The sequence below is a fragment of the Triplophysa rosa genome, linkage group LG6 (genome assembly GCF_024868665.1).
Source record: "Triplophysa rosa linkage group LG6, Trosa_1v2, whole genome shotgun sequence".
Lineage (NCBI taxonomy): Eukaryota > Metazoa > Chordata > Actinopteri > Cypriniformes > Nemacheilidae > Triplophysa > Triplophysa rosa.
This window is the reverse complement of record NC_079895.1, coordinates 12,749,654-12,821,742: the sequence shown is the minus strand read 5'-3', so window position 1 is coordinate 12,821,742 and position 72,089 is coordinate 12,749,654. Positions and strand designations below refer to the sequence as shown.

Below are 72,089 nucleotides of genomic sequence, written 5' to 3'. Positions count from 1 at the left end.
TTCCGGTAGATTATGAAATCAGTGAACTTTTTCCCCCTAGAACAATAGCCAGCAATGTGGTGGAGTGGACACCAGCTCACCGGCAAAATGTCGCTGACCTGAAGAAAGCAAAAGAGCAGAGTGGGAACCAGACGTGCTTTCACCTCACAGCCGGGCATATAAACAAAGAGAAACAAGAAAGAAAAGAGCAGGAATGAATGAATGTAGTGAACGTAAAGTGTTTGTTTGTGCCTCTCAAACATTGTTTGTGTGGGTGTGTAGATCTGGACACCAGGTGTGAAACTTACCAATGGTCTTTAACCGTTTTAGGCCAAGAAATGCTTTGGTTAATACAGAAAGATGAAGGATTTTAAGCTTTTTAGGCCTGGTTAATGTAACTATTTTACATATTTTTTTACATCAAAAATGATCATTTAATGGCTTTACAACAAAAACAAAATCATACTTGTTGGTTGTTACATTTACTTTGACAATGAAACATTTTAATGTGGGAACTATGAAACTTTAAGCTTCATTCTGTTTTAAATCACGAAACATGTCTTAACGCATCTATAAAGCAACGCTGAAAAGTCCAAGTAAAATATACCAGACTGCAGACATCTAGGACAGTCCCGTGACGTTTAGGACAAACCTGTAACATCGAAAATTGCACCGTGCAGTCTGCGTTTAGCAATTTTTACAAACCTGGTTTGTAAAATCGGGCACTAAAAAAACACAGATCACCCATACAAATAACAGCGATAATTCATGCTACGTGAATTCCCCCAATGTCTTCTTTTGTGTGTATAGTGCCAAAAGCGTGTCCAGTTGTCTGCACAGTCATCTGTGTCTTTACAAACGTTATTTCAGGTCATTGAGTAAGATTAATGTCACTTCAACATCACTACCGCATTGGCATTCATTCCGTCGCAGTTTTGCAAATCGAGAAGCCCACTGGGTTCGTTCCTGCTAATCACACAATCCATTAACTATGAGCTGTTATAACATATTACACATCCAATTTTTCTAAACTGAAGATTAGAGGGTAAACGAAATCTATAGAGAACTATGCCAGGAAAGGTCAAGAAGCTCAGGACGTGTTTTGTGCGAGAAAGGACGGAGAAAGTGTGTGATCAAGCATGAATGTGTATGGCAAATGTCACAATTAGAGGATCAAGCTCTACTCAATCTGATGAACTCAGAGGTTAAAGGTTAACGTGGATGTTCAGTAAGCGTGTGTGATGGTTAGATCTACACTATGGGGTCAAAAATGGCCTCCACATTATTTGGATAACGATGTTTGTGTGACGTGAGGAGTTGCTGCTCATGAAGAGAATTCGCAATTGATCACTTACAAGTGCCTACAAAAGTTCTATCTGGAAATTATTATTTTCTTATTTTTGCATGTTGGATTATTAATTTACTATCCTTTCATCTTCAATGAGAGTTTAGTACTCTTAGTGTGGTTTAACAGGTTTAAATCCGATCTGCAGCACTCCACAGATTTCAGGCCAAAATCCAGATAAAACAGTCCAGAGATGGTTGTGTTAGGATGTTCCCTTAGACGTAGTCAGCAGACATCTTACTAGAACATAGAATGAATCTAGAGAGAGAGACAGAGAGAGAGAGGGAGAGAGAGATGGAATTGGTGATATGACTTTTGGAACAGCTCTCCACATTAGCATGAAACCAGATTTTCTGCTGTGAAACTCATTACAACAGAATGACTCCAAGCCCTTATTTTTCCTTAATCTAACGAATCAGTCTTAATCAAGAAGAGGAACTAGAGGCTGTCTTTTGTTACTGGTGTCCCCAAGTGCTGATTCGAATCTGTAACGGTGCCGTCGTACCTTCAAAAACAGATGCTCTCGTGTGATCGGGCTCAATCTTTTGTGTTGGAGGTGTCCTCGAAAGGCCAGAGCTTAACCTGTGGATACAACTGTTACCACTCAGAAATCAAGCCCTCGCATCTCTCTGTTTTTCTCACTTTTTCTCCCGGGCCAATGTCTGGGCAGAATGAAACCACAGTTTTGAATTTGGGATGGTGTGAGCTGTTTAGGATGCCCAGTGGCAGTCGCCACGCCAGCGGAGAGCTCTGTTCTTCCTGTGCTGTCTATAATCGTAAACATCCATATCACTTAGAGTCAATGTGACCGGAGGAGAAATAAGAGAGAGGAACAGATCAACACAGATGTGAGGATGCAGATCTCAACTTTCAATCTTGAGTTATTCTATGAACTGACAAACAAAAACAAGTCTCAAATTTAAAACATAAAGAAAGCTAAAGAGTAATGGGAGGCTGGATCAGATATTCAGAGTTATAATAATACACTAAATTTCTTTAATCACAAATAAGCAGATTTTTTTCTGGAGTTTAGAGTTTTGATGCCTTTCGATGACACTTTGTACCCTTTTGATGAGATAATGAGTAAGACCGAAACCACATGGAACTGGGGTTGACCAAATGCAATCTATTTACATTTAATTTGTAATAATTTTTTAATGAAAGTTCTGTAATCATTTATTCACCTTCATGTGGCTCAAGACTCTTTCTTCTGTGGAAACAAAAGATGATATTTTAAGAATTGTCTCAGTAGTTGTGTGTCTGTATAATAGAAGTCAATGGGGGCCAGTGTTGTTAACATTCTTCAGATAATTTTCTTGTGTGTTTTGCAAAAGAAAGAAAGTCATACAGGTTTGACATGAATGACATAACAGTAAGTAAATGATTAAATACAAATGAACCAAAAGGTAACGACACCATGTTGCCACTTATAGTGAACCGATGAAATACTTCTATCAGTCATAATCAAAACAAAGAGGGGCGATGTGTCTTTCTCAATGTCTGTGATAGTCATGGCCATGGTAATGAAAGGAACATTCAACAGTCTTTAGCAGGAATCCACAACAACATTAATGTCATCTTCACGCAGGACTTCCACTGTAACTAATGCAGGCATGTGGGCTTATAGGGTGTGTGTGTGTGCACAATGTACAGGACAGAGAACTAATAAGAGGGCCATTGTAACCTGCAGATGTTCCCCAAACCACCCAGAGAGAGAGAACTATGGAGAGGGCAATAAGACCCGTTAGGGGCCTTTCTTGGGTTATGAGGTGATGAACATAAACAAAAACACACAACTTTACGTCCCTGTTAAAGCTGTTTGCAGTACTGTGTTACAGTCTCTGCGGCTTTTAGATGGTTATGTTTTTCAGTGTGTATCCAGAATTGGTGTCTAAAAAGAATTACACATCGAAAAAATAAACGTTTTGACATCATTTACACAAACTCATTTGTTTCTTTCTTCTATTGAGCTTAATATAAAATAGGTTGGTGTGAAGAAAAATCTATTTTTGGCTAATCTTACTGTAAAAATACTGTAATTTCTTTTGGGTTACTTTGAAGCACAAGTACTGACAAATATATATAGTTCTTTATAGTCGTATTTGTATCATTATTATTGGCAGTTGTATATTTATATAATTATTTTATTAGATAATTCTTTTATTTGTTAACTATATTTTCTGTGTTTTGATCAACCCTGTATATTACGATCTCAAATATTTTGTCTTTATCAGGTATTTTTTTATTTTATAATGTATACTATAATTCTGTCTGTGAAAAATAAAATGGAGATACAGTACACTGCATATAGGTTGCTTGTCTGTTTTTTGACAGCTACTGTTTTTTCTCTCAAATGCCGCCTGTTCATATGCATATTTCACCTCTATTGTTTAGATTCCTGAATGTAATGGTGCGGTGAGAGATAATTAGGGATGTATGTGGTTCTGCTTGGCTGTGTCGGCTTGTCCAAAACACGTCCTTTATCATGTTAGTGAAGGCGCTCTTCCGTTGAGTGGCTGAACATTCCACTCTAATGAAATACTCTTCATCCTTTTAGAAGATATTAAAGTTTATGGTCATAATAATCCCTGAGAAAGAATGTGGGTAAACTCTGAGATCCTTTTGGTACCAATTTCTGTGACGCCTGTGCATAGTCCATTATAATGCTATCCTGAAAGCACTGTAATGCTTTTTGTCAGTTAATACACTCTATAATAAATTGCTGCTGGACGGACTTCTACTCACAGTTATAATATATTATGATACTATAATGATTCATAATTACATTTTTGGAGCATAATGCATTTTACCACGTTATTAACAAGAAATTAATCCATTTTACAATTCATTATGGTCTTTATAATGTGACCATGCATGACTTGGTGATAACTGTGCTATGCTATTTGTATTTTAACCCACTATGAATTTTTTTGTAATGCATACAGATTTTATCAACAATGTAACTATTTTGTTTGCTTCTGTGAAATAATGGGTCTTTTTGCATGGTGTGTATATCTCCATTTATGTATACAGGTTTTCTATGGCATAACAGGACCCGAGACTTCATCTAATCCATCATTATTTCCAAGTCCAAAATCAGGCTGGCCCGTTGGAAGGCCTCACACAAGTGATTTGTAGCAATATTATTTCAAACATAAATCATTTGTGGCTAGAGTCGAGCCGAAGACAAGGGTTTATAATTTGTAACGTTCAGCATTTTTCCCGTGGTTTTTAAAAGCATTGGGCTTTTACTTGTATATCTTTGCCTGGCCAGCAATATCCCCTACGTAATTTAAAAACAACAGTGTCTGAGAGCCTCCGGGCAGATGGGATCAGCAAGTCAAACAAAGCCTTGAGCCCCCAGTGCCCCCTCGAACCTGGTCTTATTCAAACAGCCATTAGCATTTCCGCCGTGGTAATGACTGGAGCTGAGAAAACATTACGGAAAAGCTCATGCCTCACTTCCCACTCCTCCACAGCATATACACACAAACTACAAAACGAACAACATATATAATTGATGTACTATGTAATTTAAATATGTGTGCGTTTATATATATACGGACATATCAATACATTCTATAATGAATTTGTGGATAGTAAGAAGTGATTAGTCTTCTAAATTAATTTTATTGATTTTTTTATCAAAAGTTCCTCTAGGAAATGTTTTAACAATTTCATCCTCAAAGTATGCCAAAATAAATCCTTATGGATGAACATATATATTTACTTGTAAATTATAAAATAAAGCAATAAGCCCCAAGAAGCAGTGGGTTACTGAGGTATTTTATAACGGCTTAGAACTCTGCTCAGCCAATCAGAATCAAGGACCAGAACTGACCGTTTTATAATAACAAAATATACTCTGGGGGCAATAATATCTAATATCTTTTCCCACTCTAAAAATACTGGGTTATTTTCAACCCCTGGTTGGGTCAAATATGATCATTTTCTGGTTAAATTTAACCCAACAGTCGGGTTTGTCCCAACCACGGATCGAAAAGAACCCAGTATTTTATAAGAGTGTCTGCTGTTCTCATGGTTGTAGCCCAGCGTGTAAAAGGGCGTCAGGCCCTCGTATAAGGAAGAGGATATTACAGTTTGATTGAGAAACAGAGATGCCAAATCTATTCAATAGAACTTTCATGAGAAACCTCGATGCCGAACGTCTGAGGCGTAACCACCCATAATTACCCTTTGACAAGCTTTAACAATTATATTTTATCTTTGATTTTATATTTGAAATCTGTTGTCTCACACATCCAGCATATCTCTGGAAACCACTATGAACTGTTGCAGTTTATAAAACAGACAACAGGTGTCAGTGCTAATGTAGATCTCTGAAACCACAGCCGGGTTGTTGCTCACCTTCACTTTTGGGACCAGGGACAGCATTTTTATGGGTAGGTCCCCACAGATCCAGTGAGTAGGACCCATTTAAATATATAGGACATTTTAGTCCGGAACCCTTACGACTATATCTGACCCTGTTTTTTTAACCTCACACATTAACTTTACAGACACTATGTTGATCGGCCTGTGAGGATCTTGACAGAAGGTCACACCCCACTGCTTAAAATACACATTTTCTTAATCAAGTGGCAGCTCCTCCGGCAGCCATTTGTTCTCGAGCCGTCTTCAGATGTCACTTTTCAATTATTACAGTGTGTGTTTTCACACGTGGACCTACAGAGATGATTGAAGTAAATTAGACTGTGGGAAAACTAATTAGGATGTCACAACTAGGCTATGTGTCTGTGTGTAGTGAAATGTGAACTTTTGTGTTTCACAGAACAAAGTCATACAGGTTTGAAAAGCATACACTGTAAAAAACATTCTGTAAGCTAGAGACACAGAAATATACCGTAAAATAATTAATTAATAATTAAATAATAATTGAATAATTACAGGATATAAGGATATATGTTCAATTGTTTTCTCCGTTTTTCTTGTAAATTTGTTGTCTTATTCTGTAATTTTAGAGTTTTTGACCGTATTTTAAAAATAAACAAAATCTTCATTTTACCCTGTAAAATTTTTCTCCGTTTGTCTTGTAAATTTGCGGTCTTTATCTGTAATTTCAAAAATACATAAACATTTGATTAAAAAACAGTAACATTGCTGGGGTTTACATTTTAAATGGAAAATCAGTAAAAAAAAAAACAGAAAAATTCCGTAAAATTAAGTTTTTTGGGGGGTGAACTAGCACCTATCATGTTTGCAGTCTGCTTGAATGAGTCAAACTGGTGGAAAGGAGCTAATAAAAAAAACTCAAATGAAATCTTAAGACTGAATGCTCTTTTTCAGCAGCAACTCCATGATGCTCCTCATATGCACATTATTGGTGTGTTTGTTTTGAAAGTCTTCACATTTTGAGCATGCTCATTATACCTTAAAATTCTTTCTACCTCACTAGGAAATCACGGTGATGGTTATGCACACAGCCACGTCAAACTGACGTTTTGTAAAGACCGAATAAAACGTTACGTGGACATATGTTCAAAGGAATCAATTGGAACTCGAGTACCCAACTAATGGGTCATATGTACGTTTCATGAAACGTAATACCGCCCCAAGGGTTTTATGCCTTGAGTATATGAATGAAATGGAGAGTGTTAATGGTGTGAGATGCATGTGTGTGTGAAAGAAAGAGAGAAAGGGAGAGATATGTTAGCGATATATACTCGCAAGAAGTGTACATAAATGCATCAAGGGAAGGACCACAGCGGACAGATGGTGCATTCACACACACACACACACACATGCACGCGCACACACAAAATCCAGTGACAGACAGGTCTAGGGCTACAGATGGTGACATCACAGTGGGGGTGTGAATGGCAGAAGCCTGGCAAAGTAGGAAAGAGGAAGTGGAGTGTGGTTTGGGAATCATGGGGAACATCCAAATCATTTCAACTGTTTATATGGTGGCCCTAAAACTATTTGAAAACTTAAGTTTTATTTATTAACTGCATTATATGGTATACAAACAATAATAAAGTAAGTGGCTATTTTAATGAAAGACCACATGTGCACGTGCACAGTGCACACTGACCTTGCTTAGAAGTATTTCCAAAAATGTCTCACAAATGTGAAGCCGCTCCTAACAGTCTAGCATTATTTGTTTGCAAACAACATTAAAGGCAATGCCATGAAAGTCTAAATACATTTATGTATATGCATGCTGTTTAAAGGTGTAGGTAAAAGCAGATTGGATGTTCTTATGAATCTGTGACATTTACATGAATATTTGCATGTTCTTCTCAATATCGCGTGTCATTGTCCGTGTTCTGACTTCACTGTCTGTTCTCAGGTCCCTCCTGTTGTATGACTTCCTTTAAACCACAAAGGCCGAGTTATTTTAGCACACGCTGACCTTCCTGAATCACACACACATTTCTCGACCCTTCTAACACAAGCTGACGTAAGCGCTTTTGGGGATTCTCTCTATAAACACTTTATAAACACAAATGCATCTTTGTATCCAAATGGGGATTCATATTCAAATTCAATAATCTGCATGGTATACTAATTTAAAGAGCATCACAGACGATGATGCAAACAAATGACCCTTAAAATGATGTTAAATGTGTGATCTGAGACCCACAGGCTGTGTCTTTGTGATTATGCAAACTAGTTTTGGAGACTGCATTTGGTGGATACTAGTAGCTCATGGCTTTTGCGGAGGACAGTGCTGTGTGATGGGTGGGGAGGATGTGCACATTGTGTGTGTGATTTGTGCTGGATGGACAGTCTGGATTCTTTTTCCCACAGCCTTCTAAATCGGTGGCTATTGTTCTGCACGCGCGTGTGTAAGACCGTTCGAGTGAGCTGTCGTCTCAGGTGAAATTTGCGTTCCTGCATGCATGTACTAGTTGTTCTAGCGCTGTGCGTTTTCATTAATATCCACCACATCACACCTCTGTCTTTCTCTTGATCTGTCTCTTTCTTTTCTCTTGATCTTTCTATCTCCCTGGCGTGTGTCCAGTAATTAAATAGGCACATGGGCCGTCTGATGGTCATAGAAAATGACATAAGTCTCTCTCACTTCCTGTCATTTTTTTCTTTACAGCTTACTGGGTCTTACAAGAGATTCCCACCATGAGACACAAAGAAGCTGCAAACAAAGACCATAGAAAAACAATAGTTGAGAGCATTAGCGTGTATGTGTGGCCACACGATGAAAAAGCATCAGTCTAGCACTCACAGGTTCATGAAATTCATTAAAGTGGTGACTTAAATTGTGGGTCAGCATTACATGATCATTCTGACAAAGTATGTCAGGAGAGTGTTCTGTAATATTTAATTAAGAATCAACTGAACATTAATCAATATTTTAGTTCTTTACCTTGTTTTAGACAAATATTGAAATATATATTCTATGTAATAATATACTACTATAAATCTAAATGTGAAATTTCCACATTGTGGAAACAGTTGGAAGAAGTAACTTGGAGTAGGAACTTTCATTTGTTCATCAGCATTTTAACATTTCTAAAACGTTCCTGTTAGATATTTAGCAGACGATTTAGTGATTACAATTTAGAATGTATATGAATCTTTAGAGATTATTTGTGCTATTAAAAGGATATATAAGTGCAAAACTGTTGTTAAAAATGTTTTGCTAATATAAACATTGCTTTTGGAAATTAATTCAAAACTTTTGCAGCCATGGCATGGTGGTAAACTCCCTGAACTTCCTCAATGTCATAGTTGTGATAAATATAAGTGATGTGCTTAATAAACACAATGTCACCTTTACGTAGGGATGTTCCTTCTGATGTCTAAGCGGAAAGACCGGAATTGCTTCTGCGCAGTAAACAACTGCTTAAACGGTTACAGTTACAGTACAGTCACTATTATGTCCTGTGACAGTTTCCACAAGTCAGTAAAGATCAGAAATATACTTTCCAAGTTTCAAACAGGACCATAAACACACAGAAAACAAATAAAAGGTTAAGTATGAGTATAAGCATGGTTTGATTTATGATTAGCATTATAATCTCAATGCAGTTATGTGTTGATATTTTTTAAACATTTTTTAAGCTCTATACATTTTTGTTAGGCCTATGCCATCTTAATTCATTTGATTCAACATACAACTAGATTCTAAATAATTCGTAAAGAACTTGAATTTTAAGTCTGCCATGTCGCCACTTTGGAATTCTGATGAGATATCGAGCTTCAATTATTTTAACTGTGTAGATAAAACTTTTCGTTTTCTAAAAATGTTTCAAGAAGAATATGGGAATAACTCAATTTTGACAAAAAATGTCAGATAGAGCCTTATAAGTCCAAGGAGAAGATTTATTTTTAGTTTATAATGTTGAAATAAATTGTATATGTTAAATTTAAAATAAATGTTGCATCTCTTTTGACTTGCAACTTGCATGTGATTGGGTATAGCTGGAAAATAATCACATTTATACTGACGCAATAGAATCAGATTATATATTATTAGAATATACATTGATTCTCATGCATGTGTGTCATGACAATATTATAAAATGGCTCTGATGCAAAACACAAGACTAAAATCTTTTTTTTTGCAGCCTTGCAAGCATCCAAACTTAAAGTAAATGTAATATCTTACTTTTTTTTACATCAAATATCAGTGTAGAAATAGCTGATATTTTATTGGTGTACCAATTTTTTATTCATTCTCAAGCCGCTGTGTGTGTGTTACCATTTATGTATTCTGCATATCTTAGCTACTTTGACTGGTGGGACCAGATGGCAGAGATCACCTGTGTGTGTGTGTGTGTGTGTGCGTGTGTGTGTGTGTGTGTGCGTGCGTGCGTGCGTGCGTGTGTGATAACCAGATGGGGAATGTGAGCAACTGACTAGCTACAAACAAGACGTGTGTCTTCTTTTAATGATAACCATAATTATCATATTTACAAACATGCAGCTTGATGATGTAACATTGCATAGGCATTCAGGAGACCTAGATCAACCCAAACCAACACACACACAAAACACAGAGTTTACTTCTGTCTGTCCCTCTTTTTCCTCTATTTTGTGTGACTTGTTTAAACTATGTCATTTACAAGTGGAGTCCAAAATTTAGCCTGATCCATCAGATTGAACAGGTGTGTGTGCTGCAATTGAGAAGATAAAACTGTTATCTGCTGCAGATACGTGGGAACGCTGGGTGCGTGAGCATTCCACGCAAATGAGCCCAGTTAGGGAGGAGAGAGTGTCTCTGGGTCACATTTAGGTCAATATCAAGTCACAATACCACCCACTCACCCCTAGTTTAGACGAATGTGTTTGTCAATTTATTTGTGTGTTTCTGTGGTGGGGCTGGAATGCTAGGGTTGTGTGTATAGGTTTTGTAAAAAAGAAATAAACACACTAACACACACACCACCAGCAGCAGCAGCTGTCTCACCCCATGCTTTGCCACCTACATGCTAGAAGCCTGGAAGGTCAGAGGTCCTCGGATACTGAAACTATCCAAAAATATCAGCCAAGAATCTCACAGTGTCCATAAATGCCAACCTCTGAACACCAGCTGTCTTCACCAAATGCAACGGGCACTTTCCATTCTGACCTGTTACATATTTCATTAATAATCATTAGAAGAAACCATGTGTTATAGCATGCATTTGTACGCTTATGTATCCACAATAGACAAATGTGGTGTTGACTCAATATAAATGCACTTTTATATTTAACCATTAGCTATCTTTACTCTTTTATGTTTAACACTACTCTGTACTTTGTTGTTTACATTTTCCAGACACTTTTATCCAAAGTGACTTACAGTGCATTCAAGTCATAGCATTTTTATTAACTTGTGCTGTTTCTGGGAACCAAACCACTATCTTAACATTGTAAACACCATGCGCTAACAGCTGAGCTCAATATGAACACTCAATATGGAGTTGATGGTAGCTGTGGGTTAAAGGGCGTTCTTTAAAGTGACGTGTGTGTTTGTGATCAAAAGACCATCGTCTCGGTGCTAAGCAGCTCTATGTCACTATAAGGTGACTGAAGGTGAAACTTCTCATTCCTTCCATTTAGAATCTAAGTGTCACATGGACTTATGGCCTTTATAGAGCTGCCAATCACACCTGACCTCAGTGGTCAATAATCAGACCACAGCATGAGCAGCCCATATAGAGACTAGTTAAGCCTGTATGCGTCAAGTCATACACACATGAGAATTTAGTTCTTAAACTGGAAAATGTATATTTGTTTAGTCTTAATTATGTTAATGTAAGAGAGGAATATAATTCAAGTGTAGCCTTTAAAGGGACAGTTCACCCCAAAATAAAAATTCTGTCATCATTTAGCCACCCTCACGTTGTTCCAAATCAGTATAAATATTTAAGAAAAATATTTAGAAGAATGCTTGTAACCAAACAGTTCTTGGCCACCATTGACTACCATAGTTCGAAAAATTACAATGGAAGTCCCCCGAACTGTTTGCTTTCCTACTTTTTTCAAATTATCTTTTTTTGTGTTCAACAAAAAAGTATAAAGCAAATTTTCCTACTATGGTAGTCTATGGTGGTAAAGAACTATGTGATTACTAACATTCTTCCAAATATCTTTCTCAGTGTTCATCAGAACAATGAAATTTATACAGATTTGGAACAACTTAAGGGTGAGTATATGAAGACCGAATTTTCATTTTGGGTGAACTGTTCCTTTAAGTCAGTTATAAAAAAATAGTTCATGCTTAATTCTGACGTGTTTTTGATGCCTGATTTGCCTGTGGGAACACGTTGATACCTGTCGAATTTAAATAAAGAAACAAATCTACTGTGGTTTTCATGCTTTGTCTAACCCCAGTTAATTTAATCCTGTATCATGTTCTCTTTTTCCCACTGTTCATACTTTACCCTGTGTTATATTCTAACAAATCCTGGGTAGTCAAGGTTTTGGGATTTTATACTGTACATTTCAACTATTTGATGTGCATAATAATGCCAACCCCTCATGAAACGCTGCTTTACCCAGGATTAAAAGTTGACAACTTTCACTGAAATAAACACACACATTTTTTGTATCTTGATCAACCATGAATACTAAAAGTAGTATCACAATGGTGAGATGTATCATATAAACTGACAAGGTCTAAATCTACACATGGAACAACTTGTTATGTACAAAAAGATACAATTAGTCCCACTAGTTTCATTATGTTCTCATCAGAAGCAGACTATGCTCTCATCTGAGCAAACACAGCAAGCCTTACATTGCATTTTTACAGTTTTCCTGCCAAGTTCTGTCTAAAGCCCAAAATAAAAGCTTGTGATGACACCAACATTAGGAAGACAGCCCCAGAGCAACACAACAACCTTGCACATTATGTACCAATAAACTTCTTTAAACCGCTTCCTTTTAGATCTAACAATATTTATATGTGTGTCTATGGCGTCACCATGAATAAACATTAATCCAAGCCCCAGCCCACTTCAAAACCCTGATTCATAGAGCGTCGGTGAGACGGACGAGGTGGGTAACAAAAGGGCAGAAAGTGACAGTGAGACACACACACGCCCGCATTAGAAAGAGACCGGAGGCTGAGAGGGTAACAGCAAACTGTGCACCAGACAGCCGGGGTGATGGATATAATCACCCTAAATGATCAATCACATCTCACTGTGCCGCAGGACATCAGTCAAACCTGAAGGGCTTTGACTGTGTGTGCGTGTGTGTGTTGTATGAAGAGTGTGGCGAGGGCCCAAGGGAGTCTTTAAAAGAAGTCATCGGTCCCGCAGGGTGCAGAGAGTGAGGTTAAAAGGAATTTAAAAAGAGTTTGATATTGTGTAATGGTATCCGTGGTACACACCCATTTTTCTGATGTTCACTTGAGACCTCAACAGCCAGTTCTTTCATAGCTATCTACAACCTTCGGGGGGGGGGGGGATGGAGTATTTAATTTAAATAAAACAGCTAAGGAACTTACTTGTGAAATGTTATGGATTTTTCATTATCTTTCTAGTTCTCTTGTCTGATTCATAGAAAAAATCACACTACAAATTGAGCATCAATAAGAGAAAGTTCTATTGCAAACAACCTCTACAAAAGACCAACTATCTAGCCAACAAAAGAACATATCTTGCTTCATCATGTCCACTTGATCCTTGTACTGTATGTAGGATCTATAACTAAAACTCTACAAATAAGCACTGATCTTTATTGTACTGGCTGTGATAAGGATGTTTTTTACAGTACTGCTTATAAATTATGTTCTTCCACCAGAAGACATCGACACGCGTGTACATGCACACATACACTCATGGTGACGTAAGCTTTAGGGCCCCTCTGCTCTTTCCTTACAGAACACTCTCTCATGCTTTCTCTCACTGTGTTTCTTCCATGATTATTCATTTTGTCATTTCAGCTTCCAGGCTTGAGGCTCAGCAGCAGGAAATAGCCATTGTTTTTAGATCAGGTAGAGAGAGAATGGCACAGAGAGAGAAAGACAGAGAGTGAGAGGAGGAGAGGAGGTCTGGAGCCATGATGGATGTGGCTCTTTTCCTGCAGGGACTTTCTCAGGCTCGTTTTCCTGTCCTGCCAAAGTCTCACTGCCTCCCGCTTTTCTCAAGAATCCTCTCTGAGAAATGGTTAAGACGGAAATAAACTATAGGATAAATCAATTGTGTTGTATTTTTTTGTGTTATTTATTGTTTAGTTTAAAAAACAGGAAAGGAGAAAAGTGTTTCTCTTAACTTTGATTGCTTCTCTTCCCTGTTCTTCACACTGAAGAGAATATACCAAGATCTCAGTTATACATGAAAGAGGGAAACGATTTAAGGAAATGTGTCACTGCTGTGAAAATTACACGTTCCCATTGTGTTTGAGATGAGAAGAGAAAGATATTGAAGTTTTGAATTGAGGTCTGGTCACTTTTCAGATCAATCCAATACTTCTGAAATGACCTTTACATAACCATTTATGGTCTAGTGCTGGGGTCTTCAATGTTTTGTCACAGAAATATTATGTTAAGACATTACATTAGCACTATTATGCATGTTATTGTTGCACAATGTTTCTGTATATAATTTTTTATTGTTTATATAGATTGTTTGATTATTGTAAGGGATGCAGCATCATACATTTTCATTTTACTGTGAGATGGACAGCGCTGGGTATACTTGACTTTCTGCGTCCGTGTCCGTCTTGCGCACAAACGCGTCCGCGTCATTGAGCGAAATATTGAGCGGAGCGACACAACGATTCGCTCACATGCTCTGGCGCAGTACGATACCGAGTGGACTCAGCCAATTCAACATTTTTTTGCTCATGCGCTGTTGTACGAGTTTTTGGCCTGCACGTGGATGGGGTGTGTGGACGACCCTCCTGATGACGAAAATGACATCATGCGGGCGGCTGGATTATACTCGCCCCTTAAGGCTTCAATGAGATGACTGACCTTGGTTAATGGCACAAAGACTATTCTAGTGGAGGTAGAGGTTGTCTCTGGATGCGAATGAAATCAGTGCAGATGTTATGCATTCTGTTGTAAAAGCAGGCTGTTTTATTAAGTGTAATAATGAGTGTGTTGCAGAACACACCGCTATTTTATAATTCTAAGCTCCGTTGTCTTTCTCGTGGATCAGCATTGTAGCGGCTGTTACACGAAAATTCACAAGTTTTTTCTGCAGAGCATCATATCAGACTAATGCGGCTTTCACATAGGACGCGGAATGCGCTGCGCTATGAAAACCATTCATTTCAATGGCTTGCGCCGCGCAAGGGCGGTTTGTTGCTGTGTCGACTGATGAGCGCGTTGCTTATGTGAGCCACAATGCTACAGACTTCAAGTATGTTGCTATGTAGTTCTGTTATTGTTAGCATGATGCTACAGAGTGCTGCAGGGATGGCAGATTTTTTTAGGTGAACTCAGCAATGAACATTGCTCTGGTTCCCTCAACAAAAAGTCAAAATAGGATTTTTTCATAGGCTTTTGGATTATTGCAAAAAAACTTTGATAGACCTACACATTCAAGGTATAAACAGACTACACCACAGTTGCTAAACATCAATGTCACCAATACAAAGTTCCAACAACACTTTCAAACTTTATTGAAAACATGTTCACTGGTAAGTGACTGCTCCACGAATGAATCTTTATCCACATATCTTTTTATTTGTGCCCATCTTGTGCCCATTTTTAAGCATGATGGCATTTAATGTCCCTGGCATCATCAGTCGCATTTAGCAGCTTGTTAGCATCCGCCATTTTAAAAAGTCACAATTACTGGTGTGGTGTGGTCATGGCACAGAATAAAATGTGAAAATATTCAGAACTTTTGTCAACAACAGACCATAGTTTAGGCATTTAACCGAAAAACCCATTGCTTTGGGATGATGCTGGAACTAAAGTGCTAAAATGAGAACTTGCTTCCAGGTTTTGCATACGAAAATACGTCATTCCTTCAGCACTCGATGTGGCAACGTACTGTGTACTGTGCAGAAGAGCACACCCCCAAGCCTCTTAAAGGGATAGTTCACCCAAAAATGAAAATTCTGTCATCATTTACTCACCCTCAAGTTGTTCCAAACCTGTATACATTTCTTGGTTCTGATGAGCACAGAGAAAGATATTTGGAGAATGTTAGCAATTTTCAGTTCCCGGGACATCATTGACTATTGGAAACATTAAAAGGGTAGTCAAATGTCCCCCAGAACTGTTTGCATTCCTAAATTCTTCAAAATATCTAATTTTGTGTTCAACAGAACAAAAGTATGCCATTTTTTCTATAGTAAATGATGTCCCAGAACTGAAAATAGCTAACATTCTTCCAAATATATTTCTCCGTGTTCAACAGATTAAAGAAATTGATATAGGTTTGAAACAACCTGAGGGTGAGTAAATCATGACAGAATTTTCATTTTTATTTTTGGGTGAACTATCCCTTTAAATCAAGATTGTCTGGTCAATAGATATGGCTTTGGACCCTAGGTATACAGTTTTAATGGCACCCAAGGAGGATTGGACAGAGTTAACCCACAACCCAAGCATGTCGGACTAAAAAGCTTCTCAAATTTCCATGAAGCCACTCACAAAGACATACACATACAGAGTAAGGTGACTCTTTGCAGAACCAACCCCAGGAGACTTTAAAAAGTCAGTGACCAAGATCAGTCCACTGACCAACACCACAAGAGTTATAGCTGGTACCCAACCCTCCCCCCTCAACACACATGCACACACACACACACTTCTTGAGAGGGTTAAAGAAACTCCTCCTGAAAGCCTTGTTCTGTCTCTCTCTCTGTCTCAGGTCTTTCTCTCCTTTCCTCCCCTGAATGGGCCTTTGTGTAGGGGCCTCTGGGATATCAACATGACAATGTGCCCCAGTGGTGGGATCCTGTGTTTGTTAAGTGCCCTCACCCTCAAGAGACAGAGGCTACAGCCAACTGAGACGAGAGGTTAGCCAGAGAGGAGAGGCCATCTTTGATCAAACGAGTAAAAAGAGTAAAGAAAGAGCGCAGCGACTTTTCATTAACTCGAGTACCATGAAAGCCATTCATGTCGGAAGAGCGGGAAAAACAGCGGTATTATAATGCCCAACTAATCATTTAAAGATGAGGTTAATATGTTTGAGAATTGTAACGTGGGTCGATGGAGGGCGACTGATACAGCCTAAGGTTGCGGTGACGTCTGTCTTTTGTTTTACGTTACCCCAATGGAGGAAATGCAGTTGTTCTTGGTGCCGCAGCTGGGAAGTCATTTTGTCTGATGTTTATTGATCACGTCAAAGACATATAAAGCTTTTGATATTTGGGTTTCCTCTGGCAAAAAAAGAGATCAGAGTGTGTTTATGGGCCATTCTACAGAATTTGTGCAAACTGCTGTCCCACATCAAAAAAACACATTTAAAAAGCATTCAAATCTAAATTGTTGACTAAAATTCCTTCTTTTCTCTACAGAAACCCACAATCATTTTTATAGTATCAGTAAGCTTAATATACTGTATATAAAATCATAATTTATTGGGTACTTTCAATTGGGAGATGGCTATCCCGAACCAAAACTCCTAAATTTCAATTTATGTAAATGATATTAAAATATTTTTTGTATTTTTTCCATTGTTGTTTTTAAAAATATATTTTTGATGTTTTTAAAAAAGTGAAGTTCAAAAAAATATTTATTTTATATTTTATTTTTAATTTATTAAAATTTATGTAAAAAATGTGTCCTGTATTTTCATGTTTTAGTCCATTAGCTGAGACTGCCACACCCCTACATTTTTGATCAAGAATCATTTCTGTCTCCCTCTCTCTAATAGCTACATGGTGAGTAGATCGGTCTTATTAATTTTAAGAAAATTGTGTTCAGAAGTCTAAAAATGACAATATGAAAGTTAACTGCACAATTACTAGTGTGTACCTACTTTGATATTACACAATTTGCATATAAAAAAATTCTGGGGGGAAAAAGATTTTTTTCAAGATTCATTTTTCAGTTCTGTAGAATATGTTCTGGGAATTAAATGTGAGAATGCGTTAATGTATTATTCTCAAGTATGAAGAAAAACATCTCTAAGAATATAACATTCTGTTAAATGATTACAGTTTGAGGCTAACATTACACAGAAAGAGACAAAATGAAAATAAAGGGGGGGAATGCCCATGTGATAATTTTATGCTTTCTTATTTGTTATATAGTTTGTTATTGTTATTAATTCCAGGCCTTGCATTATCGGATATTCTGAATGAGCATTTTTTTTAACGCCTTCAACCTATAGTCTACAAAAATAGCTTTTCTTGCTTCTCAGATGCTTTATTCCATCTAGAATTCATCCCAGACCGACAGTGTTCTCCTATGATTCTTGGATTATTCAGATGAGAAAGTGCATTGTTCACACTACCAAACACTAAAACATCCCAGTAAAATCTCCTTACCATTAAATTAATTTTACTTAACTGCAACCACTTGAAAGACGAACAGATCTCATGAAACAATAAAATAAAGTGTATGCCGAGTCATTAAAAAACAGAGCATCATTTTCCACTGTAATGATAACCTAAAAAGTCAGGTATGCACGACCCATGAACTAGATACCGAAATCCATTCAAACCATTTGGTTTAATGTTAACGTGACATTATATCAGTGATCTTTTCCAAAACCAAGTAAGCTACCTACTGCCCAGGCATTTAGAAGCGTCCTACCTAAAAAGAACCTCATAACAATCACTTTGGAGGAAATAATGAGGATGTGACGCAAAGCTGATGTGATGGTCTGCTTTCCTTATAATTAACACTTTTGGAAGTAGCCGAATAATACATATAACTCAAATGACAGATTTGATCTATTTGTGTAACAGATCATTTTAATTTTAGCTAGCAGTATAGAAAAATCAGTCTTTTGCAAACAAAAAGAAAATCCCAATACCAATTTTCTTTTCTTGGCATTACAAAATACGTCAAACAAGTCTGTGTCCCTCTTATCTGAACACACCCCTTCCCATTTCTTAAAACAGAGGTGCTGAGTTTTTTTTTTTTTAAATAGTCCTGACTTGATATTTTAGACTAAAAATAAGCAAGTGCCTGTCACAATGCTCCCCTAGAGTTCGAATGGGACTGGGGTCTAATCTGTTTTGCCAGCAAATAAACCTGACATAGACTAATGTAAGAATTTGTTTTCAGAGCTAAGATAAGCTTATCTTAAAAGGAAAACAACCAAATATGCTAAAAACAGGTCCAGCAGAAGAAATTAGGTTAATAATGAGAGCCGTAGTAAATCACTGTCATTTACATATCGTTTTAAGACAGTGACTATATTCAAAACACTACTAATACTCATCCTGTTTTATGTGCACTGGATTGCCAATATTTTTGTGCGTTATACAGAGATACTTGCTGTGTGCAGTGTGCTAGGCTAGTGTCTGAAACAGTATTTGGATCGAGGTAGCTCTCAGAGAAACTGGTTTCAGATTAGCTTTAAAAGGGGCACTGATGCCTTCCTACAGTCCTTCCAAACCTTCCACGCGAATGTTTCCCTCACAAGTTGTCCTGCAGGACGCCATCGTTTGATATTTTCGACTTGACGTGTCACTGCGCATACCGATCGAAACATTGCATTGAAGTAGCGCGAGAACAATTCGCAAGCTCTGCTTTCACTGTCGATCTCGCGGTACTTTGATGTCATAAACCAATCGTTCTTCTAATCGTGGAACCCGGAAATAGCCGAAGAATCCCGAACGCGTTGCATTATGGGAAAAGGCAGACTCGGGACAGTCGCCATATTGTTTGCTTCCGCCGTCTAGGGTAGCAGAAATCAACAAACATACAGGCGGATATATGATTTTACTTCAACAAATTTATGTTAGAAACGCTTAACGCTTAGATAAAACTGCATTTGGTCGTCGCATTGAGCAGTATATTAATAAACCTCTCGCAAATAGTTTAAGTCCGGTTATATCAGAGGGCATAACATGGGTCGCTCCCGGAGCCGCAGCTCGTCTCGGTCCAAACACTCGAAACACAGCCGCAAGAGGAGCCGCTCCAGAACCAGCAGATCCAGGGAGCTGAAAAGGAGCAAACAGTCCCGCTCCAGATCTAGCAGCAGGAGGGAGAGAGGCGCTTTACCACCCGACCGGACCGACATATTTGGCCGGACGTTAAGCAAAAGACCTAACGACGAGAAACAGAAGAGAGAAGACGAGGAGAGAAAAGAAGAGATGGAGAGACAAAGGAAGATGTGAGTTTATTTTTGATTATACGTGTCTATTAAAAGTTGTAAAACCTAATGTCATTGGTTCTCACTTGTTTGGCCTAGACAGGTTACAACTCTATGGTCATTAATATTCATAAGAGAACATAATAGGCCGAGTGCCCAAAAGTGACAGGTTTTGCATTACACGCCTGCATTCTGTAAACTTTCATCACCCCTGAAGTCTTGTAATGTCTCATAGACAGATCAGGTCGTCTCATCTTTGAGATTGCTGCCCATGTTAACTGATACGCCTTTGTGACTGTCACAGTTTGTTGTCATCTCTCTTTTGTGATCGGAGACCACTGGTATAATGGTAAGAGGTTTGAGGAAGAGAAGGAAGGGGGACCCAATGAAAGCACAGGAAGAGAAGTAATGCCTCGGGCCTGATTATATTGTTGTTTTCACCCTGAATACATTGTGACTGCATTGAGGGTGGTTTTTAACTCAAGGGAGGCCCGGGACAAGATGAGCCCGATCGAATTTCGTGATGCTGAAATCAAATCAAGAGACGGTTGCCCTCCTACGATTTTTGTTTTGGCTCAGGGCAGTGTTATGGTCACTTGACTTGGCATTGTGTCTGTGTGTTTGTGTTCCTTCTTATGGCCAGGTGTGATCGCTTGCTCTGCTCTAATGGTTTAGTCATGCTTAAAGTGTAAATAAAGTTGGAAACATGCTTTTGAAATCATGGCCTCCCCCTAGGGTGGCTTACCTTCCTTTGTGTCGGGGTTATAATATTGTTGCACAACCTCTCGATAAGGAGAAAAACTAAAGATTAATGATCAGATTACTAGCCTGCTTTGCTATGGATCTATCATTGTGTATCAAGTAAAAAACTTTTTATAGTGTTTTCCTTGTCCCCCACAGCCGCCAACAGGAGATTGAAGAGCGTCTGATCGAGGAGGAGACGGCACGGCGTGTGGAAGAGCTGGTGGCACGACGCGTGGAGGAGGAGCTCGAGAAGCGGCGTGAAGAGATCGAGCGTGAGGTCCTGCGCCGGGTGGAGGAGGCCAAGCGCATCATGGAGGCGCAGCTTTTACAGGAGCTAGAGAGACAGAGGCAGGCCGAACTGAACGCCCAGAAAGCCAGAGAGGTAACGCTCGGTCGTTCGGAACGCAGCGGGGCTCAGCCGCAAACCATACGCCCACGGCCATGGCACAACCTGACACTGGTTACCCTCCGAGAGAGAGCAGGAGATGCAGGGTAGTTGAACTAAACATCCTTGAATAATTGGGTGGGTAATGCAATTAGTCAACCGAGATTTTGATCGGTAATGACGTGGGAATGTACAGTTGACCGGTTATCTAGGGAATGCTGATGAGAACGCCTCTGAAAGTGAGTGATGGAGTCCTCATTTGTTTTTTTGCAGTCAGAACTGTATTCTGTCAGACAGACAAGCACTGTAGTGTTTTATTAGTGTGATTTATTGCATTATTGTCAATGGGACATTTCCCAGCAGACACACACCTCTAATGCTCTCTCGGGTTTCGAGTGAATGTTTTGCCATGGCTGTGAGGAACCAATGTTTTTGTTCCCCATCTTCTTCCTGGCCTCCTTTTTCGCACCTACCCTTTGTACTCTTTACACTCTTTTTAATTCTTTCATGTCATTTTACTTTCAGATGTGTATTTATCTTCAATAAAAAAGATTTTCAATTTGATATGTAAAAACGTAATGCTTTGCTTACTGTTTTAGATGTTCCATTAGAGCCTTTGTGGCTACCAGACAGCACGTTAAGTTGCTAAAGCTATACTGTGTAATTCCACCATGTCTGTCACCATTTTAAAGGAGGGTTATCGTTGTACAGACTCTAGTTCTAAATGACGAACTCATTCCATTTTATAGGCGCACACAAAATCCAGTGGTTCAGCACTAATAGGGTTAGATATGTGCCCTCCATCTGTACGTTTCAGATCTCGTCTATATCCCCTAACATGCCCTGTTACTGAAGTGTAAAATGCTTCTGTATTTTCTGAAAATGTAGTATCTGCATATAGTCTTTGCATAAAAATCATGAAACGCTCCACGACCCCCCTTCTCTTATTCTTCATCCATTTCTGTTCGTTGTGAATCTTGTGATTTATATTTTTTAATTTCTGATTGTGATACAGATTTTCTAACATCACTTTTTCCTTTGACCCTTACGTTCTGCAGTCATTAAAAGAGCAGTGTTGTCAATGTACTTCTGTGTGCTCACGATTTGCTTTCCCTCAGGAGTGCTGCCGTACGGGTACACTCATAGACACACACTTCCACATTCACACTCACACGCTCACTCACCGGCCCTGCCATTGAGCTTAGACCTCAACACATCACTGTTTTTGTATTCAAGCACCATCATCTAACGACTGATCCCACCTTTGTGTTTTTGCAGTCTTTACCGTCGTTTAACATTAATAGCCTGACGCCCAACATGGTAATGTTGTATCATTAACATAATTCATTTTCCTGGACTGTGCTATACTGCATGTGGTGTTGCTGTTTAAGAGCGCTAGCTCATGCTAGAAGCTCAGAGATTTTAAAGGGGAGGTGCTGCGCTGTCCAGGACGGGACACACGGGACCAGGCAGTAAATACTCACTCCTTAAATCAGCAGTTGTGTAGGTACTGTACACAGTCAAAGGAGAAAAGCGTAGGTATACAAGCATTGGTGAGCCACTACTATTCCCTCTCTCCTTAATCTGTTTATATTGTCTCTCTCTCTCATTTTCCTTTGAGATGTCTTGCTTATGGATGTTAATAGATGTAGAAAAAAATTATAATAAGAGAGAGAGAGAGAGAGAGAAATCGAGCTGATTTGTTTTTCCTTTATCATTTGCAAACGAATGAGATTCTTCGTTAGTTGTTGATGTGTTGTCTGTACCTACATGTATGAATGTTTGGATATAACGTGGCGGGGATTAAAGGTGTGACTGAATGCATCCGTGGGTGGGTTTTTGGTCATTGTAGCATACGTACAGGTTAGCGTCAGACTTTGATGCTGCAATTCGAAAATGTGGAGAGTGTGTGAAACCAAGTGACAGATTGAGTGATTGAATGTTGCTGGCTGTTGGCTCTGTTCAAGTGTATACGTGTTTGAGTGTGAAACTGGATGTATGGGGAATCGTTTCTCAGAATTTGTTTGCCCGCCCTAACATGTCACCGTGTCACCCCTATAGGAGGAAGAAAAATCCAAACGAGGGGAACTGGAAAGAATTTTGGAGGAGAACAACCGAAAGATTGCTGAGGCACAGGCTAAGCTGGTATGTGTTTTATTCGCCTCATTTCGTCTAAAATATTTACCAATTAAGTGTGTGTGTTAAGTGACAAAAAGCAATATTAGAACAAAAAATAAAATTAATGAATGCATTATTTTGCGGTGTAATCAAATATGTGTCATTTAGCTTATTAGGAAAATATGTACACTAAAGAAAAAACACAATTTTGACAGCCTGGGGAAATATATTTAGTGTAGCAACACTAAAAAAAATCTTCTTTTTGAATATATTTGACAGTAATGCAAGACCAGGAAATAAAAGCGGAAATGTAAAAAAAATATATGAATGCTTTGCAATGGCAGCTGTGTCCCAAATAGCTAATAGTCTGTGGCCAGAATAGAATACCTCAGTCTTTTTCACTAATACACGCTATTGTCTTAAAAATATATTTACATGTATCCGATGTTCAAAAATGTATAGTGATTATGGCGAATAAAGAAGTCAGTTTCAGTGATGCATCTGTGTTTGTTTCAGTCTGAGGATCAGCTACGTATAGTGGAAGAACAAAGGAAGATCCACGAGGAAAGAATGAAGCTTGAGCAGGAGAGGCAGAAACAACAGAAAGAGGAGCAGAAAATCATATTGGGGAAGGGCAAGTCCCGACCTCGCCTCTCCTTCACTCTCAAAGCTGCAGAATGATTCCTCATCTTTTCTCCTCTCCTCTCCTCTCCTCGTTGGTTGTGTGCTTCATGTTGAAGTGAATCAGTGGGAGTCTCAAAGAGAGGTCTGCTTTGTCCACACAACTGCTCTCTCTTAAACCTGAGGAAGAAAAACCGCTTGAGTCCTCACGCTTCAAAACCGGACTTGCTGGCACCACCATAGACTTGCAGATCATATTTCGTTTTATCAGTATATCAGCTGTATATCGATATTTGAAACTGAATACATCTCCTTCAGAAACAGGGCTTTCTATTTTAATGGAAAACAAATAACAATAAGTGTCAATAACTGCTTCTATGAGCGGGTGTGGTTAGTTGTCATTGTTTGGGAGCTCTCTTGAAAAAAAGTTAGTTTAACCAGTGTTTCAAGCTGTTGAATGTTTGGGGAACTGCACAAAAATGTTTTTAAAAAGTACAATTTGGCAGGCATTTTGTTAAAATTTTGTACTTGTAAATGTTTATTTTGAGATTTGCTTTTTAGATTGCGGACTTAACGTAAACCTAAAAATCTTGAAGAGCTCCCAAACTGCATTGTAACACATTGGTTTTTGATAAACCCCCCTCAGTACTCAATATGAAACATAAAAAGAAGTATATGACAGTCCTTTTTCAGCATTCTCAATATAACCAAATAGGTAAAAAAAAGGTTAGTTACAGTGTGGAAGTCTTGTAATGTTTAGTGCTCTGTTTGTACCGTAAGGAAATCGGAAAACACAGGTAAGGCTAGTTAGGGTGTGTGTGCAGGTGAGTTTGTGGTTGTAGAGTATGCTTGGTCTTGTGGTGAATTACTCCTTTCCTTGTCAACTAGGACATTGATATGTTCCCCAATAAAAAGATATTGAATTTGAATGCATTATTATCCGAGTTTTTACTGAGGTTTCCCCTACAGATGCGGTTGGTAGACTTAAAGCTTTTCTAAATAATTTATCATTCGTAATCATTCAAGTGAGCACTTGCTTAATTTGATCCCTCATTTTAAGGTTGTGTATAAACACTCCTGCCCTTCAAATGATTTGTTTTCGACAATGAGTAATATTTAACGGCTACACCGCCCTTTTATCCTCTTTTTATTAACACTTTTTTTTCCGTTTTCATTTTTGTTAGCCGTTGTTGCATGATTTTAATGGTTCTCATTTTCACCAAATTTGCAACATAATCCAGTAAATCTCTCGCAGCATCAAAATAATCAAACTTGAATTCATTTATTGTAATTCTCTCAAAATATTATAATTGTAAATTGAGAGTTGTAATAAAACAAATCTCTAGCGACCTTAAGAATGCTACGTTTTGTGATAACCTGTGATAAATTGTTATGATCACACTTGCATTTTGTGATCGTGTAATAAAGTATCTTAACAGTTTTCCCTCTGAGAATCCTTGCTTTTTTATTTTTTTGTTTATTTTTGGTTAAAGGCCTGCCATGTTCAGAACACTACAGCATCCATAAATGGTAAATTTATCCATCTTTTCTGTTTTATTTCAAAATATCCAATAAATCAAAAAGGATGCTTTACTTTAATCTTTAAACAAGTATCGCAATATGCGCCTTAGATGACCCTAGTGATTGAATGAACCCGTAAATGTTTTCACCTCTGTTGTGCTGTAAGTTCTGTGGATTTAAGACTTGACAAAAGGCTTGCCAGTGCATTTCAATGTATTTCTGATTAATTTACCCGCTCCTCATAGATTCACCTCGAGGTTACTTCATGCCTGCTGTCTCCGGTTCTCAGGTAGCCTGTAAGACACTAATGGAAATGTTGGCAAATTCACAGACGTGTGATTTTTTTTCTGGCCCGCATGGTGCAGTCTTGCGTGTATTTGTCACTGTCTACTTTCACAATACTGCGCTGATGAACGATTGATGCAAAACGCTAAAACTCTGAATGCTCTTAGGCCTATGTGAGGACGTGTATTATCCTGACGTGACAGGTCTCCCTACTCGATGAAGTCCACCATTTTCAATAACGAGAACACAAAGAGTCGATCACTCTGCTGATGTGTTAACAGTATGAGAAATGTGCGCAATGTTGATCAAGAATGCGCAGACAGATTGCATACGTGTGGAGAAGCCAGCAGGTGTGTTTTTTCTTAAGTGTGATGTGTTTGATCGCCGCAGGCTCTGCAGGACCCACGGACAGTGAGATTATTCGTGCGCAACTGAATAAACATTATCTACCCTGACCCTGCGATTTCAACAGCTGAGATCTGCTACGTTTATCTTAAAGGTGTGAATGGTTGTTTGTTTTTTATTTAAGCATTGTGGTGTACTCTTAGGATGGGGTGTATAAATTGATATTTAAAAGGTTTAATTTAACTCATTTCAATAAAATCTACTACAGCATATAAAACAAATAAACAGAAATCAGAAATATCCAGTTAAGAAAATCCATCAGATATAAACCATAATACAAGCATGTTTATTTCTTAAGCAAGACATCGAGGCCCATCTGACTTAATTTTGGAACAACTCAGGAACTCGTCGTTTCCGTGTTTTCCCGTTGGGAAGACGTTTTCTAGAGTTGTGTTAGTTCGTCCTATTGTTTGCTTTTGTCTTGGTAATGTGGGAGCATGTTCAGAGTCACATCACCTTTACACATGCATATCATTTATTACGTTTGCAGTTGGCCACGTTTGTAGGCTATATCGCAACTTTTTGCAGCTGATAATACATTTAGCCTATAATCCTATAGATGTAACGTAACCTTTAAAGCTTGCATGTACAGTATATACAAAAGGACTATTTGTAAAACAACAACAAAAATGTTATAGGTCATTAGGCCATTGGCGTTTCTTTGATGTTTGATGATTAAGTTAATAAACATAATTAAGGCACGGAACAAGAGCAATTCTTCAGTTTGTGTATTCAACACATGTAGTGTCATAACTATCGCTTCGATGTGGAATCAGCTCGTTTGAGGATCTCTAAACCAACGGAGCAATACACACTGACAACAATAAATATGCGCTGATTCAATTAATGCTTTCTTAAAGTGTGAATACTTTTTCACACTTGCGTTCTAATTTACTTTCTGATGTGCTGTTTCCTTAATGCTGCCTGGGAATGCAAAAATAACCTATATAGCTAAGTTTGCTCAAACTTTAAACACTCCTAATGACATTACAACTCTAACATTAATAATACACAAGTACTATTTTGTATGAATATCTGTAGTCCTATAGATATTATTTTTAAAAATGAATTGTTATTTATTTGATAAATTAAATGAATATATCTACAATATTTTATAGCTATAAATACTGCTTGAACTTAGTTTCCAGTACGGTTTAATTTAACTTAATATAAGTGTTCTTTTTTAAATAACACATTTAGTCCAAAATGAGATAACTCAAAAACATTTTTGTAACTTTTTCAAAAATCATGTTTTTTTATTGTGTTATCATGTTTTTATTGTGTTTTATTGTGTTAGTTAACTGTATTTTATGAGTTATTATGGCTCATCAAACCAACTGAAGTTTGACTGATATTAATTGGAATGCACAATAAAAAACGGAGTTATCTCATTTTAGAAATAAACTCTTCAAAAACTGCAGCGTTATTGTGTTATTGTGCGTTGTGCAATATGTATACACATTTGCATATTAAACAAACTGTATAATTCTGAATTATTCTAAATTAAGTGAGTTTGATTTAAACGCAAATCACAAGAAACTTCCTGTTTAATTTATACGTGAAAACAAATGAAAAGAAATACTCATAAAGTACTTACTTTTAAATACAGTAGATTCTAAAATACCGCTAGTGGGCGCTGTTGTCCGTTGAATGAATCTCTTCCACACAGTCAGATGGCAGTTTTCTGTCGACCTCAACCCAAATAAACGCCTTTCTCTTTTGGGCTTTCGGGACATGGAATCGACCTTTAAAAACGCTATGGATTAGCCTATGTATATTAAAATATACTGGAAACACAATCATAAATTATAATAAACAAAAAAGTGTTCTGTTATTATTCGATATTTGAATTAGTAAATGCTGCATATAATAGCTTAGTCTTACTTAAACTTAAAACAATATTTTAGCAGTAGTTGCTTTATTCGTTTTTTATAAATGCTTAATTTTTAAATCTGGGAATACGTCTTGAAATCTGAAATATTCTTTCTGCTAGACCAGTCGCCGGGCGACTGTTTGATTGACAGGCTTCTCTCCATCGCTACCTATCCAATGAGATCTAGGTGGGAGGAGTCCGGGAAAAACTCGCTCTGACAAATATTCCGCGCTGTAGTCGTTTACAGCTACTTGCAGTACAGACTCGCGCAGAGAACGGAGCAGTTCCACGATTCACGCGCACAGCATTTCAATCCGGACCTGTACGGTTCGAGTCGGAGCTGTTCTCTGCTACAGTGCGGGTTTCACGGCGACCCATGAGAACTTTCATTTGACTTCATCTTTCCATTTTATTTTTGTTTTTACTCATTTACCATCTTTATTTTTTGCTTCATCCAATGCCTGCAAATATTTAATTCTTGCTCATCTTTTCCAAACTGCCTCATTCATTTTGGGAACTCATTCCCTCGTTTGCCTGAACGGAATACCTCGAGACGAGTTTTGTTTGGAATTGGTACCTGCTTGGCTTAAGTATCCACACCGGGGGGAATAACTTCCATGTCTCCACGGACATCCAGCACGACGGCGGCGACGACATCGGTCGCCTTCCACTGAGGAATGTACGTTCTCCCCACGGCCGGTTGAACGGAGTGCTCCACTCAGTAGTGCACATTTCCGAATGAGAAACTGTCTGCTGTCCGCGGTGCTGCTCTCTGTCATCTCGAGCAGGACTAATAGAGGAGTAGCTCTTCTCTTCGGGATGGTTCACTTCTAACCGGGCTCCTTTTTTACATTTTGTTGCCTTTTTCTCCTGGAACGGGGATATTGAGTTTGGATTGTCATAAGCATCTTTCCTCAAGACGGTTTCTTTCTTTTAGTTTATTTAATTTTCGAATTAGAGATTCCCGCGAAAAGGAATTTGACCGAAACGGTCATCACGGACGATGGGCGACTCTCTGTGGAGATATTACTTTGGAGTTTTAACGTTAGTCATCGCGTGCAAGGTGAACCTGTCCCGCGCGCTCATTCTCGACTCCATATACTGGAACACGACGAATACCAAGTAAGTGCATGACTCCGTCAAATCAAACTGCCCGTATGTGTCTTTCTGTCCCTCAGAATAACATTCCCATCCTAGAAGTGGGTGATCTACATCGTATACTGTACAGTAAAGCAGAGCGTAGCGTTATGTAGTGTCGACGCATTCATCCTATCTTACTGTAAATAAAAATGAACAGCAGGTGATGTGTCTAGCTGAGGCTATTATTAGAGAGCGGTGCGCTTTATTTCTACTCATAATGCTTTGATATTTAAAAAAAATGCCGCATTTTGAAGTATTGAGAAGCCCAACGATACTTCTTTGTGCAACACTGCACATTTGGGGGAAATGCTTAGAAATGATTTGTTTTGAAAGGCCCCACAGGACCTCAGGTCATAACTCTAAGAGGGCTTGAACGCACAGTGGTTTGAGATACAAGCGTTATTTTAACAACCGTATTTTACTCGTTTAATTACGCAAATTATAGATCTGTCTTTTAATGTTTGTTTAGTCACACATGAGAAGTTCACGCTGCTTTATAAGCAACGTTTAATCTTTAAATAAGGCATATTTTTTGAGCGGTTTAGGCCCAAGTCCCACACATCAGAATTTTTTTCTTACCATCATTATCCTGAAAGAAAATTAAAGTATTTTTTAGTAATTTCCCCCGTTTATTGTTTGTTTGCCTTGATAGTTTATTTTTTAACAGGCCTCATTTAGCCTAGTTTATCACGGTTTTAGACGTGGTGATGAAGAAGCCTGTTATTTAAAAAGGAATATATATTTTCTAATCTGATGCCTGTCTTTAATAGCATCATTTTCTAAAACAAAAGATCCAATAGTTGCATACTATTGCAGACACAGTGCTGTTTTCTCTAAAGCACATCGCAGTCCGTCTTAAAAATTTTAATTGAGCATTTTTAATTAATTAAACATAGAAACATCCAGTTGAATTTCGCAGGGGTCTCGCTGGAGACTCTGTAGGCCTACGTTAAACTCCAGCTTGTTAAATAATTGAACTTTATCTGTGTGCACCACAACAATACGCTCTTTTTTTGCCACGGTATGTACGGGGCAGGGGGCAGAATGGATAGGGCTCATAACAGGTGTCTCGTGTTTATAATCACTGTCTTTATTACTTAGGTAATAGAGTGGCTGTCTTCAGTCCTGTGGATGTGTCGCAGGCGTCCTTAAGTGCATTCATTAATAAGTGTATAATATATCATACAGAGCTGTGCTCTCCACGGGACGCACTGCTATTGAATCCCCGTTAATAAGATCCTCGGCCTACATCGCTGAGCTTCACGCTTTGAAAATCCGTGTAGATACGCTTTATTTCTTTATTTTCAAAGCTGTGAAAAATGGCGGAATAACTTTATAAAACATAACAATTATAATAAAAAAATGTCTTATGCAAATAGTAGCGAGGTTTCAAAGATTTTAAGACGACGAAGCATGGACGGAAAATATAGTGTGGATGAACGGGGAAAGAAACTTTTTTCAACTGTGTTTTGCTGAATGTGCTCATGACCATTGGCCTACTCTCCACTTAACCAACTTTTACATTGTTTTTATATTAAACCTTTTTATATAGGCGATTTGGATACTCCAGAGAAATATAAAAGTAGCAATTACGAATGCGTTTAACTGTATTACAATAACTACTTTTAGACATTTCTTTTGTTTCTTAATAATCCAAAACATGTCATTGATTCAGATTGATTCAACACTTTACATCAGTGTTAATTTAATATGCAGAATAGATATTATGTGGATCAGTTGGAATTGTAAATTGTTTATTGCTATCCTATAGCGTTATTGAAATTAATTTTTAATATACCATATCAAAAATTGTCGTCGTCCATATTTATTGTTACACCTTCATTAAATGAGACCCAGAGCGGCCATGAAGTGACCTCTAATGGCGTGTCTCTCCATTGTATGTCACTGTAAATATGCGGCTCATGTCTGCGGCAGGCCTCATTCTCACTGGGTGAGCTGTTCTTTCATGGAATTACCCACAGTGCACATTCCAGGCGTTCTGTTGAGGTGACAGGTTCAAATGTATGCTTCTTTCTTTCGCAGGACCGTAGGGTGATGCCACTGATAGCATTGTTGGGGTGACAGCTGTATTTTTTTACTTCATTAAAAGCTGTTTTTCACCTTTATCCTAACAAGATTAACTTTGAGATAAATCTAGCTAATACGCATCGGCAGATTCTTTCGTTCACCCGTATTTTATTTATGAAACGCGATAACGCTATAAACACTGAGCTCGACACAGGGTCTGAAGATTACAGATAAATAAATCCCTTAGGTACAGTGTTTGTGAGTCTGCAGTGCTATGGGACATGCCTTCATCTAATGTATCAGCACAGTATAATAGAAGGAGTGTGGTTAAAATCTGTACAGCACTCCCTAAGGCCTTCTGTACGTGAGACAGGCGTCGCTAACTCCCATAATACTGAATCACCGAGCGGGTGTCTGTGTGTGTGATGTTCAAAAAACACACGGTTGTTTTGTCTTTCCTCCCTTCGCAAAAATGTGCCATTTTATTGCGCACTGCCGTTTACCTCTTAACTGCTTTAGCTCTGATTTATCTGGCACGTGAAGATTTCGTCCCCTCTCTCTCCTTCTCTTTCTTGTTCCTTGTGGTAATCCATTTTGTCGGAGGTGGAGAAAACAAAAGCAGTCTGCTCTACACATTTTCAGTCAAAAGAGGTTCTCCCTCTCTTCATTAGGAGATTACATCTCTTAGCAGGGTTCTGACGGGGGCACATCCATGGGTTCATACACATGCAGATACAGCATGCATGAATGAAAGGCGAGTGGGCCATGAATAATAACTCCCCCCCGCCCGTGTTTAGAGGCACAGGAACCTCTTTTAGACTGCTAATGAAAATCTGTTTTGATTAAGATGCTGAGTAAATCATTTTAGAAATTTGGCATGTCTTTTTTGTCATCATATTAGCGGTGGGGTGGGACTGTGACTCCGCTGTGGGAAAGAAAGCGAGACAGAGGGAAAGTATGATGTCTAACTGTACAGAGAGGGTGGGGAAAGGGGGTGCTCTGAAATGCGAGGGGTCCAATATTAGTAAATAAATAAAGAATAGAGAAAAGAAAAAAACACACAGATAGGGTGACTGACGAGCATATAAAGGGATGAGGCGCCTGTCTGGTCGCTTTGCCCTATCACCCGACACTGGTGTCAAAGCATTTGTTGGAAAGCATGATGGAGCGATTAAACCGACTTGCTTTCTTTTGTTGCCTGCTTTGTATTCATGCATTTCTATACCCCACAGACCTCTATATTGGTCAGATGATTGAAAGTCAAACAGCTTATGTTCCCTCTGCCCCAATGCGTCCATCGCCCTGTGTCGTTAGAGCGCCTTGGCCCTATTGGGACAGGATTAGGCTACTGCTGTCACCATGTCACGACTCGGCCCACACAACTAGAGGCTGCGATTAGCAGGGGAAAAGAAAGAGAGGGGGCGAAGCTAGAGAAAAGCTTATGGACAAAGATTTATTTATAAAGATGGCGTTTTTAGGGCGAGGGAGCTAGATATATAAAAATGAGAAGAATCGTCCTGCGACACTGTGACAAAGAAAAGGAGATGCGTAAAACATTTCTGAGGAATAGATGTGGACATCTTTTCTTTAGCAAGTAACCCCCTGCTTTGACCAGCAAAAAAGCTCCCAAAAAGAACGGATATTAAAAAATGTATGGGTAATAGGAAATTAAAATAAAACATAATGTTATCCTTTGGTATTTAACACCTTACAGGCGTCCATTCAGCACACCTGTTTTTTAACTTTGGTCACATGCAGAAGAGACAGTCCTGAAAGTCGTATGCTCATTATAGCCGACGTTACTGTTTTTTTTCTTATTTTGGTGTCTTTTATGTGAGTGGCCAACCATTTTAGTTAAATGGCTTCGTTTTGATGTGCTTTAATGTTTTCCATAACATCGCCGAATTTGAATATATCAGTCTGAGAGTGTGTGAACACATCAGTGAGAAAAAGACAAAACATCTGCCCTGTCTGCGAGAGTCAACGATAAAAATTCAAAAATTCTGCTCAAATACAATTATAAAGAAACGTCCATGAGTGGCACGGTCATGTCTTGGTAGATGCACTGCACATGTTCAGACTGTTCTCTAGCACACGCACGCACACACGCACGCACACACACTCACACACACACACACACATTTTCTGACTTAATGGCTTCTCTGTGTGCAGCTGCAGTCTTGTTAACAGAATGAGCGGTCTGTGTTAAACGTGTGCAAACCCTTATTCTGTCATCCTTTTCTTTTTCACATTCACATGTCACACAATATTTATGACCGCTGGAAGAATCACCAAGGCTAAAGTTGAGGTGTTAAAGTGTGTCTTTTAGACGAGGATTAAAGTCATTAACAAACATGAGTTTGACCTCTGGCTTTATTTGTACAACTACCCCCTGCTCTTACCCCGCACCCCTGTTTTACCGTTGGCTCCTGTAAAACACAGACGCGTAAAACACCCTTTTAATAGCAGAATTTGTGCGTGTATGGGCTGTGGGATGACCTTAAATACCCTGTGGTTTAGGATAATGAGTAACTATGGGGATGTGGGTGAGCTAAAATGTTGTGCATCGTAACAAGATGTCTGCGTTCGCCCTCTCCGGTTTTCTGCTCTGTGTCTGACCAGTCATGTGTGCCCTGCATTAAATGTAATAAAAAATAAATTGGCATGTCTGAAATAGACATGCGTTTAGATGTCCGGATATACATTTGATCCACATGCTTCTGTATGTGTGCAAATGATTTTCTTTCTTACATCAAGTCAAACAGTATTGTTCAGTTTACGGGTTTGAAGGCGTGTGTCAACCTTCAAGGTGTTGTACTCTGGGAATGTTTAAGTCTTGCCCTTTTCTAAGTAAATTTTGCAACACACCACACACAATCGCACTGTTTTCGCCTTTTCAAATAAGCCAGCTTAGCGATAAGACATGAACGAGATAGCGATCCAGAGTTTTGATGCCGAGAACGGCTCAAGAGGATTTGTGTAGCTAGATCTGTCGTACAGATAGTCCTGACAGCTACCCCGCTGCACATCACACACACACACCAGAGCAGTTTTCCCAGCTACTCCTGTTTTAGTCCCTCGAGGCAGTTGACTGGTCCACAGAAACAAGCTGCGTGTGTGTGCGGGCGGGCGGGCTGCAGCGCTTCTCTTCATTATTTCTCATGACATCATTTTGATTTCACAGCGCTGATGTTTGAGCGCTTGGCATCAAAGACACAAACATTTGCCTTCTTTCTTAAATGCACTTCAGCCGTGAGTCAACACCTTTGTCTCGTTCCAGTTCGCGCCGTTCCTCATAAAAGAACTCGTAAACCCTCTCAGTTGTCATTTCTGTTGAAAGGCTGCCGTTTAAGAGCACGTCAGTGACTTTCTTTTTCATTAACCGGCATAACTTTTTCAGAACCGGCTTTATTCTTCATAATCACTGTTAAATAATCGATTAGCCGCTTTTAATTATTTATCACATCATGCTTCACCATCCACATATTTCTGAACCTCACAGCCTTGCGAGTGTGATTTATTATGTGCGACGTGTCTCACTTTCTCCATCTCTCTCTCTCTCTCTCTCTCTCTCTCTCTCTCTCTCTCTCTCAAAGGTTCGTGCCAGGACAGGGTCTGGTGTTGTACCCACAGATCGGGGATAAGATGGACATAGTTTGCCCGCGTGTGGAGGGCGGCTCAATGGAAGGAGTGGAGTATTATAAACTGTATATGGTTCCTCGGGAACAGCTGGAGTCCTGTACGGTCACAAAGGCGGACACGCCTCTGCTCAACTGCGTCAAACCGGACCAGGACGTCAAATTCACCCTCAAATTCCAAGAGTTCAGCCCTAACCTCTGGGGCCTGGAGTTCTTCAGAGGAAAAGACTACTACATTATCTGTGAGTATGGCAGTGGATATAAGCACATGACCGTTTGAGACCATTAGATCACTTTGCAGCATCGTTCGTGCCAATTGCGTTGGCTTTTCAGTCAAATTGATGTGGCTTATTTAGCACTCTGGTGAATGTTGATAATGTGGTGCGCTTGCTGTGTAAACTAAATTAGTGTTAGTGTCTCTGTCTGTGGTCATGTGTGTTGTTAATGACACGTTTCTCTCTGGCAGCTATATGCTTGTCAATTCCAGAGTTACAGAGATGGAAAGTTTAATTTTAACAACACCAACACACAAACACAACATATTATATTTGTAGTGTATCATTTTGCATGTGGGATGAGTTTTCACATTTGCCAGAACAATAACTGCACCTGGCTTCTACACACTTCTTGTCTCTAACACACACATATGCATATACACACACGCTTCAGGCTCAAAGCAAGCTGTATAAACACAGTGGGTTAGATGGGAGATGAGTAAAAGATCCAGAAAATGGAATAACTGACACACATATAAACCAGAGACTGCTGCTTTGATATACAGCATCAATCTCATTTCCCTTCAGTAAGTTCTAGGCTGTTACCTCTTTTTGTTCTCTCTCTCTCTGCCTCTCTCTCTCTCGCTGCGAGAATTCACCTACAGCATAAGGAGAAAATCCAATTTTGCTGTTCTGGGAAATGCGCTCCTCCTTTATTTTTGCTCTCTCTCCGTTTCTCTTAAGCGACTCTAATTTGTGGAGGGAAAAGTGAAAGAGAAAAAGAAGGAAAGAGAAATGAGTTCATTTTGCTGCATTGTAGATGTTAATTGCCTTGTTGTAGTGCCGGAATCATGCGTACGCGCAGAGGTGCGTTTTAGCGAAGAGATGTGTGACTGCCGTGTGTGTGTGCGGCGCTGTGCTTTATTCGATAAGTCATTAATTAAAAAGTTTAATCCTAACAGCTTGCTTTAATCACTTTGTCTTTATCCAATGGATCTGCTCAGAAACCAATCAGATGATTTCAGTCCCTGATTTCAGTCCCTTATAAACGTGTTCAGAGAGTCCAATGTGTGCGCTTGAGTGTGTGTGTGCAGACCAAACTTTGAAATGGCTCTCTATTGTTCAACCGCAGCCGGATGCTGATGACTGTGATATGATTGTGTGTGTGTGAAGATGAGCTTGATGTGATCTTGTCTGACAGATTGCCCTGGAGCTGGGAGCCAGGAGAGAGAAACATGATCTAAATATGGAGAGAGAGAGACAGAGTGCAGAAATGTTTCATAAAAAGGAAAGCACACAAGCCATGAAGTGATAGGATAAAACCCACGTCGATGTAAATCGTAGCGTTTTTTACAAGGGTTGTCTACTTTTATGGTAACCTCCATGTTAAAAACACATGATTAGTTTTGTATTAGTTTTGTATCAATTCAATTCAAGAAATGAGAGGCAGAATTCATCTGTGCTGAGAATTCAACTGCGGGTTCAGTTAGTGTTGCATCAGTTTCACTCAGTATATTGTGTGTGTTTTTGCTTTTCGTGTCAATCTAACTTACTAGAAGTTTAAGAAACGTGTGTGTGTGTGTGTGTGTGTGTGTGTGCGTGTCTTTGCTGCTGTTTGCTGGAATTCTCGGCTCATTTTTGGCATGTTTCTGAATTCAGGTCCAGAATCAATTTTCAATCAATCATTTTGTTATTTGTATGCACTTAACCCATTTTATTTTTTCTGGTCTATTTTTGTACTTTATACGCTTTTGCAATATTGTACATGTTAACAATCATGCCGGTGATTTGTTGTGACTCAGAGAGAGAGACGGAGGTTGTTTGGCTTTGGTCAAAGGCACTGAGGGCTTTTCGAGGTCCTCTGCCATATCTTATTAGAGAAGATGTGCAATGTTTGTGTGCGCGTGTGGTGTCAGCTCTTGTTATTGGCCTCGGCGCTGTTCACAGCTTTGTGACCCTGATGCCATGTTGATTCGGTCAACAGCAGCTCGTCATAATTCAGATTTAGATTCAAGTAGCTTTATTGACTTCGATAAAAACAGTAGTAGCAGTAAATATATAGATACAAAAACATTTACATTTATATACATGTAATTTAAAACAAGTCTCAATTTAATTAGTTAAACGTAAGTCATATTAATACTTTATACTTTATATTAGTTTTTAGTAACTAGTGATTAATTGTGACATGATGGTGTCGTTTTCCTGTCCCACTGGTTGTGCTTTCGTCGGGGCAGGACTTGACATACCTCACGGCAAGGTGTGATCTTGCTAGGGTTTCACCTGTCTGGTTTGAGTGTCAGTACTGAGTTGTTGTGTTCGCCTGCAACACACACACACAGACCGTATCACAAACCCTAACTTTACCCCTACAAGAAAAGGCTTTGAAGATAAATTTGAAGATAATAATCATTTTTGAGTTTAATCTTTGTATCATAATCAGGATTCAAACTGTCACTGAAATTAAAACTAAAGAATGATTATAAAACACGTGCGTCACGTGTCCGTAAATATACTGTTGACCTGGAATGCCAGATCCTAAAATCATGTGATTATTGTTTTGTGATCTGCTTTGATGTTTGTGTGTATGTGTGTGTTTGTGTGTGTGTGTGTGAACACAGTGAAAGGAATGCAAGGGTTTAAGGAGCTTTAGATGTAATGAGCTTGTCATATACACAACACATAAAAGCCACAGGTCAGAGAAAGATGGAGGGATCGATGCAGACCAAGTAAAATTGATCATACAGAAAAAGTAGCACAGAATAACTAACAGAAGATTTGTCTCGGAGTGACGTCATACAGAATTCACTCACAACCCTTCTGTGTTATGAAAGTGGCAGCATTGGAAAAAAGTGATGATGGGGGACAGGCACCTCATAGACTACCACACCCCCACCCGTTCTCTCTCTTGCTCTGTCTCTCTTGCTGTGAACGCAGGCCACATTTTTCTGGACGCTGACCAGACGTTAAGCCCTTGGCAGCTCGTTAGCTCTGCGTTACTGACCCAATAGACCACAAGCCTGCCGGGCATAGACACACACACATGGCATAGCTGCATTGTTTGGTTAAAAGGCTACATGGGACACGTGGGACCAGTGGCCAGAATACTGCTGATAGTTTGTTTAGCGACACAGACGATGGCGTCAAAAATATCTCAATGCAGTTTTTGTGCAGTTTGTAATGAGTGTATTTGCCAAATGCTAGTTTCTTCTAAAAATGAATTGTTTTCATCATTGTCGACTTTTTGAGGCCAGAACATCTGCTTAAGAAGAGAACAATTTTTTAAAAAAGATTTTTCCTGCTCCCTTGTTTCTTGACAAACATCTGCTGTGGTAAAGCATTACATACTCTCAAACACGTTCAAACCTCAGATTCATTAAAAGCTCTCACTCTCTATCTGTGCCTTGTTTGCTAAATTATTAACACCCTCTCTTGCTGCTGTAGGCTTTTGCCTCCCCAGCAAACAAAATCATCTTTTATTATTCCTTTAATCCCTCCTGTTTTTTAATAAAAAAGTTCAAGAGCATCACTACATATGCAGCGGGGGTCCTGACACCAACAAAAAACAGCATGCAGGACTTTAGTTTAGCAACCATTAAAAGTTTGGTTGAATCATTTACGAATGTGCTGCACAGAGATGACTATTTTATCAAGCTTAATGAATACTTGTTAGTTATGTTAATTATGCAGTGACATCATCCGAATTCATCAGAGATGTTGGGAAAAGCCATGTACAATCTCAATTATGTATTTGCACATTTTATAGCGTTTTTACATATGTAGGAAGATTGTTACTGATGTTTTTTTCTTCATTGCCTTCCAGCTACATCTAACGGAACGATGGAAGGGCTGGAGAATCAGGAAGGAGGGGTGTGCAAAACCAAGTCGATGAAAATCCTCATGAAGGTTGGACAAAGTGAGTAATCTTCACAGCTGCGTTGTATACAGTATGTGGGTGTGTAATGACTGTTTTATTGTGGACATGTATGTGGGTATAGAACAATAGTATAGCGGTTTAATTCAGAGGCCTTTGAACCCACTTCGGGCCCTGCACCGTAATTAATGACGATTACTCATAAATCACATCACTGGCGACATAGTAATTACCATAACCACACCCACCAACACGAGCGGGCGAATTTCTCGCTCTCTCGCAAACACAGAGACTCATGCTGAAGGTCACTGGATTAATCATAGCTGCCTGTGTTTTAATTAAGAACACACACACACACACACACACACACACACACACACACGCACGCACGCACGCACGCACACACACACACACACACACACATCATGGGTTGTGTTAGTCACAAATGCATGCATACAGACTTTTATTTCTTTGAGCAGCGAGAAAGTAATAGCTTTCGGTGGAAATGTACATGGACGTATCAGAGTGATGAATGTGTTTCTTATCTGTGTTTTGCAGACCCCTCAGATCCCATTTCCCCCAAAGACTATCCCACCAGATACCCCCCCAGACACCCCGACACAGAGAGAAAGGACACCAAATCGAATGAAGTACTTGACAAGCATGGTACGTGACAAGCTTTATCACCTTACATGTTTGGGGAGGTTTGCTGATTCATCATCTTTTGTGTTTCTCGCTCTGCGTTTTCATTTCTTCTTTTTGCTTAGCAATTGACAGTCATCACCTGTCACTGACCTGCACATATAGACAAACACACACACATTTGTGATGTCTTCTCATTAAATCCTTCTTACAAGCAACCATTAATGTGACAGAGCAAGATAGACGTGCTGGAACTCAGTCATCGCAGAATTTCGCATCTCCCTCTCTCTCTTTCTCTCTATCTATTCTCGAAGTAGAAACATATGGTCATCAAAGTCGTTTGAAAGGAGGATCTCAGGTAGACTAATCCACTTGTAAAACAGTCTGGTTGTGAGTGTGAGCAGCTCATCTGTTCCGCCAGCCTCTAGCCGCCCCAGAGAAACTCATTGCAGTCAAAGCCAAGCTAGATTTCCATGACCTTTGAGTGCAGCGTTTCTGAGACACTATCTGTTGAGAGCCTAATTTGGCTTTGCTTTTTTATGAAATCATTGAATTATTTAATGTTAAGGATGTATTTCAGGAAATGGCTGAAGACACACTTCTTCCTTGGGCACTTATTCATAGCCATTAAGATAAAGACACTTTCTAATAAAAAAAAAACGTTCTTCTTCACTGTTCTGAATACACGTATGCTTTAGGCTATTCTTTTTCTAATCGATTAACTCACTTCCGTCTCTTTTCCTGTTAGATGCATCTCATCAAGGAGAAGAAAAAGGAGAAGGAAATAAATCCTCCGTCATCGGTTCGGAGATCGCGCTGTTTGCCGGCATCGCCTCAGCCAGCGTCATCGTCATTGTCATCATCATCATGCTGGTGTTCCTCCTGCTGAAGTATCGACGACGTCACCGCAAACACTCGCCTCAGCATGCCACCACGCTGTCACTCAGCACGTTAGCCACGCCCAAAAGGGGTGGCGGTGGTAGCAACAACAACGGCTCCGAGCCGAGCGACATCATCATCCCATTGCGGACTGCTGACAGCGTCTTCTGCCCACATTACGAGAAAGTGAGCGGCGACTATGGACACCCCGTTTACATCGTGCAGGAAATGCCTCCGCAGAGCCCAGCGAATATCTATTATAAAGTGTGAAAACGGACACGCTTCATTTGGACTTTTTAACTTTAACCCCCACACGCCCCTCGATGAACCCTCCATAGGGCAGGATTGAAGCCTGTGCTCACCCTCGTCCAGCCCTGTCTTGGCTGTCTTACTTTTTTTGTAACAATATTCCTGATTATTACTCTCAGTATAGATGCTGATGGTGGAGTGAAGCTCCTGATTCGCTGCTCTTGCACCTGCAAAACGAAACAACAAACAAAAAAGTTAAAAAGAAAACAAGAATCTCTTTTGGGGGATTGACTTGCACTATAACGGATGTTTAGGATACTATAGTGTGTTTATGAGGAAGTGTGTGTGAATCACACAGACGAGCAGTGGAACGGGGGGTCGAGGGGTTGGACTTGAGATAAGAGGTAAAGAAAAATGTCTTTCTCTTATTTCACTACATTATTCTCCCTTAAAGATACAACACAAAGAGAGACGGAGATGGAGAAGATACGCGATGAAAGAAGTAAAAAAAATTCCGTGGCTGATTGACTGATCCATCGCAAAAACAGGAAGTCAATGCGGCCTATGGGTCACAACTACAGGAAGTACACCAGAAAGCTCTCGTCCACCGGTTCATTGGACTTTGGAGCTTACTGTTGGACATTTGAATGGACATCACCCGTTTTTACGCATTCATACTGTTTTCATTCACGTTAACTCATTTGTCCACCTCTGTCTCTTCTACAAAAATCTTTTTGTACGGTCATGCATCTTGCATTTCTTTCTGTCATTCCCAGTGCAGTCCACTTGCAGATTTGTTCGGTAGAAGACTAATAGGTGTCCTAGAGATCCTTTTGTGCTAGTATTATGTGCCTTTTCCGAGTACTGTGGGAGACACATTCACACATTTCATTTAGCTGACTGGAGGAACGAGAGAGTGATAGAAAAAAGAGAGGGGAGGAATGAGAAAAGGTCAGGTGAAATATTCAATATTTGGTACAGTTGTTGCTGTCCTGTTGCCTGCTGGGAAGGTCGAGGACCCACGCGAACACTTTAGCAGCACTTTGAAAGCCTCTTCACCTTGCCCATGTGGAGTACACATGCAAGACGGACACATTTACAGCATAGAAACAAACAGAAACAACGGGGAGCACATTTACATATAAGACTTATCGAGCCATGGCAAGACCTGCCATTTTGAAACAAAATAGCCACCTTCCCCGGCACATTTGCTGGAAGAGATTTGCATGTCACTGCAAAAGGTTCCTGTTTTACTAGTATTTCTGCCATCACAAACACGCTCACCAGTGGAAAGCTGAATCTCCATTTTCCTCAGAAGCTCAGGGATGCATCATAACTATGAAAATGTTGTATTATTTACTTTGGATTGCACACAAAAGAGTTAATTAGCATTTCTTTATGAATTTGTTTAGGTGTAGATCCAAATGGATGGAAAGAGTGAAAGTAGATTTTATTTATGACGCATACGGCACACAGACAGGCAGGCGAGCGTGAGGGTATGAATAATTTATGGTAGATCTGCACATTATGCAAGCTTAGAGCTTTTTGTTTCGTTAACATACAGATTTCTCCTTTTTGCTATTTGCTTTTCCATCAATCCCTACACAAATAGCTGCCTTTAACCACACATACACACACGCACATGCGCTCATGGCCAGAGAAGGGGTGGCTTTGGAAGGAGCCCTCAGGGAAAACAGCATGTTGGGTTTGAAAATAGCTGAAAGGAATGAGAGGGAAGGGCCAGAAATGGACCAAAGGAAGGGCACGTCTACCGGAGTCCTAACTAAACTAAACCAACTTCTCCGGCCTGTCTGTCTCTCTTGATGAAGCTCAGATGTGCTCTGGGTTGAAATTAGGGCTCTTAATCTGGAAGGAAAGCAGTAGACGTGGGTAAGCAGGCATGCCAGATGAGAACGAGCGAAGGCTAAATGTAGTAAATTGCATGAAATGGAATCTTTCAGGGAGGATTTTGGCGGAACGAAAACACGTTATGACTTAAGACTGATGGAGGTCGCAAGTGGACTTAGTATTGGATATAGAGAGGAAGTCACCAAGCAAAGGTCAGCGTATCCCACAGTCCGCAGCTCCCAAAGGATTTTGACTCCCATGTTCCCTAGATCTCTCAGAACGATCCTTTCTTAGTGGTCGTGTGTGTTGTCATTCGTGCAAACCCCTTCTTAAGCGAAGCCAGCCTGTAGACAGTCATTCATCGTCGTTTCCTACATTGACTTCAATTTAATTTGTTGGAATTTGAGAGTTTAAAATGTCCACAAACTGTATGAGGTTCGTGGGTTGCCATGGTCACACATTAACTGTTCATTCATGTTTTGTTCCACTTGTTCATGGAGGTTCTTGAATCTCACTGAGAAGCCAAGCCTTGTGTGATCGGAGCTTTGTGCCTCTGTAAGAGGCGACAAAATCTGCAAATATGCAATTTTTATTTATTTTTATAACAATTGAGAAAAAAGATGATATACGTTCACCTATGGAAAAGTGTTCTTAACCACTGAAATTAAATGAAACAATACAGCATAACAAAATACTACAACCCCGGTGTGTTATTATTATTTTTTACTTTGTGCTGTAGGTTCGAGTTAAACTGTGAAACACTTATACACACACAGAGAAGACCGAGCAGTTGATTTACACACACTACAAAAACTACAAACATGTTGTTGTTTGGTTGCTGTCCCGTATGGGCTAAATATGACAATCTCCTTAGTTTCTTTGAATCTGAAGACACTCTCTCAGAAAGCGTTTCGCAAACATTCCAATGACATTGTAGGAGTTGTGGGACTCAACTTGTAGCGGGAGATGTTGCAGGACAGTTTGCGAAACGCTGGGAGAAGCGTCTTCAGGCCATTGTAAAATGCCTTGCTTGTATGGTCACCCTGAGTTCACGAGACTCTGATTTTTGCACCGTACATCTGTAGGTAAGAGGCTGTAAATACGTTATTGTTTGTATTGTATATGGCTCCCCGGTTGTTACAATAGCCTTATTCTCACATTTCTAGCAAATAAAAAAAGTTAAGAAAAAAAACATGAATCACTTGAGTTGAAAAACAGAGCATACTAATTTTTTTGGTAAATAACTTGTGTAAATATTGACGACGAACCCAATAAATCTTTTTTTATAAATCTCTCTAAGTAAGATGTTTTGTATAGAATTGGATTTTTTTGCTATGTATTTTAGCTAGCACTCGTCAGTACCCTCCCACTCAACCCTTTTGCACTGTTCCCATGGTGATCTGGTTAAAAAAATGAAAATGAGATAGAGAATTGCCAAACTGACTGCTTGCTGCATATTTGTGCCATACGTGTGTACCATAGATATTTATTTAAATAGTTCTTTGTTTTGGTTTTTGTTTCAGTTGGATTTTTTACCCAGTTTGTACACAGCTTCAGTATTATCATTTGAGTTTTTCTGAACTTCTCCGTTTCCTGTTAATCTTTCTGTTGCTGTCGTTTCCCGGTGGCTGATGCGCCCACCCCTCCCTCGCAGTGAGACCTGGTCAGAACGTGCAACATTATAAAGGCATAGAAATGAAATGGCACACATTCCACCAGTCTGTTACAAACTGAAAATGTTTTTCAATAAAATGTTTTTCCTATGGAACTTTCAGTTCTCATTTATGTTTATTTGATGAGTTTTGACACATGCTGTCAGGTAGAGTTTGTCTGTTTACATGGACTAATTTCTTATTACAACTGTATTTCACGTCTCTTGAATTTATTTCTCATTACGTCTCGGTAAATGAAGTCTATGTGACATTCTGCACAAATGAAATCCCGCTCAGACACATTATGGGCTGGTAATGTGCAGATAACACGCAAGTATTGTGTTGCAACTTGCGTTTATTCCATTTCATCAGCTGCAAAGCACAAACATTCATTATTAGTTCAGAGGAGCTCATGAGTCCATAATGTTCTAAATTAATAATATTTAGTTTATTATTCTGCAATTTCCAATGCCAGCTGTTGGATGCAGATGCAGTAGTGTCAGCGCCTAGCATGTTAGGCACGTCTATTTTTCTGTCTCTTGTTGTCATTAAGGCAAAGTTTACCTAATGTGTGTGTACCATCTGCAATCTTTAGAATTTGGGGAGAAACAAAACAGTAAACTAAGAATTGTACTGAAGAGTGTAACTTCTCTATGTTCGAGTTTATCCGTAGATCATTGCTCAGCCTGTACAAACATTCAGTTCTCAGACTGCATGCTGAGTTTTGTCGCTATGCACTTTTTCTTGTTATTCCTTGTTGAGAAGGAGCAGAATATCTGCGTGGTGGTCTCACCAGAGCGCTTCCTTTTAACGCTCAAGAGACGTTCTTCTCCTCTCCACATTCTTCCATATCTTCTTCCTCCTTTTGAAGTGAAAGAATAATAGAGGGGGGTGAATCAAAGAGGTCTTTATAAACCTTCCACTCTTGTGAAGACAAATGGAATCTTTTTTCATGAGTTTGGGGTGTATATATATATATTTCTCAAACACCTTAGTAGAAACTATTTCCAATAGTTTGCATTCCAGTCATTTCACTTCAGACGTGCCTGGTAAACCACCAGGTAGGCAGTATTAATTTAGCATACTTAAAGCAAGCATACACATGAATATGAAATAGTTTAGCGGATAGGAACTTATATATAAAAATGAGTCTCTTGGCTGAGACGGAGATAGAAGTCTCTGGAGTTCTCCTTGAAAACCAATCTGTGCCGATTAATGCAGCCGCCTCGCTTTTGGAAGAGCCACATGTCGCGGTTGAACTCTTCGTTCGGGAAAACTCTCTAGTGGGGGAGAATAAATAAAGCAGAGATATAAAAGTGTTATTGTGATTTTTTTCCGTAGGATTTGCATTAAGAGATCTGCCCTGGGATTTGTGTTCGGGGAGTGAGTAGTTCTTTTATCTTTCTGTGTTGATAGTTCAGGGCTTAACTGTGAGCTCAGTATGGATGTGGGTTAAGAAACAATAGTCATGTTGTCTTATAGAAGAGCAGAGGTACGGCACGGTCACAGCATTACTCACACCAAAAACAAATTGAACATGCAACATCTGTAATATAATAAGACTACCCTGTTTTAAAGCAAAGCTTGTTCATGCACGACGCAAAACAGTTCTCCTGTGTTTACACTAAACAACACATGCGGTGCCAGCAATGTTAAAATTTCCTAATACCACCTGACAAGCTTAAAGCAATAGTGCCCGCATAGATAATCCTTTGGTTTTGACAACACAAACAAAACGATGACAGAGGGTGACTTGTAAGAATCGATGGTGCGGTTTGGGATGAACCGGTCCACCCCTGCGTTTCGGCGTGCGTTTCCGCAACCGCTTTAACAAAGAACGTGTCTCTGTCATTATCTGTAGCCAGTGGTTGCGTTTCACCTCTACCTCATCCCGCCCTCCTCTGGAAAAGACAAATGCTGAGTGTAGTTAAGTATGAAAGGTGCGCTGGGTGTGTTCGGGTGTGTGTGGATCAGTATTTACTTTGAGCGAGTGCAGTTTCAGGTTGGCCAATGTGTAAAAGATTATCTGTCACTGAAATATGCTGACACCTGATACTTTGGAAAGATGACTAAGTTAATACAAAACTGAGATCAATCCCACGGGACCTGAGAGAAGACGATTCTATTATACTTGAGTGAGACTGGTGCTAATGTAATCAGATTTGTACATATTTTGGCTAATTTAATCAAATTTTAGGATTGTTTAGAGGTCACATTCAAGCTCCAGCGATACTGACTGACAACTGGTCAAATGTCTAGAGAGCTTCAGCTTACTGAAGCCCACCGATCAATGTGATTGGCAACTCTCAGGAGGCGTGTCACCATGGATACCCCATCCACCTGTCACTGAAGAAGCATTGAGCTGTCCATCAAAGCGTCGTCATTGCAATCACACTGTAATGCACACATTAATAATAATAAAAACCTCATTCTGAAATCCCTGTGAGACCAGCCTGCCTAAAAAAGATCTGCTCTATCCGCCTTCACTGCGAAGACATGTTCATATTGAGTCATGCATTTATTAACATCATTTTTAGTTCTAGGGGTCCCTCGTGTATGACTAAAGCCGAGGTCGGGATTCAGGGCCACGCTGGGGTTTGAGTGTAAAGATCTAAATTAACACATTGATTCTCTTTTCTTTTCATCGGCGGAATAACGACGGTGGGTTTTTGCATACATAAATATAAATTGAGGAATTAGGTCCTTGCTTGTGTGATTAGATAGAATTAATAAAGACTTTGATCGTGTGCGTGCGTCGCAAGGGGTCTATGATAAAAATTACCTGTTGAATTGTCACACTTGTCAAACTATAAAAGAGCAATTTAAATGAATATTTTAATTCAATGTTGAATACTTTCCCTTCCCTTTGTCTTTACAAGAGCACTTGTTTCATTAACAAAACATGAATCTACTAAACCATAAGATCGTTTTTGTAAGGTGAACTGCGGGTAGAGAGGTCTCGATTGGTCCCATGCTCTATAGCGAGCTGTCATTCAGTGTTTATTATGTGCTTGTTACTCACATCTTTCAATAAGGTATCAAACAAAAACATTCCGAAGAAGGTATATTTTAACAGAAATCCAAACAGTTGCTGTAAGAGTGGATTTTGATCATTCTTTCTTTCATCCCTATTCAAATTCCAATGTGACATTCCTTTGGGCTGGATCGATTCAAATTCCAGCTCATAGATTAAAAGGGAGTCAATTCCTAAACCTGCCCAGACCTGCGCAGGTTTCAATGTCAGTTTGACACGTGTGATGATTCACTTGTCAATGATAAATCTTAGCAAAGTAAAATAAATACACCTGTATGATGAAGATGGGAAGAGTATTCCTCAAAACATTACTACATCATTACTCAGACACATCACACCACGTCACAATACCCGCAGCAGCTAACACATTATTGGTGCAAACGAAATTGAAGCACCTGGATGTGTGGATCATTTTAATAATCATCAACAAGCTAAGGTAAGGTAAGATAAGGTAAGCAGTAAGAATACATATATGCAACTTTAAAAAAATTGTGTCAAAATACATTTCTCATATTACATAAATGTTTCATAATGTTTCAACAGCTCCAGCCTCTTGAATAATAAAGATGCTCTCAGCATACACTTGACTTAATATCTTTTGATGTTCTCAGACCTTTTGACTGTTGCTGTTGACTGTCCACATCTTTGTAGTTGGAGTGGTGATGGTGATAAATTTCTCTTGATTCATTTGGATTTTATATGAAGAGAATGACATTATGTCAACGGCCATCTGGAGGGTGTAGGAGACCTTATGTCTCTTAATGGAATTGAACAAGGATCATACTTTTAAACCTTTGACTATTGGTAAGCCTCCTGGGAACAATACAATGACTTTGTTTTGTGAATACACTGAAATTTCAGCTGTTCGCGAGTGATTATGTACGAATCATGTACGAACCCATATGGCAACTCAAAAATCTTGATGCTTGTTCATTGGACATGCAAAAACCAATGAAGTTTGATGTTATTAATTACCCTAAAATGAAAAGGTGTTCCAAATCTGTATTTCTTTGTTTTTATTGAACACAAAAGAAAATATTTTGAAAAATGTGGGAAAGCAAACAGTTCTGGGGCACCATTGTAATTTTTACAACTATGGTAGTCAATAGTGGCCAAGAACTGTTTGGTTAAAAGCATTCTTTCAAATATCTTTCTCTGTCTTCATCAGAGCAAAAGAAACAACTCGAGGATGAGCGAATGACGACAGAACTTTAATTTTTGGGTGAACTGTCCATTTAACGTGTCTTCTACATATTAATATAGTATGTGTTGCTTTAGAAAACCTGGAATATGCCACACAAATATTTACTGGACTATTATGTCTATTGTAGAGCTTCATAGTCCTGCTTCTGACAAAATGTTTAAAAGATTTTATATTTAAAATAGTTTAAGCAACATTTCAAAATATCTTGAACCGGTTTGCAAAGGCATGACACGAGTAAATGATGACAAAGTTTTCATTTTTGGGTAGACTAATCCTTTCATTGAGTCACGCTGAACCTCCCACAGAGACATTACTCATGATACTAGAATCTAGAAGAGTATTAAGGAAAGACAGCTTTACTTATTACAAAATAAAGGGGAGGAATTGCCACATTCATCATAACGGCTTTAAGAAAGGAAAATTAATTAGGCCTAACTTTTCAGAGGCATCACCTGATGTTTTTAGTCAAGAAACTTGTATGCAAGATGGACCAAATTGTAAAAAAAATGCATGAATAAAGGTAACATTTTAAAACCGCTGATTTCATTTTACCAGACTTCATTGGTTATTTATTTGACATACAGTCATTTAAACTGTACTAACGTAACCAAAAAATCCAAGGGATTTACTAAATTTGCCAATGAGTTGCTTAAGAGTGTAAACACCATTATGGGCCTGTGGTTGAGTATTAGCAAGACTGAGATTAGCATTTTCACTACTGCTTCGTTCATTCTGTTTTCTGTCATTTCCATTTGGGCTTTAATAACCAGTTCTGTTCTGACTGAAGCTGGTAATTCAGACAATTAACGTATGTCCATTTTGCTGACATTCCTGTAATGATGCACACCACTACCATACCCCCACGGCTCCTGTCACATTTCTGTCAGTCTGTCATCTCATGGCAGGTCATCTGAAGACCATCAGGGAATGAGAGAGGAATGGAGCGAGGGAACGCAGTGAAAGACAAGTGTGAGAGGACGAGAGGAGAACAATGTGAGGGCTGTGCTGGATAGAAAATCACAGTACAGATCACCAGCCAGTAAGAGACAGACAGAAACAGAGAAAGAGAGAGAGAGAGAGAGAGAGAGAGAGAGAGAGAGAGAGAGAGAGAGAGAGAGAGAGAGAGAGAGAGAGAGAGAGAGAGAGAGAGAGAGAGAGAGAGAGAGAGAGAGAGACTACTCAGAAATGTAATGAAAGGACACCTGTGGAAAGGGGAATCTGGATGTGGGAATCTATGGGTTTGGAGTGAATGTCAGTGTACTGTTGTTATAAGGATGAAATAGGCCTACTGTACATTTCATAAATGAAATGTTAGTGTTTTTGGACAAATAAACATCAGAATTGTATACATACATCAGAATACGATTGTATTACCATGATACAAAAAGTAACATTTTGTTTATGCTTATAACGTCCATTCCTCATAACATAAAGTCTTATAATGACTGTAATATAATTTATATTCCCTGAGAAAAAAAATTGTACCGGTTTAACTTCACAAAATATTTCACATAATTTTGAAATACGGTAAAAAAATGTCTGTTAAAATTACAGAAATAGATTGTAAAAGTTACATGTTGCTTGTAAAATAATTTAAAAACATGTTATTTTACTTTACAAAAAGAGTTATTTTACAGTATTTTTTAGGCACCTCAGCTGCCGGAATATTACCGTTTTTTATGGGATTTTCTTTTACAGTTTTGGCCTAATTTCTGAGCTTTCTCTTTCAGTTTTATTGTTTGTGTTATATTGTTGTATTGTATTGTTTACTCTTTTGATACATAGACAAGATGTTCATTTGTTTTTGTGTGTGCTGGTGAGTTATAAATGCAAGTCTCACAATGGGCAGCTTTGTTAAGATACGCTAATATATACAATATGTGCATACAGGAGTGAATAGAGACAGGTGGTAAAAGGGAGGAAAAAATGATGAATACGTTACAGTAAAGAGCTGCTTTAATGCTTCCCAGCTTTAGCTTACAGTACATTTCTCAGCCTAGATAGCATCTTAAATGCACTGTGTTTAATCTACAGGGCCATAGACGTTTTCCTTTTATTTTCATCTTGCCAGTGTTGTAAATTCGTTTGGAAAAATGGCACTTAATAGCTAAAACGGGTGTTAGCTATTCATAAAGAGACAGATTTCAGCAGTAAAACTGAAGCAGCTGCTTTTAGATCGCCCTTAATGTGACGCTGTTACTGACGCATGGAGCCCTGACACGCAACCATGCACACACACACCTTAGAAGTTTAATCTTATGGACGTGATGGTTTTCATACTAAGATAATGATATATACTTTACCCCACTATCAGAAAAAAACTGATGACATTATTAAATTTAATAAGAGATCAGATAATGGGGAGTATTTCCAAATGCAGTTACATTGCAAGTCATTATTCAACATTATTATTATTATTATATATACATAATCATTTTGTGGGCATTCAAAAAATGGTGCCCACAACTACAGCCCAAACTGTCCACATATACACTCATCACTTGATGATTAAATTCAAAGTTTCCAAAGGATTGTCTGCGGACTTTCCCAAAAATTCTGTTTCACAATTTACAACACAAACACAAACACACACATCAAACCATTCTGACAGGGCTTGGGTTTTGTCTGTAGTCACTACATCATAGTCATGGTCTTTCATGTTTAAAGTCACAACAAATTCACAATGCGACCCGCGGCTGTGTTTCAGTTCAGGTTGCACACCTCCCTTGTTGCCATGGGTACACTCTGGACTCTGGGAGAGTGTATATGTTCATGTTTGTATATCCCGGTGGGTACCTAAACCTGAATGCACACCAACACATGGAGACTCGTGTCACCGTGGGGACCAAAATTGAGGTCCCCATGGGCAAAAAAGCTTATAAATTGTACAGAACGATATTTTTTAAAAATCTAAAAATGCAAAAAGTTTTCTATGATCTTTAGGTTTAGGGGTTGGGTTAGGGGTAGGGGATAAAATATACAGTTTGTACAGTATACAAAACATTACGCCTATGGACTGTCCCCACAGATATAATAAACCAGACATGTGTGTGTGTGTGTGTGTATGCGTGCGTGCGTGTGTGCGCGTGTGTGTGTGCGTGAGCGTAAGCTCCATACCCAACAGAGATCAGAAGAGCGTAACTCTCAAGTTAAGATCAATATATCCCCCCCTCCATCCATCTGAACTTCTACGCCTCATCACACACACATGCACAGAAGGGCATTGCGTATGCTGCTCGTGAGCGCCTTTTCGCAGGATTAGACTGAAAAACAGGAAAAAAATTGTTGTCATAAAAATGAAATAACAAGGAAAGAGAGGAAAAGACTGGATGGGTGTAATTGCAATTTATTTCCACTTTAGAGCCTCTGGGGTAAAAGAGAGAGGGGGAGAGATAAAGAGGGAAATCCTTTAATATTCACAGCCATGAGATGAGATGAGAGAATGCAGCCATACCTTGAGGTCCATGAACATAATGAGCTTTTTATTTCACCTTATGTCTGGATGTGAACGATGTGGCCAAGAATTAAGATCATCCACCAGTAATTTATGTATTCACAGAGGCATTTCTCTCTTTTTTTTATATAAAGCGAAGTTTTAAGATATTTATTATAGTGACACTTCATGTACATTATGATGTCACTAACTATTCAAATAGTTTACTTAGAATTGTCAGATTCAATAATATATGTGTTAAAAGATTATTAAACTCGTCGCCTTTTGACATATGGCCATGCCTTTGACCCGTCTACCCAAACAAGCTGCATTTAATAATGCTTAAAATTAATGCATACATAAATAATAATAATAATAATAATAAATACTATAAACAATAATAAAATAAACAACGAATATAAAAATAAATACGTTTGATGTACAGATGCGTGGAACATGTTTTCGACCAATGAGATTTAATTGTGGGCGGGACATAGAAACCGTCGGACTGCCAAAAAAGTGTCTGTTGCAGACGTGGCTGGCTACGACATGGTGTAATAATAATTATGAAAGTCAGTTCTATCTGTTGGTCTGTCTCTTTGTACACATGCATACGTGCTTTAGCTGGATAGTGCTGCGTTTGTAAATCAATAGAGCCACGTGTAATATCTCTGACTGGTAATGATCGATAACCAAGGTCTTGTTATGCTGCATTAGTTCGAGACCCACCGTCGACAGCAGCTTTCAAAATGATCTCACCTGCAGGGAAGGCTTCATCTTTTCAACTTTCATCACATTGATTTGGCCCACTTAAACACACATTGGTTCATTATTGAAAATTAATTTACTGCTTATTCATTGCTGAAATTTAGCTCACATTTGTATAAATAGTTTTGCTAGAATAGTGCAAACAAATGGCCAGCATTACCAACACTATACAGTAAGAAATTTGATGTCACTTTATAATTTCTTTTATTGCCATGCACTATTAAATTAACAACTCTTAAATAAAACCAAAACGTTTATTGGAAACTACTATACTACAGAAAAATAAAAGGCAATGATTTCATCAGTAAGGGTTGGGGTACAAAATGCTGTTTCTTATTAGCATGCTAACGGAAATAAAAGCTCATAAGTGACTCATTTGAAAAACTTATGGTCAGCAACTCCAATTACATTTCTGAATAAAAAATAAATAAAATAGATTTATAATGAATACTTAAATAGAATAATGAAATTTGCAATCAGCATTTTTACGTGATTTTGTCTTGTTGCAGACATAAAACTGCACTTTAGTGCATGTTATAAAAGCTTTCTATTGTATTGTTGTGTAATAGAATAAACAAGAATAAACTAAAATCGATATTTCATGGGAGATCATTTATTTATTCTGTAAGAAGCCATACTATTAAGCAGGGTAATGCACAGTTAGCTGGGCATTATTGCAAAACTGATTGTACATGATCCTTTACATGTTTTCCATCACATGTTTGATGTGCCCCATGTTTCTGCACACACCAAAGTGAGTCAGAAATTAGAATTTTTTTGCTCGGATCCATCTACATAACAATGACTTGAAATAATTGTAAGCATGGAAAATCCCAAACTTCCTTTACAAAAGAGCCCCACATCACTTCCTGACAGTACAGGTGGAAAGGCTGATCTCATTCTAATATACATTCAGTGTGTGTGTGCTGAAGAGAGAGAGCAATCTTCTCTCATAACAATGAGAACAAGTCTCCATTGTCTTTTTGCTATGGATGGGCTACAGGCTTTTCTATCAGAAAATAATTGTGTGTGTGTGTATTTGTGTTCCTCATGACATGCTTTATTCTAGTAGCACTCAAGCTGATGAAAACAATTTTTCCCTATCTTCTCTCTCTCACACACAATTTCATGCAGGTATATGATGACAGCAGGACAATACTGAATGTGTGTCGAGTTAAGCAGCCTGTAGCGGTAAGATAGGACGACATATCTGTTGTCCGACCCAGAACATTCCTGTAATGTAAGAATGACGTTTAACTAGGGCACTTTGCACACAAACATACACGCACGCACACACACACACACACACACACACGCCGCACACGCACACGCACACGCACACGCACACACGCACACACACGCACACGCACAGCACAGCACACACAGTTATTGTTTTGTGTGGAGATCGACCACACGCAAGTACGGCACACATGTTGTGTTTATTGTGGGGGTGAATACACCACTGAGTGTCGACACAACACACACAGGCACAAGCGAACGCACACACCGCCACACACACACACAGCATGAATCAAATCTCTGTTTGAGCTGGATATTCACAATGTGTGTGTGTGTGTGCGGATGGTTGGGTGTGTGAGCCTCATCAAACCGGTGGGAGTGTGTGGGAATCTGTCACAATAATTCGGAAAAGCGGTGTAACATTACACCTGGCTTCTGCATTCATGAACACACATAGCCTACTCTCTCTCTCCCGTACAAATGCACTGTCACCCAAAACCCCAAACACACACTTTCACCCCAAACCCTTCAGGTAGAGCACCAGTGTTGAGTTACTGCGTCTGTGAGAAAACACTTGCTAAACTGTTTACAGTCCTGCACACAAGCTCTGCTTTACAGAAAAGAAAGATTGCTGTTAGACTGCTCTCATTCTGTTATAATCGTACATGGGCGTAGGTTTGGTTGTAACATCGGTAGAGATGTTATCGAAATTTCGCCTACACGGTGAAATTGGATCAGTTGTTTTTGTTTAAAAAGAGCATTTGTGTAAGTATGTAAGTTTTTGTCCACAACCTCTTTTTTACACTGAGTTCAACATCCAAACACACACAAAAAAATCCTGGTTCTTTTACGGCACGTTGATTTTTTTACAGTGGAAAATAAATGCTTTTGGAAATGCAGTTTGCTTTCATTAAATTATTCTAAAAGTCAACATCTTGGAGGTCTAAAATATGCACTGCAAAAAGCATTAGTGCATGGACGTAGTTGCAAGACACAGCTAGTCTGAAAACAAATTGTTGGATTTGTGTTGTTTTGTCTACCTGCTGTGACTATATGACCAACTATTAGTGGCGACTAAAGGTCCAGTGTATGAAATTTAGTTGCATCTAGCGGTGAGGTTTGCAAATTGCAACCAACGGCTGACTCCACCCCTCCCTTTTGAAGCACTACGTTGGCTGACACAGTACTAAGATGTCGGCGCGTTTTTGCTTCTTTGCCGAAGGAGATAACGTATTTACGAAACGCATTCGTCCACTTAGGGCAACTGTAGAAACAACATGATGTATTATTCCATGTGTATGTAGATAGAAATAGCTCATTCTAATGTAATAAAACACAACGCTTCAGTAAGGTCTTTATACACCTCTGAAGACAAAGTTATGTATATTATATTGCATTTCTGTCAACAGATCTTCCAAATATTAAAACAGAGCACGTTTAAATATTATTTTACCTCAGTAAATGTAAGATTTAACAATGTGTAAAAGAGTCATGTTGCTTGCTTGATGAGCTGATAATCTTTCTGAACTTTGTCACACACACACACACACACACAAAAACAGTTTAGCGCAATTACCAATGAAAATGGTTTTGCTATCTTATCATCCAACATTTTTGTATTGATATTTAATTTATGTTTTAGTCATGCAATGACAAGGAAAATATTCTACTAGGAACTTCGCTACTAAAAGAGAATAAATATGTAGTTTTCCTCATATCTTATTTCCATTTACAAATATTTTGGGTTTTGAGATTATATGTGTAGTTGGGTCCTCGAAAAGTTGGAGAACCTCTGATATGTGATCACAACTGCATTCTACTCAGTGATGACTGCCTGACAGTTGAATTATTGAATATCTTTTTTTCCCTCAGCTTTGGGGTTAAAAGAAGTCCATATGCTTATGTTGGATGATAGAATATATGTCCAGTGTATGCGTTTTGCACAGAACATCTTTTGTTCGCTTTAATCCTGTGAAGAGGGCTTAACACTTTAGGCTCCATTTTGATTGGCAGCTCTATTAACGTGTTTATATACAATGTGAGTGTCTATAAACATGAAGAATTCAGAAGGTGTGTTGCACAGGACAGGATAATAACAGCTTCTATCGACATACACCCTGAGGCTCACTAACACAACACACATGTATAATTATCCATCCGTTCACCAAATTTCACCATATTTAATACCTGTTGTTGTCATGGTTACCTTCTCAACATTTGTTGTTTTTATGACCTTTCTGACACCAGAAAAGAAAGCATATAACATATGGTGTATGTGAAGTTATATATTGTAAAAAAAAAGATTGTGTGGGTGTGTAAGTAAATCCATCAAATTGGTGAAAAAAATGACTTCAATTTTGTCCACGTACACTGCTGCTAAATACAGTTACTGTAAGTAAAAAAATTGGTGTATTTTTTGTGTAAGTGTAACAGAGGCCAGCTAGTGAAGAGCTGTGCAGTGTGTAAACCTCACTCCCCGACCAACAGAGATGCTCTAGTGACAGACGCTTTCTTTAGCCTCCTCGTTAGGGCGCCCGTCTCCCATCCGGACCTTCGCCGGTTCGAGGCCCGCGCATTGCGGTGCGAGTGGAGCCGGTTACATATACACAGAATTTTCCACAACCACATTCACTTTTGTATTATCCTGTGAGTAAACTGACCCTTTCAAAACTTTGAATTATTTAAATAGCCATGATAAACTCTGTGTTTCCTTCTAAAGAACGCACACACCCTTGCATGTGTTATAATGTTGATTCTCTCTGTCCAAAGCTGACTGAAGTGTGACTAAACACATTTCCATAAGTCTCATCTCTCCACCGCACATAATTCTCTCTGACACACGCACGCTCGTTTTCAGCGCACCTCAGCTTCTTTGTTTATGAAGGTTCATTGTCCCCAAACTACAGACATCTATGCACAGTAAGGAATCCATCAGACTTTATTTTTTGTTCATGTGGAGCTTATTTTTGCATAATGTCTCACTGTGCTGCTAGAATTTTCATAAAATATGCTAGCGTGCTAAGTCATTGTGCATTTGCCTGATGAGTAAAATATAGAGGTTTTAAAAAGCTGCAGTGCGTAATATCTGTGTCACCAGCCTAATAGAAATGTAAAAAAGAGGTTTTTTACATACAACTGGTGTCACAAATACTCATGCTTGTCTTTCCCTGCCCCGTCTTCCATTGTTTGGAGAACAGTCCACCAAATGTTGCTGTGTCAGAACACTCAAACAAACAGAATTTTTTAAACCGCCATAGTGGCACGTTTTTCATTAGGCCAATCTGTAAATAGACATATACTGTAGTTGCCTCCGTGCATTAAATAGGAGAAAACAGATACTGTAGTGCATTAAAGGTGAAAAAATAGAAAAGCAAAAAAACTGCCAGAATGGGAGAGACAGAAAAAGATAGATATGGAGGAGAGAAATGATGAGATGAAGAGAGAAGCAGTTCACCAGTTTGTTATAATTACTGCAGCTCCAGCCTCAGTCTAATCCCACACGTACACACGCTCAGAACATACATTAAATATAGAGCGACTCTAGACTTGTATTTTATAATCAAGTACGATTTATTCATTCATCTGGAATGAGCAAAGCTCAAACATTTCAAAACTGCATGAAGATGACAATGACAGTGTTAATGAACATGACACTTGAGAACTGACTCATATAGTCCATTCCATCCATCTTCTGTTTTTTTATTCCCTGCATTAGGGTTGGATTTTGGCCAGACTTTTGCCAAGGCCCAGACAGACGAACCGACCATGAATTCATAGTTGTCTAAAATCCTAGTTAATGACTTTGAGGTCTGTTTGACTAGTGATGTAGTGAGTGTTTTACGTTTCCAAACCAACACAAAAAAAGAAAAACGGAGGAAATAAAAGACAAATGCCTCTTTTTAACACAATACAACTACTCACTAAACACCAAGATCAACTAATAATCCAACTGCAAACAATACCAAACCTGAGTTTAAAAGGATTTAACCACATCTTAAGCACCCGTCTATCAATCCTGGATGAAAGGAATGAAAGAAGAGATGAGTGAGGTCCTGAAAGGATGAAACATTTTAAAAGAGAGGAAAAAGACGAAGGGATTAAAATGTACAAACTGAGATAAATAAACAGTAACACGTTTACACAAATACAGAATAACCCACGAAATAAAGAATCCAATACGGATTACAGCTCAATAATAAAAACAGCGTTAGATGGTGGTTTAGATGTGGTTCTACAAACCTGATCTCACTGGAATTTGTATGTACACTGTAAAAAAAACTCCCTGTTATTCTTGCAAATTTTCAGTCATTTTTTGTAATTTGACGGTTTTTTACTGTATTTCAAAAATACAGAAAATTCTGTTTATCTGTAAAAAAATTTTTTTGAACATTATACATGAAAAAAAGGTTTTTAGAGTGAATTTTACGAGGTGGCTAATTTGTATGAATGTACGATGTGAATCGTACAAAAACATACAATTATTAGAAGAAAGCAATACTGAAGCCCCTCCCTTAACTCCACCCCTAAATCTAACGTCAGTGGTACGATAAAACAAATCGTATCTAAACTTACAAATAAGATTGTATGAATTCATATGAATTAGCCACTGTGTAAAATACTTACAATTTCCCATGAGATATATTGGCTGTACACATGGTTGTACTCACAGCACACACCAACACAAAAAGACGTGTTTATGGACCAGAAAATCGACATGGTAAGGAAGATCAGAACAGAGGAGCATGGGAAAGGTCGGAGGTTATTCACAGCTGCCACCTTTCACATTAACACCTCAACATGTGAAGACAATTCTGATTGGACACGGTGTTCCCTTGGGCAACAGGTATAGGAAGAGAGAGACAGAGAGCAGGAGGAGTTTGTTCTTGATAGAAACATTATGTACATGCTGGGTCAGCTTTATAAAAGAGGAGAGAGAAGACAATATGTAAGAGATGTCTACAACAAACAAATCTGCAGTGTTCTGGTTTGTAGCTAGATGAGTGTTTACTGGTCCAAGACATAAGAGCCCGTTTCCATGCAAGTCTCTATGACATTCTCTTACCCGCCAGCTCGGGTCTTTCTTCAATGTGATGTCCGTCTGTGGTATTTTTGTTGCCGGTCTTATCATCCACCAGTGGAAAATTGTAAGTCTCTTAGAAATGTAATAGTACATCTCTCCTCCACAAGTCACAATGTGGTATCGTTCACGTCTCTAGCACACATTGCGGGATAATATTTGGCATTAAAGATTTGGGTTTTTTTTGTAGCACAGCGAGGAATGCACAACTTATCCAAGCATATCTGATGGAGAAATGAATGTGATGTTGTTTTGCTGACTGTACAGAAGTGACTTGGGTCACACTGACCCGATTCATACAGGCCACAGCAGAACCATGTTATGATATGAAAATATGAAATTTCTGTCAATCAATTTGACAAGTCTGTGATAGAATACAAATGAATGTCCTTCATGTCCTTTTTAAACTTGTGTGCGTTTGTATGCATGTGTGTGCATTTGGGCTTTGGCTAAAACCCATCCAAGCTGAGTCAGTGTTTGTAATTGTGATACAATTAAATTGATATTGATTGAACTGTTCTATTGCAACTCGAACAACACGAGGCTCAGCTTTCAGTATCTGACCTCATCACAATAAAAGACAAAGAACGAAAAACGAGAGAAAGACAAAGCTATTGAGGTGAGGTGACTGCGGGGAGATATGGAGAAAGCGAGAAAACAGAACAGAAAGGTTAATGATAAAAAAAAGCATGATGGCGATGAAAACGCTGACAGAGGCAAAAAATAGACAGGTGCTGGAAAATAAGTGAACACGAAGAAGTAAATTGAACAGAAAATCCTCCATCTTCCTCTCATTCTCTCTCTCCATATCGATCTTCTCTTTGACTGATGAAGTCAAGCAGAGATGATAAACAGATGCTGATGGCTCCCTCTGTTAGCACAGCTCTGACACACTGTGATGCTTAGACACTGCACGCAGCAGAATAACACCACCTGCTCTCTCTCAAACACACACAGACACACACACATTTAACTTATATCCTCTGATCTTTACTCCTTGTGATAGAGTCATTCAAGGTTCATCATTCTCGGATTTATGGCTTGACTTGAAAAGGAGTACATCACTGCAAAAACTGATGTGTTAAAAAACAACACACATCACAGTGTTAATAGTATAATGACACATGCTGTGTAGATTTATACACTCATAGTGTGCATTTTATAAAAAAATACCCCTGGAAAGATTAACACAGTAAATGTGTTATCTCCTGAAGGGAGGGTGTAATTTTAAAACTAAATATACTTTACATGTTAACACATTAATTGCTTAAAAACACACATTTGTGTGTTAAATTATCTGACACAATTTGTGTGTTAAAATGGCTTGCACACATATTGTGTTAAATTTGACACAACATGTGTTGTCCCTGAACACAGTCCATACAAGTGTTAAAATTTGACACAACATGTGTCATTTTTAACACATCACTTTTTGCAGTGTACATGGGCCATTCTGCGTTTGCAAAATTGTGCTTATTGACAGTGCATTGTTTTCAAAGTATGACATCCTACTGTATATTCCCACGAGAGCATGAATCTGTGAACATGCAACATAACGTTTCTATTGCTCCTCAAGATTTGATTCCCACGAGTACCCTTTGAGAAATGATGTCTGGCAAACAAATACATATTCTTGTTTACATAAAATAACACTTTTATCCACAATTCAAGGGATAATTCACCCAAAAATCCAATCAAATCTGTATGACTATCTTTTGCAGAACGTAAAAGAAGATATTTTAAGAATGTTGGTAACCGAACAATGGTGATACCCATTCATTTCTTTTGTACGGACAGAAAACCAATGCAAGTCAATGGGTACCGCCGTTGATCGGTTACCAACATTTTTCAAAATATCTTCTTTTGTGTTCTGCAGAAGAAAGTCGTAGAGGTTTGAAAAGACAAGAGTTAGAGTAAATGATGACAGAATTTTCATTTTTGGGTGAACTTTCCCTTTAAAAATGTATTATTTTTGTCATTAATGTCATTATTGTAGACATCAGGACAGGGGTTGAACCTCTTTCTTCTCCAACGCCAGGACTGCAAAATCATCAGAATGCCTTTCTAAACAATCCATCAACTGAACCAATCCAACCTCCCCAAAGCTGAAGCTACAGCAGAACTCATTTGTCAATAGCATACAGGTCTCAGGATTAGGAAACCGATTTTCAAGCGGCTAAACCCAATGGGCGAAGGGAAGTTTTGTCAATCAGAAAATGGAGTAAATGGAGTTAGATAACACCACAAGCATTCACACGAAACCCTCCAAAAGCAAAACTAATTAGAGCTAGAACTTCAGAAAGTTATTTTCCAGAAACAAGGAGCCAAAAACACTGAGGGCCGGGGACCTATTATAAGTTGGAAGATTTTTTAAAGGGATAGTTCACCCAAAAATGAAAATTCTGTCATCATTTACTCACCATCTTGTCTTTTTAAACCTGTATGACTTTCTTTCTTCTGCCGAACACAAAAGAAGATATTTTGAAGAATGTTGGTAACTGAACAACAGTGGGACCCATTCACTTTTGTTGTATGGACCCAAAACCAATGCAAGTCAATGGGTACCGCCATTGTTCGGTTACCAACATCCTTCAAAATATCTTCTTTAGTGTTCTGCAGAAGAAAGTCGTAGAGGTTTGAAATGATAAGAGGGTGAGTAAATGATGACAGAATTTTCTTTGTTTTTTGGATGAACTATCACTTTAAGCAGATGTATGAGTTGTATGTCACAGGCAAAATCTAGCGAGCGTGTATGTTAGTATTTCAGGCAGACAAAAACAAAATCTGCTAAGTAAAATTTAGAGTTGAAGAAGAAGCTCTCCTTGTAACTTTTACTTTTCTATCCAATATATATCATATGACTTAATGATCAGTCATTAGGGACAGCTGTTAAGAAAGGAAGTCTTTTTCTATCAGGATCAGCTCAACAATGGCCTCATCAGATAAAGCTCAACTCGATTCATGTCTGAACATCAACACCGCCAAAATCTCAATGGAATCAATAATCACATTTTCATAATCCATAATACAGTGTTTCCCCACTGATCCCCGATCTCATCAGTATCTCATTACAGCGTCTCCATTGTCTCGTTGGAGAGACGAGCGCCGTCTCGCTCATACCATCTCATCTGAATATATCACAGATATCCCGATGGCACGGGGAGTGTTTTGTGCATGTGGAGAACTGCGTTAGTCTGTTGAGTGGTGTCATTTTTTAAACCAATTAATTTGGAAGCTCGACCATTGAGAGGCCGAAGGAGGAACGAGGAATGGAGAAATATGACATCACTTATAGGTTATTGAGAGAGATGAAATATAACAAGTGAGCGGGAGATGAAGAGACACAGAGGCTGCCATCAAATACTGCACAGAGTACTGTATGTTTGATTTTGCCAGTTGTCATCTCATATATACAGTACAGTAAATAGGATTATTTTGTAGTTTGGTTATTTATTACAGTTTGTACACATATACCTTGTACTGTATGTCTTTATTTCACACAAGCCCTACTAGTAGTCTTATCATATATAATGAAGATGATATTAAAATAGTGTATGACACCTTTGCAGTGTCTTATAAAATACTGTAAGAAACACTTCTGTTACCTTTCCACATGGCTCTCATTGAAAATGAACAAGACACTTGTGACTGCCACATCTGTTGTGAAAGGGACTTCAGTCCTGCTCTAGAGTGAACTGATGTGATCTCGACACAATCATCTGGAAATGAAGGAGCAGCAGAAGCCGTGCAGCTGAATAAGACACGACAGATGAGAAGTGAGAGAGATTAGTCTGGAGTCATTTCAGAAAGATGTGGAGGGCAAGAGACAGGGAATAATGTTACTCACGGAATGAGAGCAGACCTTTAAGACATCAGGAGGTTTATGGCAGGAAACAGTTTCAGTGCTGTCAGGATCGGTAGAGACTGACCCCTAAAGTGACTCTTTTTAAAGCACTTCTCCTCAAGACTCGGCTGTTTGACCTGCTTTACTGAGTCGTGATGGTGAAGCTGAACCGAACGTGAAGAAAAATGATGAAAACAGGTAGAAACACTTACAAACATCAGTGCTAGAGACAATGTCTGTAAAAAGGGACACAATTTGGACACATTAAAATAGAGCTTGATATTGATTTGTGTGTTAAAAAATATTAACAGAATCATAATTTTTTTTTAAAAAGTAAGCTATCATTCATTATATTCAGAGTTGGTTTGTATGTACCAAAAAGTTATATTTTACATTAAGTTAAAGAACTATAAATATAAATTTGACAAATGAACTATAAATATACATTTGACAAATGCAGTCATCAATTTGTGTTCGCAATGAAAAATGTAAATAAAAAACAAATTATGAGTGTGATTTAAATCATTTTATCCATAGATGCACTTAAAGGGATAGTTCACCCAAAAATGAAAATTCGTAATTTACTCAACCTATTTTCATTTCAAACTTTTCTTCTGCGGAACATAAAAGAAGGTATTTTGAAGAATCTCGGTAACCAAAAACTGTTGGTCCCCATTCACTTCTATTGTATGGACACAAAACCAATGCAAATCTATAGGGACCAACAGTTTTCGTTTACCAACATTCTTCAAAGTATCTTCTTTTATGTTCTGCAGAAGAATGAAAGTCATACATGTTTAAAATGACAAGAGGTGGAGTAAATGATGACAGATTATACAGTATCTCACAGAAGTGAGTACACCCCTCACATTTTTGTAAATATTTTATTATATCTTTTCATGTGACAACACTGAAGAAATGACACTTTGTTACAATGTAAAGTAGTGAGTGTACAGCTTGTATAATAGTGTAAATTTGCTGTCCTCTCAAAATAACTCAACACACAGCCATTAATGTCTAAACCGCTGGCAACAATAGTGAGTACACCCCTAAGTGAAAATGTCCAAATTGAGCCCAAAGTGTCAATATTTTGTGTGGCCACCATTATTTTCCAGCACTGCCTTAACCCTCTTGGGCATGGAGTTCACCAGAGCTTCACAGGTTGCCACTGAAGTCCTCTTCCACTCCTCCATGAAGACATCACGGATCTGGTGGATGTTCCTCCACCTTCCGTTTGAGGATTCCCCACAGATGCTCAATAGGGTTTAGGTCTGGAGACATGCTTGGCCAGTCCATCACCTTTACCCTCAGCTTCTTTTGGGGTCATTATCATGTTGGAATACTGCCCTGCGGCCCAGTCTCCGAAGGGAGGGGATCATGCTCTGCTTCAGTATGTCACAGTACATGTTGGCATTCATGGTTCCCTCAATGAACTGTAGCTCTCCAGTGCCGGCAGCACTCATGCAGCCCCAGACCATGACACTACCACCACCATGCTTGACTGTAGGCAAGACACACTTGTCTTTGTACTCCTCACCTGGTTGCCGCCACACACGCTTGACACCATTTGAACCAAATAAGTTTATCTTGGTCTCATCAGACCACAGGACATGGTTCCAGTAATCCATGTCCTTAGTCTGCTTGTCTTCAGCAAACAGTTTGCGGACGACAGCCATGCAGACCAATTTGATGCAGTGTGCGCCGTATGGTCTGAGCACTGGCAGGCTGACCCCCCACCCCATCAGCCTCTGCAGCAATGCTGGCTGGCAGCACTCATACGTCTATTTCCCAAAGACAACCTCTGGATATGACGCTGAGCACGTGCACTCAACTTCTTTGGTCGACTATGGCGAGGCCTGTTCTGAGTGGAACCTGTCCTGTTAAACCGCTGTATGGTCTTGACCACCTTGCTGCAGCTCAGTTTCAGGGTCTTGGCAATCTTCTTATAGCCTAGGCCATCTTTATGTAGAGCAACAATTCTTTTTTTCAGATCCTCAGAGAGTTCTTTGCCATGAGGTGCCATGTTGAACTTCCAGTGACCAGTATGAGAGAGTGAGAGCGATAACACCAAATTGAACACACCTGCTCCCTGTTCACACCTGAGACCTTGTAACTCTAAAGAATCACATGACACCGGTGAGGGAAAATGGCTAATTGGGCCAAATTTTGACATTTTCACTTTAGGGGTGTACTCACTTTTGTTGCCAGCGGTTTAGACATTTATGGCTGTGTGTTGAGTTATTTTGAAGGGACAGCAAATTTACACTTTTATACAAGCTGTACACTCACTACTTTACATTGTAGCAAAGTTTTATTTCTTCAGTGTCGTCACATGAAAAGCATAATGGCATCAGATTGCACCCTGTTTGTCAAAATGTGCCATGGTACCCTCATCTGTCTCACTTTCTTTAGTTTCCAATAATACACAAACACTCTTGATGTCTTTGTGGGCCGGCCCACATTGGCACCACATTCAACCCAAATAGCCTATTTGATCAATCTCAATCCATTTCTGATCTAGGCTGTATTTATTACCCCCATTAACTCAGATATCACTCTTGTGCAACCCAGCTCTTAAGATTTGTTTATTTTGTTTTGCTATGAGAATGTGAATCGGACCGTGCACAAAAGCGTGTGTTTAACTTTGTGTTTTTGCAGCATGAGCATATAGACCCACACAACAAACAACCGCTAACAGCACAGCAAGGACACACAAAGAGCCTGCTGGAAGTGACCTATGCAGCCAGCATGTTAATGTCATCCAGCGTTAAGGAGTCCTGTACGTGTGTGTATGTGTGTGTGTGTTTGCCCCACACGACAAACAAACTCATACAGGGCACAGAAAGCCGCCCAGTGGCCGTGTTGCATGTGCTGTTCTCTTTAGATTTGGTGAATACCTGCCGATCGTCCCCCGCGGCGCCAATAAACCTCATGACCTGCTGCTTTTCTCATTTGTGCTTGTACACTTGTGAATATTTATGCCGCCATTAAACGTTAATGTACGGAGCTGTTTTGTGACAGACGCGCCGATCAAATTCAACTTTATTTAACTTTATTAGCATAAAGTCTCCATTCATCTTACGGCTATCTTGTTATTCTGCAATTTACTGTCCACAGACAGGATCAAAGGAGCATGATTATCATACAGATGTGTGCGGTTTTCTTTCGGCTTGCGTGACTTGGTGACGGCTATTACTCGAGTGGCTCTTTAAATTGTCTATTTATGGAAATCTGTCTGCGTTAGATTCATGTGTTATGTTTGTGCAATAGTGATCTTCATTTATCTTCCTCTGTATGACAGCAATGGGAAACGCAGCGCATGGGGAAGTGAGGTCACCTTCCCTGCATAAATATCCAATCTGAAAAAACAAGGCCATGTTTGTAGGGGAGGAGATACTGTGTGTGCATACGTCACAATGCACAGGAAGTGTGGGTTAAGTGTCGAGGTCTCAATGGATACCTGGTGTTGTTCTCGCTGGGGTCTCAGGGGAACGGAACTTCTCGCTTGATTCTTTTACCTCACGTTCTATCTCAGATGTCGTTCTTATCCTGACCTTCTTCTTTTCTCTCGCTGTGATGTGACAGATGCGACAGTTAGGAGAGATTGACGGTGCCGGGTAACGCGAATGGCGTCTGTGTTCACACATGTTTCCCAGAATCCTGCTGAGCTGGACACAGTAGGTGTGCTACCGTTAGCTCCTGTGCCCTACTGAACAAACAAACTTTTATTAGGGGCCACAAACAGCCTCAATAACAAACACATGAGTAAACATAGCTGACCCTTCATGAGTACTTTGTAAATGAAGGAGTGTCTCACACAGACACACATGCACACATACGTTCACGTAAATATCTAAATAAAGACATACTCTATACACCTACTTTTTTAAGTTAAAGGGATCTCTTTACATCGTTTACTTACCTTCTTGACATTGCAAACCTGCATGGCTTTCTTTCTTATGCAGAACACAAAAGAAGATATTTTGAAGAATGTTCAGAATTGGTTTTGTGTCCATACAATAGAAGTTAATGGGTACCACTGTTGTTCCCTTAAATTATAATGACCACAAACAATCCCAACACTACTGTAGCTGTACCTTTAAAATATTACTACAAAGCAAAATTTAATCTGTTAATTTTTTTTGAGGATGTCTTCAAAGGTAGATTTGAATAAATGTATCATTTATAAGTTTCGAGGACAACGAAGCGCGAAAGGTAATGTATCATTGTCTTACAAATGCATTATATCGAAAAATAAAGACGAATGTACATCAGTCAAACTGTAAAAATAGAGTCCTGCTTACTGATGTATCATCTCTCGCGTAATAGCCTAAGTTTTAACTGCATGTCTCCAGCGCTTGGTTCTTTCAAATATTGTACGGGTTGTTATTTTGGTGAATATCTGTTTCTAAGAACATAAAAAGAATGCCCCCCCTACAAATGCCCAACCGTTCTATAGATTCTGGCGACGACCCTGCCCTAACCCACATTCTATCTTTAACTCTAAAATAAACTTTTTACATTTTTACTATTTTGAAGAATAAACTTTTATATATTTTTATAAAAAAAACTTTTCAACTTTTATATGTTTTTATATAGTGTTTTGATGAGGCCACCAAAGGGAGGTTTTGCTCACTAATGGATACAAATTTGTCTCCAAAATGCAGTATAGTTAAGTGGGTACACATGCACACACACACTTTTGCATAACTATCTTCATGAGGACATACATTAACGCAATCCAATCTCTAGCTCGTTACCCTAACCCCTAAGCATCAGACCCTTACCCTAAACTTAATTATAACCCAAACCAAAAAACCAAGTCAAGACCCTCAAACAGCCCTTTAAAGGGGTCTCAGAAGTAAGGACCCAGCAAAATGTTCTCACTTTACTCTCTTTGTCCTCCGCTGGATTAAATATTAAACTGGTCTTCATTAGAAGTATACACGCACACACAGGTTTATTTTCTATCTTAGTGATAGTGAGGACATCTTATAAACATCCATTGTTTTCATACCAGACTAATGATATTTAATATCCTCTAACCCTAAGCACAAGGTGTTGAGTAGTGTTTAAGTTTCGGGAAAACAAACCTCTCTACTGACGGCCACACTAAGGGACTGATGATAAACACACACCTTAGCAGACCACACACACGTGCACGCACGCATGCACACACACTGGGCTGTGCTGAATGATGGGGATTAGGAGGTAAAAGAGAAGAGCTAGATGTTAAGAACCTGTGATGATAGATGCACGCACAGAACCATTCACAACAGGCTTATGTGTGTGTGTTCTGCTTTTATATGTGAACACATGATTTCTCCTCTGAATTAATCTCAGTTTGATGTAGCTTCAGAAAACGGCCGAAAAGACTTTCAATTATTTATAAAGATGAAGGTTCGGCTGGAAAAGTGCAACGAGAGAGAATGTGTTTAACAAGCAATGGCTGATTTATTTTTCATAAAATGCTTAGAATATTTCAGCTTCTCTACTTATTTTATGTGACACCACACAAACACACACACAGTGGGTAAACTCATTCTGCTTTGGTCATTTACCATGAGAAGAATACAATGAAGACCTGAATTTTTTTCTGACCTGACTAACGGTCAGTGAAAGAAATGCTTAACCCTAAACTGTTGACCTCGGAGGTCAATTTAAACATTGTATGAGCTTTGATTTTTTTTACTTGTTTCTATTCTTCCTCTAAGATTAAAAACACTAACTAGTTTAGGTTTTTTAAACTAAAACATGGCAACAATTCTTTTTTTAAACAAAAAGGTCATGTGACATAAAAGTACACTTCTAAATTTCCCAAACTGGGAAGTCCTGAGACAAGCTGGATTAGCTACAACTGCTCAGCGTGAGATGGAATCAGTCTGTCAGTGTTCTGTCGCAGGAACAGGATGGGTAACGTGGCTTAAGTGACAGAAGAGAAAATGAAAGATGGGTAAAAAGGGCGATGAAACAAAGAAGGGAAGAGGAGGAAATGAAACAACAAACAAACAAAATGGAGAATGTAAAAATTGAGAAGGCGTCGGAAGGACTGAAAAAGAATATGAAAGCACTTGTTGACTTGTTCCTTTTTGTTCTTGTGAGGAAAATGTTAACTGTAAAAATTGTGATCAATAAACCATGGCAACATATGTTTTTACATCAATACTCACTAAAACTTTTTATACATATGCATCACACGTAAAGGTTTAAAACAGTAAGCTGAAATGACTTAAATGTGCAGTTCGTAAAAACCGTCGCTAGAGGGCGCATAATCAAAACAACAACAAGGCCGTAGCTTGATGACGCTGTGAAGGAGCGTGGAATGATGGGATCTGTTGTCTTCAACTCCACCGCTGATGGCCATTAATCAGACGGGAACGAGGAATCATTTTAGCAGATGAGGTAAAGTTTTATAATTGTTGCGAATAATTGTGGTCCATAAATAAGTGACTGCTCGAAACAAGTTAGTGGCTTGCTAGACACTACTTCCGCATTTGTCCACGACAGTTGTCATGCGGTTTTTACGTTAAAAAAGGCGGTAACAAAGGGTAACGCGGATATGACGCCATTGACAGGCGGGTCCGTGTATCTTTTGGTCATTTGTCTTTCAGTTTGAAATTGAACAAACGGGAGTGAGAAAACGGCGCCATCTTCGTTTTTCGTTCATCCAAAAAGCGGAAAAACGAGAATTCGGCTTGATTTTTCGTTTTTAACTTCAGGGGTAAAAAACGAATACACAGCTTGAAAAATCGATTTCCACGCGTGGGCGGTATGAAACGCCCCCTTCCATTGATTGGCCAACCAAAGATCAGCAAGCGAGGGAGCGACATCTTCGGTTGTCCCTCGGTTCCGTGAATGAACAAAATCGTCCTCCGCTGCTGTACAGTTGGTATTCTTACTGTGCGTTCAGACCGCCGCCGTCGAGAGCGTCAAAAATCACTCTGGCCGCCCTGCTAACAACGCTGTAGAAAGAGTCTTGGGCGCGCTGACGCTCTGACGTAGATCGAAATCTTATCTTGTATTTAAAGGGGCCGCAAGCAAACAAGCTTGTTGATCTTGTGCAGACTGACCACAAGAAATTGATCGGTGGAAAGAACTTTATTGTAGTTACACGTTTGCTAACGAAATAAACCAATTAAAAGCCATTTGTGTGGTGTGGCTTTTGTGTTCATGGTTAAGTGCTAGTCTAATTTCAACATCATAGCAGACATTTACCAGCCTTGGTCTTTAATTAACATCAATATGTGTGCAACCTACATTACAAACTCTCCTGGTCGAAGTGTAATGTTAGCTTTAATGCAGTTGGTCAAAGCGGAAATATTCTGCAGCAGTAACACTGTTTTGCATGCTCTAGCGCTCAAGTTAGCATGAAATTCCCGCTTATTTACAGAAAATTTATAACATTAATGCACATCATCAGCAACTCACCAGGAACACAAACAATCTCAGACACCTTGGTCCACGCATCATTTTTTTTATTTATGTCCCTGTACGCAAACAGGGACGCGTCGTATAGGATTGAGAAACCCGCCACAGCATTTATCTACTTCTCCATTTTGCTTGGGAACTAATGTGGTCGGAACCAAAGTTTACAGGGCTGCTTTCTCTGGAATCATCTCAAGAGATGGACTTCTACTTTCCGATTGGTTGCCGCCGATCCGCGTCATAGCTCATTACCATAAAGTTGACCTGATTTCAACTCTCCTTGACGCCCTCAACGGCCAAGACGCGCCGCGCTGCTCCTCGCCGCTGCTCGCCGCCGGCTCAAATTGAAAATGAATGACTTCACTTCGACGCTCTCGACGGCGGCGGGCTGAACGCACAGTTAAAGTATGTTTCATTTACAACCGTACACAAACCGTACAGGGCAGGTCCTAGACTGGACTTTCCTCGTGCAACCTAAAGCATTTCATATAAATAATTTATATCACAAATAGGCTATTAATGTAGTTCGAATCCGCATCTTTCTAGCTCTCCGGGGTTAAATCTGTGGCCAAGCTGCGCGAGACACTGGACAGCACGAAGCGATTCATATACTTATTTTATTTAATTCAAAATTCGCTGTGCTCCGTTGTAATTTGTATGTAGGCTCCGTATGTTTGCACTAAACAGTCTGAACAATTAGCATTTATTTTTGTTTGATAATTTATATTTAGCTTAAGATGGCTAGATGTATCCTTTTTTCATAAAGGAAAAAAAACTATCGTTCTAATTGCACATTAAAGCTTGTTGTTTTGCATTTATTTAAAAAAGCGTGCGTCTAAATAATAATAATAACAACCCAGTGATAGCTTAATTCATTTGTATTTTTGTCAGCATTTCTCTCATTGTCATCTTTCGCAGGTGCCATTCGTAAATATCACAGTAAAAACGTTTAATAAAATACTAGAATCTTTAGCATACATACACCGAATGATTTTTTCTGTGGAATCTAAACAGTGACTGAGCCTTGGTCAAAATAACATATCTGACAAATAGGTCACTTTCACTTTGATTACATCACTGCACTGTAGCCTATAGCCTATGCATCCGCTGCGTGCTGTCCAGTGTCTCGCGTATAGCTTTGTCACACAGCAAAACTCTGAATTCGTCTTGGTTCACTTGATGGAATGTACACAGAAGCAAACTTGTGGAAAAAACAGAAGCAAACTTGTGGAAAAAACGTGTTAACCCGACAACCACCAACACAGCGAATTTTTAATGAAATAAAATAAGTATATGAATCCGCTTCGTGCTGTCCAGTGTATCACGCGGCTTTGCCACGCAGATTTAACACTGGAGAGCTAGAAAGATGCGGATGCGAACTACATTAATATTTGTGTTATACATATTTATATGAATTGCGATAGTGCAGTCTATTATCTGCCCTGTACGGTTTGTGGACGGTTGTTTAATGAGAGCAATGAAAAATACTTTAAGAATCCCCACTGTACAGCAGCGGAGGACTATTTATTCTGTCCACCGAAGACGTCGCTTACTGGTCTTTGATTGGCCAATCAGCGGAAGGGGCGTTTCATACCACCCACATGTGAAAAACTAGTTTTATTCGTTTTTTATCTCTGAAGATGAAAACGAAAAACCAAGCCTAATTCTCGTTTTTCCGTAGAAACGAAGATGGCGCCGTTTTCTCACTCCCTTTTGTTCAAGTTCAAACTGAAAAACAATTGACCAAAAGTTACACGGACCCAGGCGACTGCACAGCCCTGTGTCACTGTTTAGAATGGCGATTTTCTCATGACTTACAAGTAGTTGGAAACATTTGAGTTATTGTAAGTACTCAGCTGAACAAACTATATAACACTAGCTTAGCGGTTTTTGGAAATTTTACTGCAAAATTGTTACAAACTGCACCTTTAAACAGCCTAACTGAAATAACTGATCAAATTAAATTAAATAAAT

The 72,089-nt window shown here is 39.0% G+C and overlaps 2 protein-coding genes across 2 annotated transcripts; both read left to right on the top strand.

Moving 5' to 3' along the window:
• The first annotated feature begins 19,513 nt into the window (after nucleotides 1–19,513).
• On the top strand, nucleotides 19,514–24,771 carry arglu1a (arginine and glutamate rich 1a). Its single transcript, XM_057336324.1, has 4 exons — nucleotides 19,514–19,995; nucleotides 20,875–21,100; nucleotides 23,165–23,248; nucleotides 23,738–24,771. Exons 1-4 carry the CDS (start codon nucleotides 19,730–19,732, stop codon nucleotides 23,900–23,902), a joined length of 741 nt encoding a protein of 246 aa, XP_057192307.1. The 5' UTR covers nucleotides 19,514–19,729; the 3' UTR covers nucleotides 23,903–24,771.
• A 3,407-nt stretch (nucleotides 24,772–28,178) lies between these two features.
• On the top strand, nucleotides 28,179–44,200 carry efnb2a (ephrin-B2a). Its single transcript, XM_057336029.1, has 5 exons — nucleotides 28,179–29,048; nucleotides 34,691–34,974; nucleotides 38,771–38,863; nucleotides 39,380–39,487; nucleotides 40,212–44,200. The coding sequence occupies exons 1-5, from the start codon at nucleotides 28,930–28,932 to the stop codon at nucleotides 40,610–40,612; spliced, it is 1,005 nt and encodes a 334-aa protein (XP_057192012.1). The 5' UTR covers nucleotides 28,179–28,929; the 3' UTR covers nucleotides 40,613–44,200.
• The last annotated feature ends 27,889 nt before the right edge of the window (nucleotides 44,201–72,089 follow it).

Coding starts and splice junctions, on each gene's coding strand:
- arglu1a (XM_057336324.1), top strand. CDS start 19,730: ATGGGTCGCTCCCGGAGCCGCAGCTCGTCTCGGTCCAAACACTCGAAA. Junction 19,996..20,874: donor ATGGAGAGACAAAGGAAGAT/GTGAGTTTATTT, acceptor TGTCCCCCACAG/CCGCCAACAGGAGATTGAAG. Junction 21,101..23,164: donor ACGCCCAGAAAGCCAGAGAG/GTAACGCTCGGT, acceptor TCACCCCTATAG/GAGGAAGAAAAATCCAAACG.
- efnb2a (XM_057336029.1), top strand. CDS start 28,930: ATGGGCGACTCTCTGTGGAGATATTACTTTGGAGTTTTAACGTTAGTC. Junction 38,864..39,379: donor CCTCATGAAGGTTGGACAAA/GTGAGTAATCTT, acceptor TGTGTTTTGCAG/ACCCCTCAGATCCCATTTCC. Junction 39,488..40,211: donor TGAAGTACTTGACAAGCATG/GTACGTGACAAG, acceptor TTTTCCTGTTAG/ATGCATCTCATCAAGGAGAA.